Genomic DNA, 72,089 nt, shown 5'->3' on the forward strand with positions numbered 1-72,089 from the left:
TATCCTTGATGAACGTTGATGCAAAAATCCTCAATAAAATACTGGCAAACCGAATCCAGCAGCACATCAAAAATCTTATTCACCATGATCAAGTGGGCTTTATCCCTGGGATGCAAGGCTGGTTCAACATACACAAATCAATAAGTGTAATCCAGCACATAAACAGAACCAAAGACAAAAACCACATGATTATCTCAACAGATGCAGAAAAGGCCTTTGACAAAAATCAACAACCCTTCATGTTAAAAACTCTCAATAAATTAGGTATTGATGGGACATATTTCAAAATAATAAGAGCTATCTATGACAAACCCACAGCCAATATCATACTGAACAGGCAAAAACTGGAAGCATTCCTTTTGAAAACTGGCACAAGACAGGGATGCCCTCTCTCACCACTCCTATTCAACATAGTGTTGGAAGTTCTGGCCAGGGCAATCAGGCAGGAGAAGGAAATAAAGGGTATTCAGTTAGGAAAAGAGGAAGTCAAATTGTCCCTGTTTACGGATGACATGATTGTATATCTAGAAAACCCCATTGTCTCAGCCCAAAATCTCAAGCTGACAAGCAACTTCAGCAAAGTCGCAGGATATAAAATCGGTGTACAAAAATCACAAGCATTCTTATACACCAATAACAGACAAACAGAGAGCCAAATCATGAGTGAACTCCCATTCACAATTGCTTCAAAGAGAATAAAATACCTAGGAATCCAACTTACAAGGGACGTGAAGGACCTCTTCAAGGGAACTACAAACCACTTCTCAATGAAATAAAAGAGGATACAAACAAATGGAAGAACATTCCATGCTCATGGGTTGGAAGAATCAATATCGTGAAAATGGCCATACTGCCCAAGGTAATTTATAGATTCAATGCCATCCCCATCAAGCTACCAATGACTTTCTTCACAGAATTGGAAAAAACTACTTTAAAGTTCATATGAAACCAAAAAAGAGCCCATATCGCCAAGTCAAGCCTAAGCCAAAAGAACAAAGCTGGAGGCATCATGCTACCTGACTTCAAAGTATACTACAAGGCTACAGTAACCAAAACAGCATGGTACTGGTACGAAAACAGAGATATAGATCAATGGAACAGAACAGGGCCCTCAGAAATAACACCGCATATCTACAACTATCTGATCTTTGACAAACCTGACAAAAACAAGCAAGGGGGAAAGGATTCCCTATTTAATAAATGGTGCTGGGAAAACTGGCTAGCCATATGTAGAAAGCTGAAACTGGATCCCTTCCTTACACCTTATACAAAAATTAATTCAAGATGAATTAAAGACTTACATGTTGGACCTAAAACCATAAAAACCCTAGAAGAAAACCTGGGCATTACCATTCAGGATATAGGCGTGGGCAAGGACTTCATGTCTAAAACACCAAAAGCAATGGCAACAAAAGCCAAAATTGACAAATGGGATCCAATTAAACTAAAGAGCTTCTGCACAGCAAAAGAAACTACCATCAGAGTGAACAGGCAACCCACAAAATGGGAGAAAATTTTTGCAACCTACTCATCTGACAAAGGGCTAATATCCAGAATCTACAATGAACTCAAACAAATTTACAAGAAAAAAACAAACAACCCCATCAAAAAGTGGGCAAAGGACATGAACAGACACTTCTCAAAAGAAGACATTTATGCAGCCAAAAAACACATGAAAAAATGCTCATCATCACTGGCCATCAGAGAAATGCAAATCAAAACCACAATGAGATACCATCTCACACCAATTAGAATGGCGATCATTAAAAAGTCAAGAAACAACAGGTGCTGGAGAGGATGTGAAGAAATAGGAACACTTTTACACTGTTGGTGGGGCTGTAAACTAGTTTAACCATTGTGGAAGTCAATGTGGTGATTCCTCAGGGATCTAGAACTAGAAATACTATTTGACCCAACCATCCCATTACTGGATATATACCCAAAGGACTATAAATCATGCTGCTATAAAGACACATGCACATGTATGTTTACTGCGGCACTATTCACAATAGCAAAGACTTGGAACCAACCCAAATGTCCAACAACGATAGACTGGATTAAGAAAATGTGGCACATATACACCATGGAATACTATGCAGCCATAAAAAATGATGAGTTCATGTCCTTTGTAGGGACATGGATGAAAGTGGAAAACATCATTCTCAGTAAACTATCGCAAGGACAAAAAACCAAACACCGCATGTTCTCACTCATAGGTGGGAATTGAACAATGAGAACACATGGACACAGTAAGGGGAACATCACACTCCGGGGACTGCTGTGGGGCAGGGGACGGGGATTGAGAGCATTAGGAGATATACCGAATGCTAAATGACAAGTTAATGGGTGCAGCACACCAACATGGCACATGGATACATACGTAACAAACCTGCACATTGTGCACATGTACCCTAAAACTTAAAGTATAATAATAATAAAATAAAATAAAATAAAAAGAATCATGTAAATGTGTAGAACATACAAATAACCAATGCTGATTAACATAAGTTCACCCTCTTGCTATTCAACAGTTTTGTCAGCAGATTCATGATTTGTATCTAGTCTAAGAATTGTCCCAGTTTTCTTTGAACTGGTGTTATAGACATATTTGTTAAATCAGCTGTATATTTACTAACACAAGGACTCCAAAATTGCTAGCAAGAATCATAACATACTAAATCTAATGCTCCTATCACAACTCTAATAGGTGAAAATTCTTATGAGAATAAGAATGTCCCTTCTTTACTCTCTTTGATATTCTGCTACCTGACCATGAGATCTTTACTGTCTTTTTTTTTTTTTTTTTGGTGAGTCTTCTGTTTATCAATTCTATTGTCTAGTACATTTTTTATTACTCCATTACTGCATCACAGTTCTCCATTACTGTCTCAACAGCTGTGAGACAGTATGTGAAAGTTTGTACTCTATGGTTCTATGTCTCACCTGTATAAAGAAAGATACTAAAGTTTCAATGACTGGCTAATATCTAATCAAGAGTGCCTCCTGGTATCTTTTTAGAGGTGCAGAGCTAAAATTTAACAGTCAGTTTTTCTGCATAGCGACTACACTCTGGGCAAATTTATTGACATCAATCAAAAGAAGATTAAATCAAAACACCCCAAATCCCCAAATTTAATGGTTATATTATATAGTATATTATAAAGTCTAGAAGCCTTATGTATGTGAAAAACAAGCATAGGATTTTATATTCCTTAGGAAGTTTTCCTTGATAAATCCAATTAGCAGCACAATTTCAAAAGTGCATTTTCCCTTTTTGTTATAGTTGAGCAGATACCATTGGACCAATTCACCCACATACCACAGCTAAACATTTTGGACAAATTTCTATACACACACACTACCTAAAGGCATTGGAGAAAAATCAAAAGGAGACAAATTCTGGAAGAGGCAGAAGACACTACTGGGATGAAAGGAATAGTACCAGATGTGTTTCCTGGTTATACACCTTTTAGCTTGAGAGTAGAATTCAGTCTATGCTGTGTGTGGCTAAACCTCAGGAAAACCAAGAGATGCTTACTCAAAAAAAAACTCAACAAAATTGCTAAAACTTTTCGTATATTGACTAAGAAAAAAGAGAAGACAACTAACTATATTCAGGAAAAAAAAAAGGACATCACAGCTGATTTTACAGAAATAAAAGGAATTTTAAGAGAATACTGTGAACAATCACCTGAAAACAAATTGGATAACCTATATAAAATTTATAATTTCCTATAAACACACAACCTAACAAGACTGAATCATAAAGAAACAGAAAATTTGAAGAGAACTAAAGCAAGTAAGGAGACTAAGTTAGTAATTTAAAGTCTCACAACAAAGAAAAGCACAGTCTTAAGTGACTTCATTGGTGTATTCTAGCAAACATTGAAAAAGAAATGATCACAAATCACCTCAAAATCTTCAATAATTCAAGAGGAGGGAGCATTATCCAAAAATCCTTAAATAAGGTTAGCATTTTCCTGATAGCAAAGCCAGACAAAAACACTACAAGAAAATGAAACTACATAACAATATCTCTTAGAAGTATTGATGCAAAAATTCTCAAAAAAAATTAGAAAATATAATTAAACAGCACATTAAAAGACTTTTTACACTATGACCAAGTAGAATTTACTCCTGGAATTCAAGGATGGCTCAGCATATAAAAATCAATCAGTGTAATACATCACATTAATATAATGGTTGAAAATCTCTCACATAATCATTTTATTGATCTGAAAGTATTTGAAAAACTTCAACACCTTTTTATGATAAAAACACTGAACAAATTTGGGATAGAAGAGTGCCTCAACATAAAAAAGCCATATAGGAAAATTCCACAGCTAATATTACACTCAATGGTAAAAAACTGAAAGTTTTTCACCTAAGATTACAAAGAAGACAAAGATGTCCACTCAATGGATGTCTTTATTTAACTGTTCAAATCAGAAAGTGGATTTGCAAAGTTGTACGACACAAAATTAATACACTAAATCAGTTGTATTTATATACACTAACAATGAACAACCCAAAAAGGAAAATTTTAAAAATTCCATTTACAAGAGCATCAAAAAGAATAGAATCCTTAGGAATAAACTTAATCAAGTAGGTCAAAGACTTGTATAATAAAAACTAAAATGTTGCTAAAAGAAATTTCAGAGCACACAAATGAAAATGCATACCAGGTTCGTGGATTGGAAGGTTTAATGTTGTTAAGATATCAATTCCATGCAAAGCAATATAAAGATTTAATACAACCCCTATTAAAATCCCAATGGCATTTTTTACAAAATAGAAAAATCCGTAGTAAAACTCATATAAAATTTCAAGATACCCTCAAATAGACAAAACAGTCATGGAAAAAAGAAAAAAGCTGGAAGTCTCATACTTTCTCCTTTCAAAACTTACTACAAAGTACAGTGATCAAAACAGTGTGGTAACAGCACAAAGACCAACAAATAGACCAATTGGAATAGACAAAAGAGCTCAGAAATAAGCCCTTTCATATACGGTAAAATGATTTTTGATAAGGATGCCAAGACCATTAAATGGAGAAATGAGAAAGTCTGTGAAACAAATGGTGCTCAGAAAAGTGGATAGTCACATAAAAATGAATGAATGCAGACCCTTCATTAAATTCTATACAAAAATCAACTCAAATTGGATGGAAGACCTAAACATAAGAGCTAAAAATATAAAAATCCCAGAACAATAACCTAAGGGAAAAACATACGACAATGGATTTAGCAATGATTCCTTGGACATGACACAAAAAGTACAAGAAAAAAAGTAAAAATATATAAAATTGGACAATATCAATATCAAAATTAAAAAGTTTTGTGCTTAAAGGAAATGATACAGAGGAAAGGTAATATAGAGAAGTGGAGAAAATATTTGTAATTCATACATCCAATAAAAAGTTAAGATTCAGTATAAAAAATTCTTACAACTCAATAACAACAGCAACAATAACAAAAACTCTGAGTTTAAAAATGGACAAGCGAATTCAGTAGCTTGGTTAACAAGCACACAAAGAGATGCTCAACACCAATAACATTAGAGAAATGCAAATTGCCATGAGCTAGGACCTCCCACCCATTACTATGTCTACTATCAAATAAGTAAATTAATAAAAGAGAAAGCAACAAGTGTTGATATGGATGTAAATTGGAACCTCTGTGTGTTGTTAGTATAAGTGTAAAATGGTGCAGCTGTGATATTTTGGGAGTTCCCAAAAAATCAAAAATAAAATGACTGTGTCATCCACCAATTCGATTTCTGGCTTGATACTCAAAATAATAGAAAATTGGGTTTTACCCATGTTTACAGCATTATTATTGTAAACAGCTAAAAGATGAAAGCCACCCGACTGTTCATCAATGATTCAGTGCATAAACAAAATGCATGATACAGTGCATCAATGATATAATGCATAAAAATGTGGCATACAGATACAAAGCGATATTATTCAAGCTCAAAAATGAATAGAATTACAATGCATGCTATAACATGGGATGAACCTTAAAGACATAATACTACGTGAAATAAGCCAGTCACAAAAACACCGTAGAGTAGTCAAATTCACAAAGACAGAAAGTAGAAGGGTAGTTACCAGTGTCTGGTAAGGAGGAATAGAGTATTTTTGTTTAATGGGATATAGAGTTTCAGTTTTGCAAGAGTTTTGGAGATTGGTTGTACAACAATGCCAACGGTACTTAATACTACAAAACTGTATGCTTAAAAATAGTTAAGATGGTGTATTTAATGTTAGATGTATTTTGTCACAATTAAGATTTTTAAAATTATTAAATGTTTTTCATATAGGCAATGATAAAAGTGGCGAACTGGGAAAACTTTCTTTCCTACTTATATAATAATATGTAATATACTTTGCACATGGAAAGAACTGAGTAAGTGAAAGCTGGCTTATTTTAAGTATATATATATATATATTTAAGTACATATATATATATATATTCAGTTTTTCCTTATATATAATTTACAATGAGCAGATGTTCATTAATGACTCATTAAGACTGTGGGTTCCCTTCAAGGTTGTGGATTTCCTTTTGGCCCAAGGTGTGGCTAGAAACGTCATCCATGAGCTAGAGCCTGGAACGGGGGCCTTACAACTTTTCCCAGTGCTCTATTCTACTGTGGCTGAGCTGGTATCCAAGACGCAACACAAAACCCTCTTTACCCTTTGTTCTCCTCTCCTTAAGCAGAAGGAAGGTGTCACTTATGTTGCTGAGAGCTGCACTCCCTCTGGGTTTGGGGGAGTGGTGGTGCAAGCACTCCTTTAGCTGCCCCAGCTGGTGTCTCACTAGGTCACATGCCATCCTAGTCCACTGGTTTTGAGCCCAGCACAGCACTAAGAGTTGCCTAAGAATTGTAGTCCTTGGGTCCTAGACTGCCTTTCAAGTCTGGCCAGGAAATCAGAGCATTTTGGCATATGGCAGTAAGGCTTACCAACAAACTCAGATTCCGACCACTGGGATGGACAATTCCCCTCTGGCTATGTCTGGTCCAAATGTTCCCTCTGTGTGCAGGCACTGGTTGAGCATAGCAGGGCTGTGCTCTCTGCTGTGACAGGGCAACACTGAGTTCAATGTAAAATTCCCCATAACTACGCTCTGCCTCCCCGAAGTGCACAGACTGTCTCCCAGCTACACAGATGCTGCTACGGGATGGAGGAGGGGTGGTGTTAACGATTCAAGACTGTCACTCCTGCCCTCTTCAATGTCTCTTGCAGCAATATAAGATTAAGAGCAGGTACTGTGATTGCTCACCTGATTTCTGGTTCTGTGGTGGTGCTTTTCTATGTGCAGATAGTTGTTAAAATTTGATGTTCCTGCAGTGGGTAGGGAGGGGATAAATGCTGTAGGCTTCTATTGCAGCATGTTGCTTTGTCCTTGCAGTACAAATTATTTAATCAGAATTTTCAGTTTCTTCAAAAAACATTTCTCAAGTAAGCCAAATTAAATCACTTTAATGCATAGACACTTATACAACTTAACAACACAATTAAAATATATTTTCAATTTTCCTATTTTATATCACTATAGTTATTTAATAAGAATGATTTTTATTATAAACTTCAGTGAAGATGCTTATCACCGTTCATATGTGTGCCAAGTTCAAATAATAGTGAATAGAATTACTGCCAAGAATCAAAGCCATTATTTCTATTAATATTTCCAAGGCAAATTTTGCTGTTTCTAAAGTTGCCTACCAAATGATCTTTTTGTGTGTAATTTAACATTGATATTGGTGTTTTAGGTACCAGTATATGTGTTGGATAAAAATAGGAATGTTTCAATTTATTTCATATTAAATCTATAAAAATGTATGAGCAATTTCTTTCAAATATTGTAGACTTTATTGATCAAAATATATCCAAATATTTTGCCTCCAAGTAGTAAGAGGGGAAATCATCTATTTGCACAAAAGTGAATCAAAATCTGCTTACATCAAAACTTGAGGATTCTTTTTCAAGGGAAGTTTCACCAATATCTGAATATCACCAGAAGAAAGATGCATAGTGAAGATACTGCTCTTCACTGGTTAAGAGGAGCTTGTGCAGGGTGTTCAAACCTCTTCTCATAAAGATTCCATGCTAATCACGTACCAGGTTTTCTGTGTCTTTGTAGTGAAATTGCAAACACTTTAAGAGCAGGAAGCTTGCAGATGCAGTGACTGAAAAATATTTAAAAGGTTGTACTGTTTGCTAGTGGAGCCGCTTTGGCCTTGTACTGAAAAGTGGCACCTGTATCTTTGAATTCGTTGTGGAATTGAAAGGAGGTAAAGAGAAAGGATCCAGAGTCAACCTTTACTGTAAAAATAAATGATTTTCACTGGGATAAACATTGTCATCAATATTGACAATGAAGCATTTATTAACTCTACTAGTGTAAATATAATTCTAAGGTCAGTAGAATGATTGTGAACATCCCTGTTTTCTGGAGTGGGAAAAATATTAGTTCACTCTCTGTTGATATTTGAAAGAAATGATATGTACACCATCATGTTCCACTCATATCAAACTTCTAGGAAGGCCGTATTAAAGTAACTAATATTTAATATTAATTATAGCAAAAATAACTAATAATTTTCTGTAAAGGTTAAGATGCCATAAAGTTATATTTAAGTGCTATGTGTAGCTTATTTCTGGTTAAATTCTACTATCTGCTATCTGCTTCTAACAGGTAAAATATGAGCATAATAATTAAATTAAGAAAACTTTTAAAAGCAGCAATCAACAAAGTAATACATTGTGCTTCTAATTTGAAATTTTTAAACGATGGGAACACAAAATTATGTCCTCACTACATATTTAAGTTTGAGAAGAGTTGCATTAGGCAACACAATTTAATTCAGAAAATTCTGAAAATTAAAATAAATTCCTTTGAATATAAACATAGGCACACAGAAAGGAATAGATGGCTTGTCAAAAAGGATCAAAAAAAAAAAAAACCTTTGTAAGAGATGTTCCTATGACATGATATCAACATTTTAGCAGAGACAAGAAAAATCACTTTTTCATTTATCCTTAGTGAATTGAGCTGAATTTCTAAATCACAAGACTATACACATTCATTGGAGGATAATACATCCAATATGGTTGATTAAACAATGCAGAGGATATCTGACACAATCTCAGAAGAGAAAGCAGAAGGCATTTGTTTGCTAGGGGTGACATAGTAAAGTACACAGGCTGGTGACTTAACAATAAAATTTTATTTTCTCACAGTTTCAGAGGCTAAAAATCCAAAATCAAGGTGTCAGCCAGGTTGGTTTCTTCTGAGGTCTCTCTCATTGGCATGTAGTTAGCCGCTGCCTATTCAGCCCATAGCAGTACTGTACAACTCTGTTAGAAAGACAATACAGGCCGGCGCGGGCGGATCACGAGGTCATGAGATCGAGACCACGGTGAAACCCCGTCTCTACTAAAAATGCAAAAAATTAGCCGGGCGTGGTGGCGGGCGCCTGTAGTCCCAGCTACTCGGAGGGGCTGAGGCAGGAGAATGGCGTGAACCCGGGAGGCGGAGCTTGCAGTGAGTCGAGATTGCGCCACTGCACTCCAGTCTGGGCGACAGAGCCAGACTCCGTCTCAAAAAAAAAAAAAAAAAAAAAAAAAGAAAGACAATACAAAACACCTGCTGGTCTTTCACGTCCCATTTCATCCTTTCTACTTCATAGCAGCAAAATATATAAAGCACAACACCTAGTCTTCACACTGTCACTCAGAGGGCAAGACAGAGTTCTCAGTTATACTGTGAGGTATATCATGTTGGAACACACATATTAAGTTGAGGCAATTTAAAGATTTGAACAAAGCTTACCTTATTAATTTTGAGAACACTAAAATGTGTGGCATATTAAAGTACAAGAGTGATTTTTTCCAGGTTTATTAAGGTAAGATTGACAAATAAAAATTATATATACTTAGAGTAAAAATTTTGATATTTTACCTGTTAACTTGTATAAGTGTCTATGCATTAAAGTGATTTAATTTGGTTTACTTGTGAAAATGTTTTTCGAAGAAAATTAAAATTCTGATTAAATAATTTGAACTGCAAGGACAAAGCAACATGCTGCAATAGAAGCTTACAGCATTCACTGCCCCTCCACCCCTTGCAGGAACACCAAATTTTAACAACTATCTGCACACAAAAAAGCACAATCACAAAACCAAAAATCAGGTGAGCAAACATAGTACCTGTTTTTAAACTCATATTACTGAAAGAGACATTGAAGAGGGCAGGAGTGACAGTCTTGAATCACCAACAGCATCCCTCCTCCATTCCCTAGCAGCAGCTGTGCAGCTGGGAGAGAGTCTGTGCCCTTGAGACAGGGAGAGTGTAGTTATGGGGACTTTAAATTTAACTCGGTGTTGCCCTGTCACAGCAGAGAGCACAGCCCTGCTGGGCTCAATCAGTTACTTGGAATCCCTTCCATTCTGGAATATATCCTTGTTGAAATAAATATCTACTCCAATTTTGGGCTTTCCTTCTGTGCCTTTGAAAAACTGAGCAGTTTTATCATTAGAGGGTTTTACACAATGATAGACATGTTCATAGAGCACTGCCTCAGATCAAAGGGTTTGTTAATGACAGAGGAGATACAATAATTGACTGACAACATGAGATACGCTGAGTTTATCATGTTACACTAAATCCCAGAAACAGGTGTCTTGAAAAAGTGATGAAATGGGCTGTTGATAATACAGCTAAGGTTCCAACCCCAGGTAACACTTTGCCTATCGGAGTATAATCTTACAGGTTGTGGTATATAAACTCAATCAATAGCAAATGTATAGAAATATGCTCTTATGAACTAGAAACACTAGTTTAAGGATCAAGGAATAGAAGTAACATTGCTTCTTCCTATCATCAATTCTGATGTTTTAATCTGTATATATATTGTAAAATGATTACCAAAATTAAGCTAATCATATATCAACATATCCATCACCCCAATAGTTACCATTTATTGGTTGTTTTTATTTTCATTTTTTTTTTATTTTTGTAGGGAGAATACTTGAGATCCACGCTTAGTAAAATTCAGGTATGCCATACATTATTATTAGTTATATAATGACTATTCTTATTATAGTCACCATGCTTTACATCATGTCTCCAGTACTTTGAAGATTTGTATCCTTTCATCGATTTTTAAAGTCACAGAATTTCATTAATTAAATGAAACTAAAATTTGAAAGTTAATTAATTTCTGTTTTAGTAATTGGAAAACAGGCCTAATGTGAAAGAAAATGCACAATGATAGGGGGGAAAATTAAATTTCCACAAGCGGTACACTTAGAAACATTTAAACAGTAAATGCATTCATTCACGGTACACTTAGAAACTTTTAAACAGAAAATGCATTCATTAAATCTAGAAGCCTGGAATAAGAAGATAAAACAACAGAATAAGATAAAAAGGAGAGTTTGAATTCAGAAAAAAAATAGATTGCAAAATAAAAAATCAGAGAATTAAGAAATATATTAGTAGAAGCAAATTAGAATATTTCTGAAAATTTTGTTACTGACATTAAACAAAAGTATGAGGAAATTCAATGTAAAGTTGGAAATAAGAAATAATATGATTTAAGCAACTAGAAAGAATATAATAGAGAATACAAACAAAACGATGCAGTGATACGATAATTGTCCTGTAAAAAATATAGAACACAACCACAAATGGAACCTCCTTGTAGGATCTTTAGACATGACAAGAAGCTCTCCAAAAATAAGAAATAACTGTGTTAAAGAAAGTGCTAATCATTCTTTCATTCTTACTGATTCATTCTTTTATTCTTCCTTCTTCAGATAGAAAAACCTGGCTTTCCTTGCACAGTGTTGTGGAGTTGGACAATTCTTGGGATTCATTGTAATGATGTGTGACCATTGAGCATGTTTGTGCCAAGGGTGCAAGCAAATGTGACATGCAGTTTTGAGGCCACATATTTATAAACAATATTTTTAACCTTTCCTTTTGATGTCATTAGATGACAGTAAATTAATCAAAACCAATGTAATAATCCACAACAATGAAGAGAATAGAAGTTGATCCAGCAACATAAAATTTATCAAAAGTTTCTGCAATCTGAGAAAGATAAAAGTAAATTAACATAAATAGAGTATATCTAAAAATCTACTACCTAGTAGATTCTCCATGTTTACTACAGTAAAAGGTTACTATCTCTTACACAGTGAACTTGCCACCAACACACACACACACACACACACACACACACACACAGAAAGAGAGAGAGCGAAATTTAAAAAGTAAACTAGAAAATGCTTTAGATTTGAAGACATTTGTAAAAGGCAGGAATGACAAATGTGGCCGAAAAACAGGAAATAATGATTGTATAAAGGATTGTCAGCTCTCTAAAAGTGGGCTTAATAACAAGAAGTAAAAATTTAAAAATTCTTCTCTAAATACATTTATTGAATAGTTTGATATTGAATATTGAAAAATTACGCAAACTACCATGGGTACCATTACCTAAGAATAAAGACCTCCATATTCTGGTATTTTAAGGAAGCCTCTTGTATATTTAGCTCATCTTACTCAAGTGTTGACAGAGGAACAACTTAAATGACAATTTGAGGAAGCAATAAAAAATACTAGCTTGGACATTTCAACATTCAATTCCATAAAAAGATGTAGGTTATATTTTAGATGAAAAATTAAATCATCGCAATAACCCAATGCAATGCGCGAACACTGTTTGTATTCTGATTCATAATGAATACTTGAAAAGATATCCAAAGAGATATGCAATTAAATTATGGAATTATGACTCATCTTTGATGCTGCAATAATGGTACTATGGTTATGCAGAAGAATGTCTTTATTTCTAGGGATGTATGCTTACGAGTCATGGTACTTGTCTTAGCCCATATTTCCTAGAAAACAGAAGCTGAGACAGAAGCTGATGAGCATGAGGATAAATGCAAGCTAGCAGGGAGGATATGCAAAATTAAGAGAGTAGATTAAATATTAGAAACACAGCTTTGCAAAAACAAAACAAAACAAAAAAACAAACAAACAAAAAAACAAGGCTGTTTGGTCTGTTTTGTAGGAAATGTGCAGAGAGACTGTATGAAACTAGTTTCCTGGAATAGACCTTTTGGGCATTAGATGGCAAGCTATTTACCTATTACTTCTTCCTATCTCTAATCTCTTATATCGTATGGGTCAAAATTCAACCCATATGGAGTTAACTCTGTTCAGGTTGTGTTTCATGGCCCCATCAGATAGCTCTTCCTGAAGCAAAATTCTGTTTGTCTAGTCCAGCAGGCCCTGGTCATGGATTTCTTCTGTCACTAGGTAGAACACATTGGGTTCTTTGGTATCTGATGGAAGCAATACCAGCAACATAAACTGGAATCTTACCACTAAAATAGTCAGGAAACTTGTAACCTTTACTCTGACTGGGAAGCAAGGCAAGCAGCCAGGCTGGAGGTGGTTAGGGGGATAGTGGGAGGAGCCAAGCAGATCTGCCGTGGTACATAATTTGGGCCTGGTATGGTCGTCTGCTCATGCTACTAAGAATGTCTCACATAATTTTGCAGTGACTATACATTCTATGCGATCAAGACCTTCTCACTTCTTGGAAGGGAGATGAATATCCAGTCTTTCAAGGTGAAGGGTAGTTATAATCACCAAATTTGCATTCGAAGAGTGTTAGCAAACAAAGCTATTATCCTCATGCTGCAGGTGACTGTGAAGCAAAATTGATATTTTTCACTTCCCATTTTTATCACTTAGAGTTTAATTATATTTCTCCAGATTTGCATGTGTTCTAGGTTGCTTACCTGCCAAGTGTTCTAGTGATCCTTCCCCAAATATTCCGAACTCTTAACTCTATTAAACATATACAGTTTTTATAGCTCCCTATTTAGATTAATCACTGATCATATTCCAGGTCCAACGGACTCCAGGAACACTCTTTTCTGATTAATTTTGCATGGGCAACCAGTTTCTCATGATAATGAGGATTGATTTCTCTACCAGTACTACTACTCATATCATTGTCTGATAACTCAATAGGATAAAAACTTCAAAAGTAGTCAGTCAATAGTGAAATTTTTCAATTAGTAGAATTCTTACTGTGTCTTGTGGTAGAAATATACTACCCACACTTGTGAATCAGAACTTCTAATTTAGCAGAGCTTACATTTCAAAGAGGCCAAGTGACAAAGTGTGATGATAGGAAGAGGCAATGTTAATTTTATTCCTTGATCAGCAAGCTAGTGTTTCTTGCTTTTGAGAACAAATAGCTCTATGCATTTACTATTGAGTGAGTTCATATACCACAATCTCTAGAACTATACTCTAAAAAGGCAAAGTGTTACCTGAGGTTGTAACCTTAGCTGTACCATCAACAGGCCATTTCATCATTTGTTCAAGCTGCCTGTTTCTGGGATTTAGTGTAATGTGGTAAAATCAGTAAATCTCATATTGTGAGTCAACTATTGCATCTCCTTTGCCATTAACAAGCCCTTTGATCTGAGGCAGTTTTCTATGGGATATAATATGGATGTGTCTGTCATGGTGTAAAACCTTCTAATGGTAATACTGCTCAATGTTTCAAAGTCACAGAAGAATAGCCCAAAACTAGAGTAGATATTTATTTGAATAAGGATATACTTCAGAATGGAAGAGATTCAAAGTAACTGCCCTGCCCCAAGATGAGTAGCAGGTGTTGCTGAGAAAGCTTGAAGGGGGAAAACTTAGTTTCCAATTTCAGTTACTTGGGAATTCAGTAGTGAAAACAACTACCTCAATCTTGCTAAAGAGGACTCTATTGGTAGGATAATACACATATTTCTTCATGGATAGCCAAGGTGGAAGGATGTTTGATGTCCATTAGATGGGCCTTCCTGTCTACCTGGTTTTGAGGTTTTCATAAATGCTCACTGGTGGCCACTAAAGTAAGACACAAAGATCAGTACAGGTTGTTCCCATTTTCAAGTTTATCCACACACGTATGTATCAGGGATACATTCCCTGAGCTTCTAGTGTTATTTTCTATGCTTCTGACAAATTTCCTCAATTATCCATCACAGCTGAGGAGTTAGTCCTTATCTCTACCTCAGGCCACCTCTCTCCATATTAGCTGGGTGACCCAGTGTACTGCTGCCAGCTCTGCAATTTGGAGGATTTTCTCTCACTGCCACCCTACATGGCAATGAGTGGAGCTTAATATACCAGCAGCCTTTTCTTCGGTGGCACCAACAGATTGCATCTATTCATCTGTGAGCCTGGCCCAAGTCCCTTCCTCCAGTGCAGTTGATCATAGAGGATGTCCTAAGAGGCCAGTGTTTGTTCAGGGAGCAATACATTTAGGTGACAAGAGAATCCAGGACATTGATTCATCTAATTTTTTCATGCTATCTGGACAGACTTGAGTCTGGTCCCTCGTGTTCTATTTCTATTTTCTAATGGATTGTTGCTGTTTCTACTCCTGCAAAATATCTGACTCAATTCATCTGAGAACAAGCTGATCATTGGCTGCTCCTGCCCACAGCCACTAGGTGTCCCATGTTCAGCTGCTCAGTCTCTGCTAGTGCCTGGTAGCACTCCAGGAGTACAGTCGCTCCGAGACAGCAACGAGACTCCTTTATGTGACTCTCCTTTAAGCTGCCATAGAAGCCCTCCAGCTTTCACTGTATGCCTTTAAGTTGACAACAGCTGCCATTTACCTGTCGTTGTCTTTTGCAGACTTTCACTGCCATCAGAAAATGTCACTCTACATCTATGTCTTTGAAATTATAATTGTGCCAGGCAAGTTACAAGTAGCAGCCACTTATCTCTCACTACATATTTTTCACATCTATGTCATAATGATGTCACTGCATATCAGGATCATGACCTTCCTTTTACCAAGAACAATGTGATTTCAATTGCATTCAAACTGAAAAGCAATCCAACCACAAAATCCATCTCCAAGGGTCTATTTTCTAGTGACTGATATTCCTGGTACCAACTGTACCAACTTCTAAGAAAGCAGAGCCTGAGAAAAAAAGTTTGTGTGCTAACACTTAAAAGGGGTGTGGGGGAAAATTTGAGAGAAGCAAGCATGAGAGGAATGGGGAAGCAAGGCAGAAAAAGAGGGAGAACAATTACTAGAGGCTATGTTCTTGAACTGGCCACAGTTTCACAAATGGTCATTAGGCTTCACAGCCTCTTCCAGAGAGGCTGCCAGTCTACTGCATCTTCTGTCTGTGAGGCGGGAAAAGAGGGAGGAAAAGCAATCTGTCATTTGCTTCTTCCTTTCCACTCCTGTGTCCCATTATCAAAGTCAATCCTATGAATCTTAACTCTGCCAAATTTCCAGTTGTAACACCTGACAACCATGTAGCATATGGTGAAGCCAGAGTCTCTTTAGTCCCATTTGGCCAAGGAGTAGTTGCAGGGCCTCTTCCTGCAGCGACTGGTGTATTGCGAATCTTCAGACTGTAATAGGGGCAGGAGCAGCAGCACCAGTGTCCATAATTTTACAATTCTGGAAGTGACATAAGCCTTTGGCAAGGCTGTTCTGGTAAGAAAATATGACAAAGAGCTGAGGCTTGAGAAAGAGAGAATGAGGATTTCTAGGGTATTCCATACCCTGGATCTGGTAGAAACTTGCAACTAACTTTTAAATGGTTAAAAAAAAAAAGTTAAAGTATGGTAAAATAGTAACAACTGTTGACTCTAGGGAGGATACACAAGCATGCACACGCTCCAAATTTATTTGAAATGTTCCTTACATCAAAGTTAAGAATAAATATGATTTCTGAAAAAGGAAAATGTCAAAAGTAAAATTAAAGTTCTTGAAAATATAGGGAATATATAGTATCAACCTACAAAGCATAACATTTCTTTTTCTAACATTTCAATGCCTTTTAATGTTTTTAAAATTATTTATAAAACATTAAAAAATGTTTTATTTAAAACCAATAGATGCTCTACTTTATTTTACTATGGTTATTTCTATATCTGTGTATATATACATAACAAGTTAACATGAAATTCTTCCAACCCAATTTCAGCTAACTTATGGAGGCAATAGATGCCACTACATTTCAAAGTGAATGGTAAAACAGATAACAATGGAAAATTTTATACAAAGTGGCCACAAACCTGTTAAAAAAAAAAAACTCACTAGCATGGAGATTATATAAGGATAGGATTTTTGAGCCTGGAGAGTTTGGGGGTTTTGAGGGGGAATTGTTTGAAATATCTTGTGGATTACTTTGGAGGGTAGGAGGGAGTGAACTGTCCTTCACCTCAAGTCAACTGAGCAGGGTTTCTATGGAAATTTGTTTTGTACAACCAGTAGACACAGTGTGAGATGTGACTCACTTCTTAGTAAACTGAAAGTGGAGAGACTCACTAGAGCAACCAGGATAGCAGATAAATAGGAGCTTGGGGTCACTTAAAAGTGATGTGATTCTGATCAAGAAGCTTCTGCAAGAGAGGAGCCTGCAGCCAACATTCAGCCTCATGTGAAGACGAGATGACTTAACGTTAAGTCACTTTCAAATTTTGATTATTACATGGCAGTAGGCATTTTTAATTATTGAATTGGGACAATTTTGCTTTTTAAAGTACACATATTATATTACCTTAGAGTGAATAAAAGACTCAATAGGCTTGTGCACGTTATCATTTAAAGTTAAGAATTCATTGAGCATTTAGGATTTTAAAGGGCAATGTGAGACTAAAATAAAATATTTTTATTCTTGTATCTTTTGATTCATGTTTTGTTTAATAAGTCTTTTAAACAAACACAGAATTGTGAGATTCATTTAATAATAAAAGTGGCAACTTTTATGAAGACATTTTTGCTTATTTCTCTGAATTTTGTTTGTCTAATTTTTAATAATTGTACATATAGAACCATAAAAAATAAACACATAATACAAAATAAACATTTTTAAACATTTGATTTTATTTTGGATCCTCTCAAAATAAATGCATATCTATAATATAGATATGTATTTATATATTCTTATTTTTATGGGTTTGAATCATTATCTCAACATTTAAAATTATGGACATTTATAGTTGTTTTTATATTTTATCAAAATCTTAAGGAATGTTATTTTAATTATAACAGCTTTCCTTTCGGAAACTACAGTCCGCTTTTTAAGATATTACTTTATGATTCTAGAAATGGAAGGAAGGAACTGTCTGCTGCCTGTGTCTATAGAGAAGCTAGAGAAATTCACAGGAGTTGGAAACAGTGGGGTACCAGGAAGTTAGGTGGGAGTGGCAAGGCAGATGGAATCTGATGCCCCTTCCTTTCCTTCCTTTCCTTCCTTTCCTTCCTTTCCTCCCTTCCTTCCTTCCTGCTTCTCTCTCTCTCTCCCTCTCTCCTTCTTTTTCTTTCTTTCCGAATTTCTTCTTTTCTTCCTATTCTTGTAGGAGGAGTTATACTTAATCTATGTAATAAAGCAGAGAGGCAAACTTCTGCTTTCTTTCTGCCTCTTGAGAAATGTCACCCTTTGAAAGAATCAGCTCTAGCTGCAGTGCTATTTAGCAGATAGGCTTGTCTTCGTTCTACACAGAAAATTCTCACCAGGCTTTTCTCTTTAGATCAGAGTCTCAATTTCTCTTCTCATTTCTCCCCCCAAAAACGATTGATCTCTATCTGGATTGAAATGTTCACAGGCAAATATCATATGGACTGGTTTTAAGTCTTAAGGTATTCAGTGTTTTTCACCACTTCTGTTAAACACACACATACATACAGACACGGACTTACTAATCGTGTTGTATAGTCATGGCATAGCATTTAATATAGTCAGTCCCAATTTCTATATCTATATATCAATACAACAGGAATAAGTAACATTGGCTCCAAAATCTGTAATATATAGTGAGGAGAACACATGAGATGCTGTAGGTAAGAGTGCATTTAAACAACAAGTCTCTATACATGATTTTATTACAGTGATTCTACCAGTGTTCAAAGACAACAGCCTGTCACTAGAGCTTTAAATTACCTAAATTCAGAACATTATTTTTAATGAACTGAAATTTAGACAAATGTAACTTTTACAGTATCTATTGTTTAAAACTTTCTGCAGTAAAGGAAATATAACAAAATGCAATGTTGAAAGCAGTATAGTAAAAAATATTTCAGGTAAATTAAGCTTTCTGCGTGTATAAAGAGACAAGAAAATATTTAAAATAAAATAACATCTACATATTTGAAGTCGTAATGACTTCACAGTATCAAGCTATCACAACATTAAGGCCATTTATGGCAAAGGGCTGATGAGTCTACAATATACACAAAACAGAAAATCTACTGATTGTTATCTCTACTTTTATAAATTTTAACCTCAGAAAACCTGTGATAAAAGGCTTAAAATTTTTCTGCTTCTCATTTTTGAAATATAATTAAGCTTCAGTCCTATTAATTCATGACAATGGAAAAGTCATTGATTGTGCTGCTTTTGAAATCCTGTATCACATTAGGCACTTTCTAATAATGATGCCCTTGGCTTAAGAAAAAGAAGAGAAAATTGACTTGACCTAATTAAAAACTCTGAAGATCTTCTCTATTATTTTTTCATACAACTTATTTGGGCCACATGCCAATTAAAGAATGAACATTTTAAAAAATCTGTCAAATGGAGATAAAATAAGATGGTATATGTTAAAATAACTCAGATTTTAAGAAGTGAGATTTGTCAGACTACATACAAATTTGTGAGCAGAATGCACATCAGTGAAGTTTCAAAATGAGACCACATTCATCTTTGTTAATCTCAAGTACCTTAGATCCAAGAAAAGGGCATGGCTGTGCCAAGAAAGGAGAGTCTGTAGAATAAAAGCATCTCTTTTCAAGCATAATTACAAACTTCAGTGAATAATGAAGAATCTCTTGTTACCTCGGTACCATCTATCTTCTTTCATTTTCTATTACAATGAGATAACCCCCATTATTATTTCTGAGTGAATCTGGAGCCACGAAACTACAGACAGCTTGGAACGTTTTCAACTTGCAGTTTTCACGCTTAAGTCAGAACTATTTGAATTCACACATGTATTTGAGCAAGTCATCATATGAAATGAAGTTCGGTCTTCTGTTATGCCTTCAAAAACCTAACTAGATTCACTACTGCTTAACATATCAAAATCTATTTTCATGAATTCCCTGAAATCTGTCTTTCCTTATCCCTCTCTCATTTACAGTTATCTCCTCCCTTGTGTTCTGTGGTTTTCTATCACATTGTATGAAATAGTCCAAAAGCTGCTGTTTTCTTGGTTTTGCGCATAATATTTTATGACAACGCATTTTCTTTCTGTTATTAATTCTTAGCTGTGTACATACACACCCATTATCTCTAACATTTGTTTTGTCTCAGAATACTGCTTCATATTTATTTATATGACTTCATAAATGTGAATTATTTAATAATTGATACCGTATCTCTTTTCAATAAATAGCATTTTCTTTTCATATAAACTTAGAAGATACAGATAATTGTATAATGTTTTATTAATATGATCCAAAATTTTAATTGTCTTCCAACTGACCAGATTTAAAAAAAATAAGATTTTGCCAGTTTTACATAAAAGGTTTTCTACAGTATGCCCCTAATTAAGCTACTCTCCACTGGAAATTTCGGTCTTATTCTACACTCCTGCCAAAATAAATTTTCCCCATACCAAAGAATCCTCCTCTGGATACCTTCCTCATTGTCTTTGTTCATGATATTGACCTTTATCTAGTCTTTGATGATCTCTGAATGTCAAATAGCCAACCTTCGGAATCCAATGTAAATAGTTCCTCCATAATTTAATTTTTTCCTATCTGTCTCTGCATGGGACAAACGATGATTTCTCGAGAATTCCTTCAAAATCTAAGTTTATTGGTACCTTTTTTTATGAGACAGCACAAGATTTCATAATTCCTTATATGTATTAGATATTTGAGCATTAGCTGTCCATGTATATATTCAAATGAAGAGACATTATTTTGTAATCTGCACATCTATGGAAAGGAATTTGGTTTCTGTAATGGAAAATGTGGCTCGGTAATCTGCTAGACTTAGGAGGGCTAGATAGATGGGAAAAATAATTCTACGACAAGGTTAACTGGCTTAGTAGAAGAAAATCACCAGGACACTGGGTAAAGTAGGAGAATGGAAAGGTACTTCTTACGAAAAGAAGACTGATTTGGACATTAAAAAAAAAAAAAAAAGAATAGTCTTTCATACATTAAAACAACTTAATAGAAGTTAATTAGATTTTTCTAGAAAACATTATAAAATTGCCTGCACAAACACATACGCACAAGCTATAGCCATAATATTAAAAATAAAGTGAAAAAATAAAATTTTCAGTTGCTGATGACCCTCAGGTTTCTGGGTCAGTGCAACAGCATATGAATAGTAATAGCCTATAAAAATATCTTCAGAAAACCTATATGTATATTAGCAAATGAAACAAATCTTCAAACAAGAGGTTAATGAAAATGCATTTAACCTAGAAAACAATTGTTATTGAGTGGATACAACAGACAGCTTAAACCTTCAACTTTGCGTGAACCTGTTCAAACAGTGATTAGTGAATATAATAGAAATAAAATGAAGAGATACTTCACAAAATAGTCAGTAAACTTATGGTGATCATTTCCAGCAAAGTAATTATGTAAGCTAAAAATCAAATAGTTCACCAAATGTTTGCACTTACCTGAGTGCACAAAATTATATATGCATAATGCATGTCTTACTATCACATATCTTTGCACTTAATATATTTGCTCACGTTCTCTCTTTTCCACTAGTGTGTGAGAGCCCAGTGTCCAGTATAGTTACTCATTAAATGTCTGATAAATCAATAAATACATGAATGAATCAAACAGTGGGAAGTTGTGTGGTAAATGCCATATTCTTAAAGATAACACAAAACCTTGAAAAAATGTCAATTGAAACACTTCGGTTTGAAAAACTTTTTCATAAGAATATTAAACTGTGTGAACAGTACATCAGACCAAGAATTATGTTACTTTACAGTCATTATAACACAGCAATATGTTTATGATACTAACCGTAAACAACTAATCAACCAGAATGACTGCACTCATGTGTATCAGCAGATTATCGGCACAGTTGGACCCAACAAAGAAATTTTTGTAGTTTTATTGTGTGCCAAAAGTCAAAATAAACTTTTCAGATAATGGTTAGTTACCTGGCTTAGCATAGTTAGAGTCTTGGGCTAATAATGCCAAAGCAAATGTTAAGAATTCAAGATAGTTAAATTACTTCTCTTTAGCTTCACTACAACAGACTAAATACTTCTACCCCCTTGTTCAATACTCTACAAAATACCAAATTCGCTTTTGATTTGTGTGGTCAATAAACAGAAGTAAATGAATTAATCATCTTAAATCTTTTATAAATGTGAATAAAAAGAATAAGGCCATGTGTAGTAGCTCATACCTGTAATCCTAACACTTTGGGTTGGGCAGATCACTTGTGCCGAGGATTTCAAGACCAGCCTGAGCAACATGGTGAGACTCCATCGCTACAAAAAAAAAAAAAAAAACCAACAACAAAAAACAATTAGCTGGGTGTGGTGGCACACACCTGTAGTTCCAGCTACTCAAGAGGCTGAGGTGAGAGGATCACCTGAGCTGGGGGAGGTCAGGACTTCAGTGAGCCATGATCACACTATCGTACTCCAGCCTGGGTGACAGTGAGACTCTGTCTCAAAAAATGAAATAAAATTACTCAAAGAATTTTTTCTGTTATTATTGGTAAAATGGAAGAACTGTTGAGTTCTTTTATTGTGTTGTGATTAAAAAGACATTATAAAATTACTATAACATTTCAGAAAATGCCAAGTGTAAATTATATACACATAAATGAAGAATGACATATGAAGGTGAAGAATAACATATGAAATATTGTTGAACTAAATTTTTCCCTACTTTAGGTAAGACTGATAGAAAGAATGCAGGCCAGGCTCTGTGGCTCACGCCTGTAATCTCAACACTTTGGGAGGCCAAGATGAGAGCATCACTTGAAGATAGGAATTTAAGACCATTCTGGGCAACATAGTGAGTGCCTGTCTCTAAAAAAAATTAAAAAAATTGTTCGGTGTGGTAGCATGCACCTATAGTTCCAGCTACTCAGAAGGCTGAGGAAGAATAATGGTTTGAGCCTGAGAGATCACTGTACTCCAACCTGGGCAACAGACTGACATTATGTCTCTTGAAAAAAATAAAACAAAACAAAACAAAAAGCCAAGAACAACAAAAAAGAACGCAATGGCACAGATTGTATATCTCATGTTAAACAAACAAAAACTAATCAACCAATATAAACACATGAAAATTGATTATTTTTCTTTAAACTTTGGGAACTATTGGGAGACAGAGGCAGGAGGATCACCTAAGGTCAGGAGTCTGAGACCAGCCTAGCCGACATGATGAAACTCTGTCTCTACTAAAAATACAAAAATTAGCAGGGCATGGTGGTGTGTGCCTGTAATTGCAGCTACCTGGGAAACTGAGGATAGAGAATCTCTTGAACCAGGGAAGCAGAGGTTTCATTGAGCCGACATTGCACCACTGCAATCCAGCCTGGGCAGCAGAGGGAGACTCCGTCTCAAAAGAAAAAAAAAAAAAGAAAAGAATAGAAAAAAAAAGGGGCAACTAGAAGAAATATATAAATGCGAACATACCCAATTGCTTTGTTACAATTAAAAGCGACATTATTTTTAATATCATAAATTATAAATGTGCTTTTCCAAGGCATCCTGAATGACAAAATATTATATATAATCTTAGAGTGAATTCAGTTATTGTACACACAATTTAGGAAATAGAGTACACCAAAAAATATAAATGCATAGGACCGGAGCAGTGGCTCATGCCTGTAATCCCAGCACTTTGGGATCCGAGGCAGACGAATCACGAGGTCAGGAAATCGAGACCATCCTAACAGGGTGAAACCCCATCTCCACTAAAAATACAAAAAAATTAGCCGGGCGTGGTGACGGGCACCTATAGTCCCAGCTACTCCAGAGGCTGAGGCAGGAGAGCGGTGTGAACCTGGGAGGCGGAGCTTGCAGTGAGCCGAGATCGTGCCACTGCACTCCAGCCTGAGCGTCACAGCGTGACTCCGTCTCAAAAGAAAAAATAAAAAAATATATATTATATATATATATATATATAATATATATATATATATTTCCATTCATAGTTCAGGCTTTCTAATTGAGGGCAGTGTAGTAAGCCAATGATACAAATCCTTACTAGAATAATTAGGTCCTAACTGGATGAGTTAAAAACTATAACAATGGCCTCAGAAGACAATAAGTTAGTCAGAGCCTGAAATATATTAAACAGTTTCAACCTTATAATTTTTCTTAACATGCACATTCAGAAACCAGAATCAGAGGAGAAATTTCATACATGCAGATGAGCACTTGTGAGCAACTCACAAAATAAATGCTATTTAGTTTGAAAAGCCTTGTGATTTGGGAACCAATCTGCTAGATAGATGCCAAAATAACTGATAATTGCCCTAGCCAGAAACTAGCCATACTGTCTGGTACTGATAAGTACTTGAAAAATAACATTTTCATAATTGCATGAATCTCTATTAAATGAAATAAACCTGTAAAAATCATAGAAATAACAAAAAACCAAACATATTGCTAATGCAAATTATTCCTTTGTTAGTGAATAATATCTTTTTTCAACATTGCTTAAAGCGATTCAATTGAAAAGCTAAATCCACATTTATACTGCATGTTATGCTTGGATAAAGTCTCTGTTCCTCATAGCCCATGCTTTACCCACACCAGGATGCTAAATTGTGACAGGGTGTGTGGGTAAAGGTATTTACAAGATAAATCACTGTTAATCGTTGGCATCCACAAATATAATTGGTTTTGCTAAGGATCTGAGTAAAATCATTTGTGGTAATTTCTTTCCTCTCTGCCATTGAAGATTATGCTTTCTTCAGGATATTCGTATAGTGAAATTCCATACAACCTTTGTGTCCTATATTTGGCTCTTATTACTTATTATGAAAAAAATGTATAGACTTTCTATTTGCCTTCAGTTTTGGAGAAATTTTACAGAAATGTGAGATTGTCAAATTAACCAATTATTAATCACCTATAGAATATATTACAGGCATATATTTGCAAACTAGAGAGCCGGAAATGAATTATAAGCTCTTACAGTTTAGAAAAAAAGCATATTTACTAAGAATTTTTAGTGCCATGTTGCCATATTTTTCCTATACAGCTTCACTGTGCAATTCTGGTACCCAACGTTTTGTCTTTCTCTTGAATTGAATAATTGATTTTAAATTTAAAAGAATAAATGCAAACTAATTTATTTAAATTCAAGACAATTTAGCTACAAGCATGTAGATAAAAATTTTGTTTACAGAAAGTACCATTTAAAAATGTATATAAATATATATTTGGTGGTGGAGTGGGGAGATATCATCACTTTCGTTATTTGGACAGAGCCAGAGATAGTTACATAATGTGTTTTTGTTAACTTACGACATAAAATTAGTTTGAAACTCTAACTTGATAACTCAAATAAATTAAGCTACATAATCTCTATGGCCGTGAAGTAAATATATTACATGGTGTAACAATAATGGGATTGTGAAAATTCTAATAGTGAGTTCAGTCATCATCAGAGTAAAAACAAAGCATGGCATACCCTGATGTGATTCTCTCTGGTTCTTTGTTCCCAAAAGACAAAAACGCACACTTAAAAAACTTATGTAAACTTGATAGTATTAGAAAACAATTTTTTCTATGTTGCTGCTCTTACTTTTTTACAAAGATAGCCTGTGATTCCCCACGAAATAATTCAATACATAACCCTGGCTCACTTATCTCCGTAAATCTTTAGACATGAAATAAACATCCAATAGCAGAACTACATTTCTTTATTAAAGCCTACTTTGGTTTCCATGTTGTCCAGGCAGTCAGAAGTTAAACTCTGATTGTTTTCAATGCTACAATCTGCTGCTATCTATGAAAAGATATAGACAGAAAAGATTAGGAATATGATGAGAAAGGAGTGAAACCTAAGATTTCAACTCTGTGATGCTAAGAAATGGGCATTTTGTTATTTAATATCTAATAAGCCTTTTTAATCCAGTAATTCATGATAATCACCATGGAAGGTGATTATCCATGGTGATAATTCTATGGAAATTATTACAAAAGAGAAGGAACACATATAAAATTATCTGTTGAGCTTTGAAAATATGGATAGCTACAGTTCCCCTAGATTATCAAATCTAGATCCCGAGTGCAATACAGTAAAGAGATATGTACTAATGTTCCCTTTCATGATTATGCATTTGTCCATTTTCTTTTTAGTTTTATGAAATTCTGCTTCTCTATATTATGAAGGTAAGCTATTGTATATATGTGTGTGTGCTGAACACCTCTAATTGATTGCCTATTTATTATTATGTAATATACTTTACTTCCTGCATTGAAATTTACCATATCTAATAATAGTATAGTCACACTAGCTTTTTTCAGTGTAGAATTTTTAATGATGTATGCATTTCTAAACTTTCTATTTTCATATGTAATTTAACTGTTTAATTGACAAATAAAAATTGCATATATTTATCCTGTACAATAGGATGTTTTGAAATATACATATATATATGTACATTGTGAAATGGGTCAGTAGAACTATATGCATTACCATATGCATTATCTCACATACTTATTTTTTGTGGTGAGAACACTTAAAATTTACTCTGTTAGCAATTTCCAAAATATAAAATTGTTATTAATTATAGTCACCATGTTATACAATAGATCTCTTGAACTTACTCCTTCTATCTAACTGAAATTTTATATTCTTTGACCAATGTCTCCCTGACTCCCCAACATCTCTCCAGCTCCCAACACCCGGTAACCACCATTCTACTCTCTGCTTCTATGAGTTCAACATTTTTAGATTCCATATATAATTGAGATAATATATTATTTATCTTTCTGTCCCTGGCTTATTTCACTTAGAAAACTTCACTGCAGGTTAACCGTCCCCTCTACCAAACTTTCTTCCTTTGCTCGCTCTCACAAGTTTTCTTCCAAGAAAACTTCTCACAAGCAAAACACCCTCAGGAGGTAATACACATTAAGACAACTACCACCCTAGAATTTAAAAGTAAAAGTATGTAAAGGTATTTAATTTCATTTTCTAAGAATTTTCAACAGCTCTTGGCCTCTATATCTTAGAATTTTTTCTTTAAGCAATATATAGAGATTTATTTGAATTTTGTCATTTAATTAAGCCTGAAAAATCTTGATTTCAGTCTTACAAATGGAATATTTAGTTCATTTATACTTAAATTACTGGCATATTAAGGTTTATATCTTCCATCTTACAATTTGTTTCCTATGTGGCCCAGCTGTTTTCTGTTACTGTTCTTCTATATTGTCTTCTTTCGCAAAAATAAAATATTTTTATTACATTTCTTTTTTTTAATTCTTTTTTTATTTTCATTTCTCATAGGTTATTGGCTTACAGGTGATGTATTAGTCTGTTTAATGCTGCTGGTAAAGACACACCCAAGTCTGGAAGAAAAGGAGGTTTAATTTGACTCACAATTCCACATGGCTGGGAAGGTCTCATAATCATGGCGGAGGGTGAAAGGCACTTATTACAAGTCCCCAAAGTTCATTGTATCATTTTTATGCCTTTGCATCCTCATAGCTTTACTCTCACCTATAAGTGAGAACATACGATGTTTGGTTTTCCATTCCTGAGTTCCTTCACTTAGAATAATAGTCTCCAATCTCATCCAAATTGCTACAAGTGCTGTTAATTCATTCCTTCTTATGGCTGCGTAGTATTCCATCATATATATATGATGGTATATATAAATATACATATCACAGCTTTTTTTTGAGATAGAGTCTCACTCTGTTGCCCAGGCTGGAGTGCAATGGCACGGTCTCAGCTGACTGCAACCTCTGCCTCTCAGGTTCAAGCGATTCTCCTGTCTCAGCCTCCTGAGTAGCTGGGACTACAGGTACATGTCACCACACCTGACTAATTTTTATATTTTTAGTAGAGATGGAGTTTCACTGCATCAGCCAGGCTGGTCTTGAACTCCTGACCTCATGATCCACCCACCACAGCCTCCCAAAGTCTTGAGATTACAGGCGTGAGCCACCGCACCTGGCCTACCACAGCTTCTTTATCCACTTGTTGATTGACGGGCATTTGGGTTAGTTCCACAATTTTGCAATTGTGAATTGTGCTGCTATAAACATTCTGTGTGCAAGTGTCTTTTTGGATAAAGAATTGTTTTCCTCTGAGTAGATACCCAGTAGTGGAATTGCTGGATCAAATGGTAGTTCTACTTTTAGTTCTTTAAGGAATCTCCACACTGTTTTCCATAGTGGCTGTACTAGTTTACATTTCCACCAGCAGTGTAGAAGTGTTCCCTGATCACTGCATCCATGCCAATATCTACTGTTTTTTGATTATGGCCATTCTTGCAAGGGTAAGGTGGTATTGCATGGTGGTTTTGATTAGCATTTTCCTGATCATTAGTGATGTTGAGCATTTTTTCATATGTTTGTTGTCCATTTGCATATCTTGTTTCGAGAATTGTCTATTAATGTCCTTGGCCCACTTTTTGATAGGATTGTTTTTTCTTACTGATTGGCTTGAGTTTGTTGTAGATTTTGAATATCAGACCTTTGTCAGATGTATAGACAGTGAAGATTTTCTCTCACTCTGTGGGTAGTCTTTGCTGACTGTTCCTTTTGCTGTACAAAAGCTCTTTAGTTTAATTAAGTGTAAATGATTTATTTCTGTTTTTATTGCATTTGCTTTGGGATTTTTGGTCATGAAATCCTTGCCTAAGCCAATGTCTAGAAGGGTTTTTCCAACGTTGTCTTATAGAATGTTTATAGTTTCAAGACTTAGATTTAAGTACTTAATCCATTTTGAGTTGATCTTTGTATAAGGTGACAGATGAGGATCCAGTTTCATTCTCCTACATATGGCTAGCCAATTATCCCAGCACTATTTCTTGAAAAGGGTGTCCTTTTCCCACTTTATATTTTTGTTTGCTTTGTCGAAGATCAGTTGGCTATAAGTATTTGGGTTTATTTCTGGGTTCAGTATTCTGTTTCAATGGTCTATGTGCCTGTTTTTATACCAGTACCATGCTGTTTTGGTGACTATATCATTATAGTATAGCTTGAAATCAGGTAGTGTGATGCCTCCAGATTTGTTCTTTTTGCTTAGTCTTGCTTTGGCTATGTGAGCTCTTTTTTTTTGGTTACATATGAACTTTAGAATTATTTTTACTAATTCTATGAAGAATGATGGTGGTATTTTGATGGGGATTGCATTGAATTTGCAGATTGATTTTGGCACTACAGTCATTTTCACAATATTGACTCTACCCATCCATGAGCATGGAATGTGTTTCCATTTGTTTGTGTTATCTATAATTTCTTTCTGCAGTGTTTTGTGCTCTTTCAGTCTGTTTCATGTAGGTATTTAAGGCCACAAACTTCCTCTTAGCACCACCTTTGCTGTATCCCAGAGTTTTTGACAGATTGTGTCAGTATTGTTGTTCAGCTCAAAAACATTTTTAATTTCCATCTTGATATAAGTTTTGACCTGATGCTCATTCAGGAGCAGGTTATTTAACTTCCATGCATTTGCATAGTGTTGAAGATTCCTTTTGGAGTTGATTTCCAGTTTTATTCCACTGTGGTCTGAGAGAGTGCTTGATATTTCAACTTTCCTAAATTTATTGAGGCTCATTTTATGGCCTATCATATGTTCTATCTTGGAGAAGGTTCGATGCACTCTTGAATAGAATGTGTATTCTGTGGTTGTTGGATGATATGCTCTGTATATATCTGTTAAGCCCATTTGTTCCAAGGTATAGTTTAAATCCATTGTTACTTTTTTGACTTTCTGTCCTGATGACCCGTCTAGTGCTGTCAGTGGAATATTGAAGTCCCCCAATATTATTGTGGTGCTGTCTATCTCATTTCTCCGTAATTGTTTTATACATTTAGTAGTTCCAATGTTAGGTGCATATATGTTTAGGATTGTAATATTTTCCTGTTGGACAAGGCCTTTTACCATAATATAATGTCCCTCTTAGTCTATTTTAATTGCCGTTGCTTTAAAATTTATCTAAGAATAGCTACCACTGCTTGTCTTTGCTGACCACTTGCATAAAATGCCTTTTTCCACCCCTTTAAGTTTATGTGAGTCCTTATGTGTTTGGTGAGTCTCCTGAAGGCAGAAGATAGTTGGTTGGTGAGTTCTTATTCATTCTGCAGTTCTGTAGCTTTTCAGCAGAGCATTCAGTCTATCTACATTCAATGTTCGTATTGAGATGTGAGGTACCATGACATTCATTGTGTATTTTTTGCCTGTGTACCTTGCTTTTTCGCTTTTGCTTTTTAACTTGTATTTTTGTTTTGCAGGTCCTGTGTGATTTATGCTTTAAAGAGGTTCTGTTTTGACGTGTTTCCAGGATTTGTTTCAAAATTTAGAGCTATTTTTAGCATTTCTTGTAGTGGTGGCTTGATAGTGGTAAATTCTCTTAACATTTGTCTGGAAAAGATTGTATCTTTCCTTCATGTATGATGTGTAGTTTTGCTAGATACAAAATTCTTGGCTAATTGTTTTGTCCGAAGAAGCTGAAGATAGGGCCCCAATTCCATCTAGCTTGTAGAGTTTTAGCTGATAGATCTGCTGTTAATCTGATAGGTTTTCCTTTATAGGTTACCTGGTGCTTTTGTCTCACAGCTCTTAAGATTCTTTCCTTCAGCTTAACTTTAGATAACCTGATGACAATGTGCCTAGGCGATGATCTTTTTTTGGTGAATTTCCCAGGTATTCTCTGTGGTTCTTGTACTTGGATGTCTAGGTTTCTAGCAAGGCTGGGGAAGTTTTCCTCAATTATTCCCCCAAATACCTTTTCCAAAGTTTTAGATTTCTCCTCTTTCTCAGGAACACCCATTATTCTTAGGTTTGGTCATTTAACATAATCCCAGACTTCTTGGAGGCATTGTTCATATGTTCACATTCTTTTTTGTTTTTGTTAGATTGAGTTAAAGACCTTGTCTTTGAGCTCTGAATTTCTTTCTTCTACTTGTTAATTCTATTGCTGAGATTTTCTAGAGAACTTCGCATTTCTATAAGTGTGTCCAATGTTATCTGTCTTCTGGGTCCAGCCACCAAGCAAGTCTACTGGCTCTGGGCTGGTACTGGGGGTTATCTGCACAGAGTCCTGTGATGTGAACCATCTATGGGTTTGTAGCTGTGGATACTAGCACCTTTCTGGTAGAGGTGGCAGCGGGGTGAAATGGACACTGTGAGGGTTCTTAGCTTTGGTGGTTTAATGTTTTATTTTTGTGCTGGTTGGCCTCCTGCCGGCAGATGGCACTTTCCAGAGAGTATCAGCTGTGGTACTATGGAGAGGAACCAGCAGTGGGTGGGCCCTAGAACTTCCAAGAGTATATGCCCTTTGTCTTCAGCTACCAGGGTGGATAAGGAAGGCCCTTTAGGTGGGGGCAGGGTTATGCGTGTCTGAGCTCAGATTCTCCTTGGGTGGGTCTTGCTGTGGTTGCTGTGGGTGATAGGGTGAGGTTCCCAGGTCAATGGAGTTGTGTATCTAGAAGGATTATGGCTGCCTCTGCTGAGTCATGCAAGCTGTCAGGGAAGTCAGGGAAAGCCGGTAGTCAAGGCCTTACCCAGGTTCCACACAATCCAAAGGGCTGGTCTCACTCCCACCATGCCTCCCCAAAAGTCCTGAGTCTGTTTCCAGGCAGTGGGCTAGCAGGGCTTGAGAACTTGCCCCAGGCTACCTGCCTCCCAGCTGCAAAATAACAGGGCTTTGGTTCTTCCCCTACCTGTGGAGTATGCATATTGGATTCATGCCCTCCCCTGAGTTCTGGCCAGGAGGCTTCTCATCTTCAAATTGTTACAAAGTTCAGCTGGAGACTTCCTTCTCCCTGTGGCATTTTCCCCTGTGCCTCTGACTGCCCTCCCAAATGACACCTGTGATGCCAGGCAGGAATGGAGTGCTTGAGGACCCAGTGAGCTCCCAGGGCCTTTCCCGCTGCTTCCTCTACCCCTGTATTTTGCTTAGCTGTCTAAATTGACTCAGCTCCAGGTAAGGTTAGAAACTTCTTCCACAAACTAGACCTTCATTTTCCCCAGTGTGAGTGTGTGATCGGGGTCAGAGGGTCTCTCTTTCCCACTTCCACAGTTTGGGCACGCAGAATATTTGGGGTGTCTCTCGGGTCCTGCAGGAGCAGTCTGCATGCTTCAGACGGTCTGTGGTTCCTCTTAGGATTCCTGGTTTGCTCTTGTAGTCGTTCTGGAGCTAAATTTCACTATGCAAGCCTCCACATGCTGCTCTGTCTGTCTGAGTCTGAGCTACAATCCAGTCCTACTTCCTGTCCACCATGATCTACATTTTCTTTGATTATCTAGTTTTGTATTCTTTTGTTTTTCATTTTGTATATACCCTAGAGTTCACAGCATGCATAATAAAACTATTACAGTCAAATATATGTTGGTGCTTCTAACAATTAACAGAAAACATTAAGATTGTAGAATATTTTAACTCTATGTGCCTGTTTCTGTTTTTTATTGTTATAATCTTTATAATACATAGATTTTTAACACCCAGAAGACATTATTTTTATTATTGTATAAACTTAAAAGACATTTATATTTACCTACAAACACTTTCTAGTGTTCTTTATTCTGATTTACTTTTTTGTTTTATTGTTGGGAATCAAATCATGTTCCTTCTTCTAATAAATTTCCTCTGTTCCTTTTAGTGAGATATTGCAAGTGACAAATTTGAAGGGGCACAAGAAAAGAGTAAATACCTTTACATCACCTTCACTTCTGAATTTTAGTTTGGCAGCTATCTTAATGTGTGTAATCTCTTGAATGTGATTTTCTTCTGAGATGTTTACTAGGAAGTGTTCTTAGGAGGAATAATTGAAAGGGAACAAAGAAGAAAGTGGCAGAAAAAGAAACTAAATTCCAACAATATTGCAAGAATTGCCTTAGCCAATTCAACAGAGCCTCTGGTGCCATTGAGCCATCCCTAGTTGAGACAAATAAAATGCATATTTGTTCACCCCATCAACCAGTTCTTGAATGTGGGTTGTTCTTGCTGAGGTAGTAGAAGATTGAGTAATGCAGCTAACTTTAGCTGGAGGCATTTCTTATGAAGGCCCAGATGTGAACCAACAGCATTCCTGGAGGGAATTGAGAACTTCAATTCTAAACGGAGAATAAGAACTTCAGTTCTAGCAGGGGATGCCATCCAGTGTTCCACAATATTTACTCAGCAGCTGCTTTCAGGAATTCAGTGGTGGTGTTCCATTGTCTTCCAGTTCCTACTGTTTTGTGGGGATATTAGTTGTAAGTCTTATCACTGGTTCTTTGAGTATAATGTGTGTTTTTCTCAAACTGCTTTATTCAGTTTAGGGATAATAGGGATTTTTAAGTGTGTGGCTTTATTACTGTCATTACCTTTTGAAAATTATTAATCATTTCCTCTTTCTGTTGAAACACTTCTTTTTTGACTTCCTCCTTCTGAACTCCAAATGCTCATATTCATAATATTTTGTGATGTTTCATATATATCTTAAATTCCTTTGTCAATTTTCTAAACTTTTTTTCTCTCTTTTTTTTGCTTTTCATGCTTCAGTATGGATATTTTCTAGTGAGCTGTCTTCAAGTTTAGTAACCTTGTCTTCAATTGTGTCTTAATACAAAGTTAAACCCATTTATTTAGTTCTTAATTGTATTATTGTTGTATTTTTTCCCTACTGTAATTTTGTCTTTATTCTGGTTAATTCTCCATCTTTTTATTTTCCAGAATATATGGTTATTTTTAATTGTTATCTATTATGCATGAAAAATTGTAGCTATCCCAAATGATGTTTTCTTCCTCCAGAAAGAGAAATTACTTCTAATTCTAACAGTTAAAATAGAAGTTTATTTCAACTTAATTAGGGATAGAATTAATTCAAAGTTGAGCTTATTTGTAAAGTTTTTCTCAATTTACTTCTGTGTCACCTTGTCTCTGAGTGTAAGAAGCCATCCAGAGATCCAAGCAGAATTTGTTCACTAGAGTTTTTATTATGGTCCCTCTTCCTTGTCATAGAGCAAACTACAACTTACGTATAATACCAAGGTGCTTGCCAAATAAAAATGGACATAATACATTAAAAACAGCCCTTGGAGTTAACTTTCTGAGTGACTCATAATTTTTCACTGCAACCCAAAGAGACAGTCAGGGCTTAACAACAAAATGTGTCAGTCTCACATGTTTTGAGGTTGGAAGGGGTGTCCTCTGCCTTGGTGTTTGAGACAAGCTCATAAACAAACCTCATTATCTGAGAACCTTTCCAATGTGTATCTGCCAATATAATCACTGTAACTTTAATTACTTCTCACAATACATTTGTTTAAAATGTTTTAGTAGCAATAAAACAATTACTCTCCAGGGACAGTCACATCAGAGGAGCAAGCAATGCCCCTCTTCATCTCCATCAACATACAAGTTCTTGAATCTCACTGCAGCCCTGTATTGGTTCTTCCCACTTTAATTATGGGCCTGTGAATTTCTCATCTTTTGTAGTTAGCTTATGCCAGTTAACTCTGTCAAATAATGTCATTTAAGAAAGAGTAACAACATCTGTGTTTGTGGATGCAGCAACAACAACAACAACAAATATTCTTGCATATTATCTTCAAGTCTGCTGGGTTTTGTTTGTTTCAAGATGAGTTTGGCTGCCCAGGTTGTTCTCCTTGGGCAGTTTGATGAATGGGCTATGGTAGCTCCAGACACCATATATCTTCTTTATGGACTAGAAGACTGGCTATCTAGGGCATATTATTTTCACAATGATATTTGAGTTGCAAGAGAGCAAGCACAAATGTGTGTGACAATTTAATTTGTATTATCATAACTGCATACTGTCAATTCTCTCTCCTTCCATGACTAATGCAAGTCACATGGCCAGACCAAAGTCAAAGAGTGAGAAATTAAAATTTATCCTATTAGTAGGAAGAACTGAAAAATAATAACCTAACAAAAGTTATGAACTCCAGGAAATTAAAGAATCAGGAACAATAATAAATCTACCACATCTTCTTTCATCCCCCTACAGTTCTTATTTCTTTCAATTACTTGAAGAAACTGGAGCTATTTTAGCACTCAGGCAATAAATGGTACTTTGGGTCTCTTTTACATTTATAGGGTATCAAAGGAATGGGCTTTTAGTCCATATTCCATGAAAATGTTAGGGGATAATTTTAATATAAAATAGGATTTATAACCAGAAGATGGTTTTCTTGTTCTCCCAATGAAAATAATTCTGTTTTCTGTGTCATTAACAAATCATATGTACTAATCATATATTTAATTTCCAAAAGTTGCTATCAATTTTCATATGAGAAAAGTTTCAGCATGCCTATCAATTGCATTTCTATTTTAGATGCCGCATACATACTTTATGCTCTTATTTCAAGTCAATTAAAATTCTTCAACATGACATGGCACTTTGTCTATATGTGTGGATGTAGGGGGTATGTTTGTATGCATATTTTCCTCATTATTTATCATATCACCAAGCAAATATACTAAGGTTTTCCTATGTGAGAGAAATCATGCTAGCTACTGCAGATACATCAGGCCATGGTGAAACAGAAGGTTATAAAATATAAGGCCCCCTTGAGCGTCTTGATCTCCAAACATAATTTTAGCAATAAAACTATTGAAACAAGCACTTCAGTTAAATGCTGTAATATCATTATTCCTTGGAAGTAACACAAATGATGTACTTAAATTGAATGACTCTTTTAAATGATCTGCAAAGGAAAAATATTTAAAATTTTAAATAGTGTTGAACCACAAAATAAAAATATTCAATATTATAAATAGTGCTAATTTAATTTTTCAAAGCTCACTGTCTTTGTTGCATGTCAAAAACATGTGGCATTACTTTTACTTTATTACTCAACATAAAATTTAGCTATATCTTTCTGATATTTTAGCTTCTTTGTCAGTGTTAATTTCCCTTATTCAGATAAACCAACTGAAAAAGTGTGCAAATTTTCCCAGTTTAAACTGAGAAACTAAATATGGAAATTGAATCAACCCTCTCATATTTGGGTTATTTTAAAGCAACTGCAGAAATATAAAATACTGAATTAATAAAGTGAAAAACACTGATAATATTCTTGATTCTGAAGACTTTCTAATGTTCTACAAAGACATTAAAACATTGAGGCCATGTGTGGTGGCTCAAGCTTGTAATCCCAGCACTTTGGGATGCCGAGGCGGGTGGATTACCTGATGTCAGGAGTTTGAGACCAGCCTAGCCAACGTGGTGAAACCCCATCTCTACTAAAAATACAAAAAATTTTGCCAGGCATGGTGGTACGCACCTGTAATCCCAGCTGTTTTAGAGGCTGATGCAGGAGAATCGTATGAACCTGCTAGACAGAAGTTGCAGTGAGTTGAGACTGCACCACTGCACTCCAGCCTGGGTAGCAGAGTGAGATTCCATCTCAAAAAAAAAAAATTGAACGTGGAATGTATGAAAACCTAATTATAGAAAACAATTTTAAAAACACTCTTCTCTTTAATATTTTTTGTGTACTAGAAGATATTTAGAAGATAATTCTGTTATGTTAAGCCCTTTATTAATTTTGTCTTTCATTCAGAAATTCTGAAACATAATGTCAATAAAAGCAAAGAGGATTAACTCGATTAGCTCTAGAGGATATATATATATATATATATATATATATATATATATATATATATACAGAGAGAGAGAGAGTACATATTATATTTATATTTATTGTTTTTTATCTCTTTCATCTCTTTCAATATACAAGTGGCTACTTGGATGGTTTTCATATTACATTCTAATTGTTTTTTAATTTAATTAGGCAGAGACAATTTAGCTGATATCAATTTTGGAAAATATAAATAGTATTATAGGGTTTCCAGTGCTTTTTTTGGATGCATTTTAGATGCCCTGAATCACAGATGTTTTTTCTATAATTCACAACTTCAGAAAAACTGTCTTAAGAGTCTTCATACAAGAGTTGTATTTGTATATATATATATATATATATATATATATATATATGTCAAATACAAATTGAGTGTTAATCTGTGACATAGTTTAGGTAAAATCCAAATCTGATTAAGATTCTTTCTTATCTCTATGCAAGAAATAAATATCGTCAATTAGGTAAAAATTGATTATTTGGCACTTCAATTGATTTATATCAGTTTCATTGTTTAATATGTTATGAATTTATTATATGTAATCAAAAACAACAAAAATAGATTGAGTTTTAACCCAAACTACCACATGCCTAAATGAATATATTTGGTAAAGACATCAAAGATTTTGAGTTTAGAGTATACATAAAATATATACCGTTTTATCATTAACTTAAAATCTGTGGTATGATACTCTTCATTTTCTTCAGAGATGATAATATTAAAGCTCAAAGTAAACATCCCAAATTTAGCAATGGGCAAGTGGAACAATCTGAGTTTAAACCTAGGTTTCTTTAAGCCTGAGAACAGACTGTAAACTATGCACTAGCTAACTTCAATCTAACAAACACGTCTGAGCAGGAACTCAAATCTTAATGAAATATGTTTCTAATAGGCACTTTAAACTGATTTCATTTTCACAACAACCTTTCCAGGAGCTATTTCTATCACCAACATGAGGAATGTGAGTGTGTAAGACACTAAAGAACTTGTCCACCTAAACTCATAGCAGAAACATACAATAGACATGGGTCTTCTAGCTACAAGGCATGGATGTTTTCCAAAATTCTGTGCTTCTTGTCATCTGTTCTATTTATAAGATGGGAAACAGTATATCTTTCGCAAGTTAGAAACAAATTAGATAGCTGGCGCTCCTTCAAACAAATTACGTATTTTTATGTCACTTTTTCTCCTCAATAATATTATTATCACAGTGTATGTTAAAAAGATTTTGGAATGGAAGAGATAGGACTTAACTGATGTACTACAGATTGTTTATAAACCTTCACTTATTGAAGGATATTTTATTTCTTTGCAGTTCAGGGCTATTTTAAATAAATCTACTACCATGAGCAATTATGCACAGGTTTTTGAGTGTACATAAGCCTTAAATTCTGTGAAATAAATGCCCAGGAGTGAAATTTCTGTGTCATATGGTAAGTTTATACTTAGTTTTTCAGAAGCTGTCAAAACTATTTTCTAGAGTGACTATACCATTTTATATCCCCACAAGCAATGTACGAGTGGTATAGTTTGTCTGCATTCTCACAAGCATTTGGTGGTGTTACTATTTTTTATTTAAGCTATTCTAATAGATATGTAGTGGTATCTCATTGTAGTTTTGTGTTTTCCTAATGGTTAGTACTTTTCATATGTTTATTTGCCATCTTGTGACGTATTTAGTGGAATGTCTGTGCCCTTTGCCCGTTTTCTAATTAAATTGTTCGTTTTTCTTACTGTTGAATTTTGTCAATTCCTTGTAAATGCTAAATATGAGTGTTTTGTTAGATATATGGTTTTCAGATATTTTTTCAAAGTCCATATCTTTTCTTTACATTCTCATAAGAGGATCTTTCAAACATCAAAGGTTTTCAGTTGCAGTCTAGTTTACAATTCTTTTTTCTTATAGGCATCATGTTTTTGTGTCATGTCTAAGAACTTTCCATCAAGCCTAAGTCCAAAAGTGTTCTCCTTTGTTTTCTTCTAAAAGTTTTATAATTGTAGATTTTACATTCATGATTTATGTTTATTTACGATCTACGATCTATTTGGGGTTACTTACATTTTGACCTGTGAATGCCCACCTGCTTCATCTCTGTTACTTGTAGTCTTTTTTTTCTATGTTTAGTTTAAATAATTTCTATTGCTATGTATTCCAGTTTTCTAATCTTTTCATCAGCAATGTTTATTCTGCCATTAAATCCATTCCCTAGGTTTTTATTTAGGCTTTGTAGTTTTCATCTCTATAAGTTTTATTTGAGTCATTTTCACATCTTCCATGTCACTAGTTCACATGCTCAATCTTTCTTGTAGCTCTTGAACACATAGAATAATTATAACTGTTTCAATGTGCTTATCTAAGAATTATACAGTCTGTTTCAATTCTGGTGTTTTGGATTGTTTGCTTTTTCTCCTTATTAACAATTTTGATTTCCTGCTTCTTCACATGACTGGTGTGCTATGATAGCTTAGTCTAGATGGCCTGGAAATAAGTTTGAGCTGTTCGAAAAGATATATTGTTGTTGTAGTAATTCCCAGACAAAGCTTGAAACATACTGATGATTTTGCTTTATAACTCTGGGTAATACTCAAATTTCAAGAGGTGTTTTGTTATTACTTATTTCATTGGGTTTTAACATGGTTAGTAACATTACATTTTGGTAAATCATAATTGATGGTGTATAACTCCTTTTGCCAAGATCCTTATGGTTTGACACTGGTCACAGTAAGAACCTGACCAGCAGAATACCAAGAGCCTTAGGTGTAGACTGTTTTGGACTTCCTGGAACTGAGGCATTCTGTGCACATAGTGGTGGTTCTTAAAGAGAGAGAAAGAACTTTCTATATAGAGGGAGACAATTCAATCCTTCTTGCAGAATTTTACTGGGAGCTAGCTCTTACCTGTAATGTATATTCTTGCTTTAATGCTATTGCTATATTCTATGCTTTTCTTGCAGTAAACTCAAAATGTAAGCATTGTTATTTTGGGTCTGATGAATTTTCTTTCACAATTGAAGTATGATTTACTATGAGTGTTAGTAAAACTGGTAATTTTTTATCAAATGCCAGATGTTAAAATTTTACCTTGCTGGGTGCTGGATATTTTTATGTTTCTATTAATATTCATGAGATTTTTTTCAGGGATACAGTGATTTTATATAAAACAATGTGATCTTTTTTGGTTATTGCTATAAGATTTTTAGGCAGGACCAAGTAAGTATTTAGTTTAGGGCTAAATTTGTATCCCCTACTGAAGCAAAACTATACAGAGTACTCCGCTTATAAATTATGAATTTTGTTTTACTTCAGCTGTTCCAAATACACACTCTGCCCTGCCCTGTATGAGACCTGAGAGTTGTTCTTTCTAATTTTTTCAAGTAAATTATTTCCCCAGTCTCAGGTATTTTCCTCATGTGTGCTCTCATAAGTAGTCATTCAAACGCTGGAGCCAGGCTATCTGCAGATCTTTAGAGCAATTTCTCTGTCTCTCTCTCTTTCTCTGAGTGTGTGTGTGTGTGTGTGTGTGTGTGTGTGTATGTCTATGTCTATAGCTCTCTCCTTTCTAGTATTTTGTCCCAACTAATCCAGTCACCTTGGCCTCCCCAGATTCCCAGATCTAACTCCTCAATTCATGCATATATTCTGCTTAAATTCCTGCTCCCCATACCACAGTGCCTACCAAGCAGTAGGAGGGAGCATCATTCAGAGTTCACTATCCTTTCTTTCCTGATGTCCAGTGAAATCTACTGGTTTAATATTTCTCTTTTCTTCTTTTCAATGTTTTTTTTTTTCAGATATGAGAGTAATTCTGATTCCTATTACTCTTAACTTGTCTGGAAGTAAAAGTCTCTGAACAATGTTTCTTCACATTTTATGTAAGAAAAATAGGAACACATTACCTCTATCTATCGTCTCCGTTATGACATTTAAGGATTTAGGCAGTGTAGAAAATAAAAATTTTAAAAAGTAGGATTTTCATAGAAGTCAACTACTATCTAAGCTGTGTTCTTATATTTCCCAGTCCTTATGTGTCATATGAGTTACCAGTGTACTTGAATAGCTCTCCTAGAACAGACTTCCCATTATAGTATCTGACTTTTGGGCAAACATTGGCATATAATAGTTGCTGAATAAATATATGCTTGATTAATGAATTAGTGAATTAATTCAATTAGAGATTATAGCCCGATATGGGAATCACGGGGTGATGCATCCTATTACATACAAGTAAATATGACAAATATTCATTATGTTATAGATTTCAACAAACAAGAAATCTTCAAAAAGAGAATTTTGTTGCTGATTTTCCTCACAAAGATAAAGACACGATGGAAAGGTTACTTGTGGATTTACATATCACAAAATCTTCTAGTTTTATTTATACAAGAAAGTTTTAAAGTTTTATCAATAATGTCAAAGATGCCCCAAGCCTTTCTAGTGTGTGTGTGTGTGTGTGTGTTTAGAGAGACAGATAGAGAGAGAGGAACAGAGGGACAGAGATAGAAGGGCATAACAGAAGTAGATATTGCACCTGGTCAGGAGGTTGGTTAATTCCTTAGAGCTCTTTATTAGAGAAAAAAATAATACCAGTGGGCCTCTCAGCATGTCAGACCATTGGGTTGCTTCCAAAGCAATTAATTCTCAGTAGGGTGCAAGTGAATTCATTAAAATAGAGAATTGTATTGCCTCTGAGGATTTGTGGGAAGGTTCAGATCTTTCAGAAGAGTAACAGCTGAATGAGCAAGTAAAGCCAATTGTAACTTTTCTAGTTTCTCAGTTATAATTCAAGTTGATTCAGGGTGAGATGCAATTATGGTAAAGGGTAACAATTGCTTTATCTTTACAGCAGAGTAGAGTCGCTGTAGCTTATATGTATATTTGTAGGAATCTTTCATTTAATTGATGTCATAGATTAAATCAGAGACAAATGAAATAGATCAATTTTTTAATAAGGAAAGTCTGAAGCAGGAAATGAGTTTACCACAAGTTGCCTTTGAACCCTAGTACTTTTGGGATTAGCTCTAAATAGGAGTGGGTTTTGTTTGCAGGAGTGAGTGTGGGAATACCTTAGGAACTGTGTGTATGTATACTGATGAGTGGTTGCATAAAAATGGCCCAGTAAGCTTCCATGTAAACTAGAACCTATTTCTGTCACTTCTGCTTTTCAGCAGTGGTTCTAAGCTTCAGTGATGAAGTTAAAGATGATGAAAAGATATGTCACTGGAGGGTGTGATTCTAATGGTATACTGATCTCTCTTTTAAATCATTAAAATACTGCCTGTTATGGAATCAATGCTGTGTCTACCTAAAATTCATATCTTGAAACCCTGTCCTCTAATGTGATAGTATAAGGTGGGGTCTTTGGGAGGCAATTGGAATTACATAAATTCATGAGGGTGGAGCCCTCATGAATGGCATTAGCATCCTTATAAAGTCTTTGGAGAGCTTCTTCTCTCTGCCATGTGAAGTCACAAGGAAAAGATAGGCATCTATGAACTAGGAAGCAGGCCCTCAGCAGACACAGAATCTGATGATGCCTTGATTTTGAATATCCTAGCCTCCAGAAATGTGAAGAAATAAATTGTTGTTTAAGCCACCCAGTATATGGTAGTTTGTTATAGTAGCCTGAACAGGCTAAGATACTGCCAAAAAGTATCCATGTATATTTTTACATGATTGACTTAATATTAATTTGTATGTAAATACAACTAGTTTTAATTTATAAGTAAAATCTCAATCGTTATATGATAGCAGGTTATATTTGATCCAGCAGTTATGTATATTTAATGCTCTATTAACATCATAGGTAGTATAAAATATTTAATGTTGGCTGGGCGTGGTGGCTCACGCTTGTAATCCCAGCACTTTGGGAGGCCGAGGTGGGCGGATCACAAGGTCGGGAGATCGAGACCATGGTGAAACCCCATCTCTACTAAAAATACAAAAAAAAAAAAAAATCAGCCGGGCGTGGTGGCGGGCGCCTGTAGTCCCAGCTACTCGGAGAGGCTGAAGCAGGAGAATGGCATGAACCCGGGAGGCAGAGCTTGCAGTGAGCCGAGACTGCGCCACTGCACTCCAGCCTGGGTGACAGAGCGAGACTCAGTCTCAAAAAAAAAAAAAAAAAAAAATTTAATGTTGTTCTCTCACATATTTGCTTAAGTATGGCTGCACAGATTCATTCAAAATTATGAAGAAATTCTATGTATGATGAGATCATGTGGTATTTGTTTTTATTTATTGTGATGTACTTACTTGTGATATACTGTAACTAACATGACATACTCCTGGTTTATTCGGGTTGTGGCAAATGACAGGATTTCATTCTTTTTTATGACTCAATAGTATTTCATTGTGTATATATACTACGTTTTCTTTATTCACTCAACCATTGTTGGGCACTTAGGTTAAAAAAAGTTGCTATCATAGAATGAGAGATTAGTAGTTTCCAGATACTGGGAGGGAATGGGCAAAAAGAGAATGAGGAGAGGCTGGCCAATGACTACAAAGTTACCATTATATGGGAGGAACAAATTACAGTGCTCCATTGCACAGTAGAGTGACCATGGATAACAATAGCTAGAAGGCAGGCTTTTGAATCTTATCACCATGGAAAAATGATAAATGCATGAGGTGATCAATATACTAACCACACTGATTAGATTATTATGTAACATAGATATGCACCAAAGCATCAAATTATAGCCCATAAATATTGTAGTTAAAATGTGTTCATTAAAAAATAAATACATACATAATTATTTTAAATTATGGAAACTAAGATATCTTATTTAGGATTTTAAATTTAAACACTGAATGTGTTTGTAATTTAGAAATGTAGAATCTGCCCTTGCAACTTCATAATGCATTTAACCTTCACTCATACCTCCTTTTTATATGGTAATATAGGATTCAGGTAAGAAATATATATATGGCCAGGAGTGACGGCTCATGCCTGTAATCCCAGCACTTTGGGAGGCCTAGGCAGGCAGATCACTTGAGGTCAGGAGTTTGAGACCAGCCTGGACAACATGATGAAACCCTGTCTCTACCAAAAAAAATACAAAAATTACCCAGGCACGGTGGCAGGCACCTGTAAACCCAGATACTCAGGAGGCTGAGGCAAGATAATTGCTTGAACCTTGGAAGCAGAGGTTGCAGTGAGCCGAGATCATGTCACTACACTCTATTCAGCCTGGGTGACAGAGCAAGACTCCGTCTCAAAAAAAAAAAAAAAAAAAAAAAAAATATATATATATATATATATATATATATATATATATATATATTTCAAGAAATGCAACTGTGGTTCTAGAAAAAGCTTCCAATTATACTGTTCTCATTAAAAAAGAAAGTGTCCAGATAAATACGGATTAGACAGGTCTTCCCTCAGTGTCTAGGTAAAGACTGGTAATCTTTTTGCCACTTTCACTGCAATAATTAATTAGTCCTAAAGGGCTTGTTAATCCACTTTGCTGGCTCAGGGCAAAAGTGCTATGTGAATGCAGAATTTATTTTCAGTCTTTACTCATTCTTTTTTCATCATGCAGTGATCTCCCCGAGGCACCCAGTGGTCTCATGCTACTGTTCTCACCTGGCACCCTGGAGGAAAGTGACAACTCACTTTCCTTAAGGAAAGGCTGTAAGGATTTAGTGTACTTATTACAATATCTTACTCTTCCTAGATATATTTGCCTTTTAAAGAAAGATGGCTAGAGTGCTATTTCTTCATTCAATGGATGGTGGAATTTCAGGTATCTGTTTGTGCATGTGTCTAGACAGAAAACTTCCCACTATTCCTTAAATAATGGCTTGTGTTTTTATAAAGTTAATCCAACATCTAATTGCAAGTCATGAGCCCTCCTAGATTTTGGAAAGAGACCAATCTATTACCCAAAACACAACTTTTTATTTTGAAACTCACTGTTGAATTTGTGTTTCATTACCACCTACCTTTTCCATGAATGCATGCCTTGTTTCTACTGGTTTGCTGATAGTCATTTTCTTCTCTATTTAACTGGTGATATTCCCAGTATATAGCACAGTAGGTGTTTGAAAAATACAAGTTGATGAAGCTACCCTGCCCCCATAATACTGACCTAAGTTGTCACTTATGGTTCCTTAGACACTGCTGTTTAATTGCTTTCAATTATCTTAGCCCATGCCTACCCAAGCAAAATGAAGTGTTGAGTCAAGCAATTGTCTTGTATATGTGATCAATACTGAAATTCAATATGGATAATTGAGGTACCCACCCCAAATTACTTTTTCCTTAGTAACAAGTTTTGTTTTTTTTTTTTCAACAGAATTGTTCAGATAATTGGCTCAACTGTCCATTTTATTTTGCATCATAGACACAGGTCTGTAACTAACCTAATGGACCATGGAAAAACTGAATGGTCAGTGCAGTTCACAGGTAGATCAGCACCTAGTTCATTCATCTGTAGTGCTTCTGGCTAAATCAGGTTGACTGGCCTTGGAAAATTCCATTGATTCATTCTGCCCTTTCATGGCTGAGGTCTGTAGGACATAGAGATATGGTCCTGACTTCTGTGTTTGTGAATAGTTTCATATCCATAATTTTTCTATGTCCAATATTTTGTCAATAAACACCAAAGGAAATATATGACAAGTAACTGATTAGTGTTGGAATTTGGATTGTACAGTGGATAGCGAACAGGAAGGTTTAGAACCTCAAATCAGTACTGATTGGAGAATGACAGAATAAAAGTCAAATTTCTTTAATATTATTAGATTGCTAAAGAAACAAATTCAGGTTAAGTAAGGGAAAGCATATCCTTTTTCAGAAAACATTTTATCTGAATTATTGAAGTAAACTTTTGGACATAACATAAACTTACAAAAATATTTATCAAGTGCTTTAAATTCAAACATTTGATAAATGCCCAGATTTTTGAACTTGGTTGTCCTAAGTCTCTTTCTGAAGTTGTAACCTAGATATACAACAAGTTGTGAGGGCCATATGATTGTAGTTTTATCTTTCCCATAACTTTCTGCTTCTAACCAAGTTACATACATCACAGATTGTTTTAGAAGACACTGAAAATAGGCAGTTGCTTTCTAAAAAAAGAGTTGGAGAAGGGGTGTTTAAAGAATAATACAGAGAATATGAAAAATAGTTGGAAAGAACAATGGCAAATGCATAGAAAAAATGTAAGCAGATTGCATGAAGCTTTTTTTTTGTAGCTGTCATAATATTCTGGAATCATATTTGTTTACACTTGGCCCCCAAAACTTTTTTTTATGGAAAAGCAGTTTATGTGTTTTTTGGCTATCTACTGGCCTTTGCAATAGAATATTTTAATGGCATGTTTATAAAAGAAATAGAAACACATACAAGAATTTTCCTTTTGAAATACATCTGCACTTAGATTTTAGGAAAAACATCCTTGAGAAAATATATTCATCTTAAATGAATTCAAACACATTAAACTTAGTTATAGATAATTAATCTCCTCAAAACCTGTCAAAGTTGCATCTTACACACCCAAGGTAAAGATTTTTGAAGGAAGAAATAGAGGAATAACTTTATCAAAGTAAATGCCAAGCTTTAGACTTTAAAAATATTAACTCACCATCTCAAATTCTTGAACTTTAGATAATTTGCTTTCTTATCCCATCTCACCCTAAAAGTCCTAAGTTTACATTTTATTTTCATAGAGACAAGTGAATATACCCAGTTTAAGAAAACCCATAAAATGAAAAATATTGACTCCTCGTAATTCATCCCCAAAGTGATTTATTTTACAAATTAATTTTTCTAAAAATTTCCAGGTAATTCCTTTAACATGTACTTTATTTCGCCTATGTATGCCCTGCCAGTGTTGGATTTTCTGTGAAAGTGATGACTATCAAAGTGCATGTAATATAAGGCAAGGATTGTCTTGGCACAAGCCAGATCATTTCTGTCATAAATAGAAATGCCTTCTTTATTGATTGCTTTAAACAGGAGTCATTTTGTATGTAAACAAACCTCTGCCAAAGTGAAATCATTAAACAAAAGGGCATTTTATTGTTGCATTATTCTGGCAGCTTACTATTGTCAGACAGTATTCCAAATCACTACTGAAGGATGATATGCAGGGTAGTAAATGTTACTTAGTATACCACAGAATTAAAAATGAATGTAAAGGATTATCCACATTAAACAAAGTTTTATTTATTGTAAGTCTATAAATTCACTAATTTTTATTAGCCAAACTCTTTGGTTTGCTGTGTTTAGTAACCAGCTGTGTTTTTGAAGAGAGCAGCCCATTAAAACAATTATGGCTCTAAACAACCTACACACCCTGAATATCAAAGCATACTTAGTATGCCATTCTAGAAAAACCACAGAGACCAGCTGGATAGGATTACTACCTTTAGCAAAACTCAGTAAGTGGTATGTTAAAGATTGAAAAATGCAGGGAGAATAAGCTAATTAGAATTTTTATTAGGGGACTAAAGTAAAAGTTTGAATCTTGCTGAGTGTATGGAAAAAGTATCTGAAACAGTCAAGTTGGTTCTTACAGATGTTTTTTTGATGATCCAGTAGATATCCAGTCTATTCTATATGTAAGGTGCAAATATTTGTTGAGTGATATCACATTGCTATCTTGAAATTGGCAACATTGAGTAGATTTTATAGTGGCAATAAGCAAATGCTACAAATCATGGCTTTATTTTATTTATTGATTTATATTTCTCTTACATATTAATGTAAACCAAATGTAATGATTATTCCTGTCAGAAATACATTCACGAATCAATTTGCAATTATATATTTTCTCTATGTTTAGAGAGGTTGGAAAAAAAAAATCAGTGAAAGCATTCTATAAGAATCAGTTGGCTATATTAAATTTAAAATGTAGAGTACATTTGTCTATATCTTGGCTATGGTAAATGATGCTGCAGATGTGCAGATATCTCTTTGAAATACTGATTTCAATTATTTAGGTTATGTACCCAGAAGTGATATTGTTGGAATATATGGTAATTTATTTGTAGTTTTTCGGGAAACCTCCGTATATCTGTAGATCGTTTATATATTTTCTTTGGAAAAATGCCTATTTAGGTCCTTTACCTATTTTCTAATATAGTTATTTGTGTTTTTGCTATTGAGTTGGGGAGTTCTTTCTATATTTATTAGTTCCCTCTCAGATATATGGGTTGCAAATATTTTGTCCTAGGGCTGAAGGGTGGTGAAAATAAGATAATTTAGGTCAAGGGGTACCAACTTGCAGTTACAGGATGAATAAGTTCTGGAGATATAATATACAGCATGGTAGCTATAATAATAATATATAATATATATTATAGTAAGTTAATAATAATATATTGCATACTTGAAATTTTTTGAGAGTAGATCTTAAGGCTTCTTCACCATTTTAAAAAAAGGTAACAATATGAGGTGATAAATATGTTAATTAGCATTATTGTTGTAATTGCTTACCCATGTATATGTATATCAGAGCATCACATTGTACACTGAAGTACATATATTTAAACGTAGTATATTTTCTTATTTCTTAATTCTGTGCTATACATTATTATGCAAGTGAAAATCCCAATAACTTTCATTACATGCTTACATGTATACATTTTTTGAGATCCCATAATTCAACATTTGCCAGTATACCATTAAGAAAACAATAAAACAAAAATTATAAATCTTAGATTTGATACCCAACAGTATGAGACTGTGCCCTGGAATCTTTAGAATGATAGAGAAAGCCATTGCCAAAAACAGCTTTCCATTCAAATCCTGGGCTGTATTTTGAAGTAAGAGGGTAGAAATAAGAAATTTGAAAGAAATGGGCTATATATTTATTTGCATGTTTAAAAATAATCAGGGCTTTCAAATATTGCTAACTACATTATTTTCAAGTTAAAGCACAGTATCATTAAGTGGTATAATTTATCAAAAAATTCTTTCCTGTGGAATCTGAATTGACTGATGGCAGAAATGTATGGGTTGCAAAGACCTACTCCTTGGGTTACTCAAAGCAGTGACTGAAACAGCATTTAGGGAAGCAAACTGCTGCCCAAGAATTGGGCAGGGAGTGGGAAGTTAAATCAGTAAGCCACTGCTTAAAAGCCTATTTTTGCAAAGTGCTAACATAATTGCAAGACCAAATTGTTAACATTTACTCTGACTTCATTGTGTAAAGTGTCTTTCTATATATAAATTTTTGAAGGTGTTCAAGTGGATTTGCAGTTATTTTAATTAATTCAAAAAATATAAAACAATAAAACTAATATAATCCTTTGCATATGTGAGTCCAGAGAAGGTGCATTAAATGTATTCACGAAATATATGTGGGTTGTTTTTTAACAACAATTTTAAAATGGTCTTAAAATCCAGGTAGAAATATTATTGTCATTTACCTTAAGTGGTAAGAGAACAAGTTTCCTTATAAACTGTCTTAAATGCTAAATCATAAAGGATAACTTAGATATTGTTTTTGAACCATGTTTATATTTCTGAAACAGAGATTCTTAAATGAAAAATTACTGTTATTTCTAATTATTTATTATTCTCTGTTCTAAATTTCAATGTCCCTGCTATTCACATTCAAAGTTCAGATGCATAATAAAAATTTGTGCCTGGAGTTATTACCAAATATTGATGAAATCCTCCAATTGTAATAAGGTGAAGAATAAAATTTTGGATGATACCCATATAGCACTTCTACTAGTGATGTTAAGTTGCCCTATAAATAAATCATAGCTATATATAAATATACTTTATAACTACCAGACAATAAAAGCAGAAAATAAACTGTCATAAAAGTTTACTGCTTTTTAGATTATTGTTCTCATTCTTAGAGATATACTAATACACAGAGAAGTAGACAAAAAACAAGCAATTGAACAGCAAAAAGCAAAGTGTAACTCAAGTAATTGTTAACTACATGGAATGGATTATGAAGGCCTAGAAGAAAACTGAAATGATTGTGGTATGTGAAGTTTACCTGTAAAATGAAAGCAAATATTTTTTAAGTAATATTAAGGTTGGAAAGTCTGATATATCAAATGAGCATAGATTGGGGGGTAGTAGAGTGGCACTTATTTAGTCAACGTTCAACAAATATTTATTAAGCCTCTTCTATGAGCCTTCTACTGTCCTTGGCACTTGTATTCCATCAGCAAGCCAAACAACAATGCTCTGTACTATGATAGAACTTCCATTCTAGCACAAGTAGGAACAATAAACAACCAAACATAACCAAATTACATAATAATATTATTGGGTATTAGTTACTATAAAAAATGTTTAGTAGGTTAACAGTAGAAATCTAGAGATGTGTTGCATTTTAAATAGTGCAATCAAGGTCATTCATTGAAAGGATGAGATATAACGAATGAATACAAGGTAGAGGGAGGATTAGCCATGGTCAGAGCAACAGGCATAAGGTAACAGTATAACAAAGAGGGTAGTCTGACTGGAACAAAGTGAATGAGGGAGAGAATAGTAAGAGAGATAATCTAAGAGGTTATGGGTGTGGACAGGTAAATGAAACTGGGAGCCTTCAGTCAGGTAAGTACAGAAATGATATTATGTTACTTAATATTTTTCTAATTTTTTCATTTTGTAAAATGTATGTAACATAAAATTGGCCCTACTGCGGATTGGTTTTTACTGTTGTATAACCTAGCTTATTCTGACTAATACATACATTAAAAAGAAAGAAGTATTTAGCTGTATAAAAACAGCTAGTGGTTTTGGAAAAAATAAAACTGTATAATAGACAATAGACTTAGCAAAGTGAACGTTGTTGGTGATGTCGAGTAGATTGTTTTGAACAGAAGACTTCTCAGAATGAATGTCTATTTGCTGTTAAGGGGAAATGGGAAGAAAGGAATTGAAAAGATTAGCATAAACAATTCTTCTGAGAAAATATGTTTCAAAGGGCAAGAAATAAGGCAGTAATCGGGAGAGGAAATGAGATCAAGGCAAGATGTTGTTTTCAGAGAGAAAAAAAATGGCATGACACAATAGATGAGAATAATTTAGTAGAAAGAAAAAATACTACTGGAAGAAGACAATAGAATTTTGTAGTGATGGCTTTGAGTTGTCAAAAGTGGTAAGGACCAAGCACAACGAAAGGTACTGTCTAGACACGAGTGTGGGCAGGAGTGTGTGGCTCCAGATGCTTGGAGACAGGTATATAGTCATGATGGAACACTGGAAGTTTCCTCTGTTGCTTTAATTTTCTCAGTAAAGTAAAACAGCAAGGTCACCTGCAAAGAGTGAGAATGGGTAGGGTGATAGGGGGAGGAGGATATAGGAAAATATTTAAAATAGTCATCTAAACCACTAAGACACCATAATTTCAGAAGTTTGGTTTTACAAGAATGCTGAAGTCTCTATTTTTAAGGACTATTGCTTCAAAGGCCAATGAATTGCTAAAGACCACCTTGAAAGCAAGCAAACAAGCTTTAATTTTCGATTGCAGCACAAGCTCCAATCGCATATGCTAACAACTGAGAAAAAATAGTGAAAAAAGAGGCATTGAAGCGGACAAAGTTCCCTTGTCTCCCTCGCAGGGTGTGTGATTGGGGTGTGGCTCGCTTCTTCAATGCCCCCGTGCTCAAACCTCTAGGGGAGCATACAGACAGGCAGGCTGTGGAGTTCGACCCCACGGCAGTCTCTAGGGCTGAATGTTCACAGCTGAAGCCCCAGTGGGCGTTTGTTACAGGATGCTCTTTTAGTTTGCCATCTATAGGTGGCTTGGGTTAACCACCTCAATTATACCCCCTTCCTTATCACAAGGACAGAGAAATTTCTGTATCCCAGGGTTTCTGGCCTTGGTCTACTGGAAGAATGGGATCACGTGTGGGCTTGGAGAATGAGTGCAAGGTTTTACTGAGTAGAAGTAGCTCTCCGCAGATGGGGCCAGAAGGGAGATGGTTTTCCCCTGGAGTTGGGCAGCTCTGAGGCTCAACTCTTCTCTGACGCTCCAGCCAAACCTGCGTTGTTCCTCCATTCAATGGCCTGCTGGCCTGACGGTGCCTGCTGGCATGCTCTTCCGCTGGCGTGCTCTCTACCACCAGCCATTCGTGTCTTCTTCCGCTGATGTGTTCCTCATGACTTCCAGACGCTTCTGTCTGCCTGCTAGGGTCTCGGGGACTTTTATAGGCACAGGATTGGGTCATGGTTGGCCATGGTGGTCCTGGGAAATGCAACGTTTGGGCGGGAAGGCAGGAGTCCCTGTCTTCACCTAGGTCATGGGGGTGAAGCCCTAGCCAGGGACCTGCCTTTCAATACTCAGCACTTTTATTATCATTTAAAAGGACCACGCTCTTCCCTTCCCAGCACTCCTGTATCAGCACGATCTAGGAGCCAGAGAACCTATAGTAAAAAACTGTCTAAACCCCATATAGGCCGTATTTCTTCATTTTGAAAATCAGAAGATTCCATGAATTTGGTAGTTGTTACTTAATGTCTAGAAATAAGACCACTGGAATTGGATGATACACTAAAGGTCTAATCCAGTTTTAGTATTAATAACTATAAAAACATAGGAACGATGATTATTTCTTTTTTTTTTTTTTTTTTTTTTTTTTGAGAAGGAGTCTCGCTCTTTCACCCAGGCTGGAGTGCAGTGGCGTGATCTCGGCTCACTGCAGGCTCCATCCCCCGGGGTTCATGCCATTCTCCTGCCTCAGCCTCCCGCGTAGCTGGGACTACAGGCGCCCACCACCTCGCCCGGCTAATTTTTTTGTATTTTTAGTAGAGACGGGGTTTCACCGTGTTAGCCAGGATGGTCTCGATCTCCTGACCTCGTGATCCACCCGCCTCGGCCTCCCAAAGTGCTGGGATTACAGGCGTGAGCCACCGCGCCCAGCCAATTATTTCTTAAAATTAAGTGCTATTTATAATTATTTTACTGCTATGAAGAGTATATGTATATAATGATTACTTTGATTTGCTTTTTGTTTTAGTTCCAGGGATTTTTCTTATTTCTCTAATTCATAGTCATCTGCAGATGATCAGATTTATGCTCTGGATTTTCTAAATAAATACGGCAGTGTTACTAAGTAGTGGTAACTACTTTAAGTTTCAACCAATAATCTCTCAGAAGTTTCAGCTGAGCAGTTCAATCCACAGTTAAAGTCAATAATGAGATCACTGGAAAGATTCCTTGTTTTAGAAAAAAAAAAGAGCCATATTATAGCTTTGGGTTTGCTGGTAACTCATTTGGGAGCATAAGAACAAAATCACATATCTGTTGTTAACATCTCTGTTTTCTAAAGAGTAAATAACATGTACTCCATCTGTCACTCAGGAATTGACTGGGGCAAAATCCACTTTGTCCCTAATTTCATCTGAGGAAGTTTGTATAGCAAAATACATCATCATATAGTTGTTTCTAAACAGCCCTAAATAAGAGTGCTCTCTTCCTTTGGGTTAAAACATTATTTTAATTATAAGTAAAAGGAAATTTTAGGATACCAGAAAGAAAGTCTATTATAGGGCTCATGTTACTTTAAATTCTTATTAAAATAAATATTCACAACATGCTTACCTAGTATCTGCCTAAAGATTGAAAATATCAAGTGATAAATTTGTTCTGAATCCCAGCTGGCATTGCTTATTTAAGTAGGTGGTTTATGAAAAGGTGTCTGTGATTTCCAGGCAAACTGTCCATCCAGTCCAGTAGAAGGAGATTTTTTATTCTGATGAATAGAATTTCTGAGATCTGAGAGAGCAAGGTTGTGAAATGAAGAGAAAATTGAATCACAGTTCCCTTACTCACTCTACCTCAATCCCACTAAACTTTCTTGAGCCAAGTCCTAAACCAGGCAATCTCTTCAGTTCTGAGAAACAGACTATTTCTCCCCAAAGAGATTAAAAAGATAGTCATTTGTCGATGTTAGGCAGCAGCATGGAGTTTGCATAGGAATCTCTTTCCCTTAATAAATAAATGCAGATATAGTAAAGAAAAAGAGTTACTATGTTCTAAGATACATTTCGTTTAATAAAACATTTCTGATATTAATAGTTTTCCAAAGAGCAGAAAAAAGCATTGCATGGAAGGGATCTGGAAAACCAGCTGCCACAGATGGATGATCTTAAATATCTCAGACAGTATTGGTATTCTGACTTTCAGCAATTATTATGGATTAAACTATGTCCCCTGCAAATTCATAAGCTGAAATTTCTCCAATGTGACTGTATTCGGAGACAGAGAATTTAAGGAGGTAATTAAAGTTATTACAAATGAAGACATAGGGGTAGAGATTTAACCCAACAAGATTGGTGTCCTTATAAAGAAACAGAGAAACCAGGGATGTGCACACAGAGAAAGGCCACATGAGGACATGGCAAGAAGGCAGGAAGAGAGGCCTCAGGAGAGATCAACACTGTCAACACCTTGATCTTGGACTTCTAGCTTTCAGAACTGTGAGGGAAAAAAAATCTCTTTAAGGCACCTAGTCTGTGATATTTTGTGATGAGATCTGTAGCAGATTAATATAACAATTTTATTGATTAAAAATATAAAGAGAGTTATTAAGACCTGTTATTGAACAGAGGAGTTAGGCATAGTGGGAGTAGGAAAGGCCTCTTCCTGAGACTTGAGTAAGTGATCAGGAAGCATAAAGTATAATTTCAAATTAACAAAATGTGAATAAAGTACCCATGTTTGAATAATATTTTTATAAAGATAAATATTTTTATAAAATAATTTAATTCGTATTATATATCACAACATTGCCAAAATTCACGTCCAAGTACAATGCTAGCATCAGTTAGTTTTAAGGCATGTGTATGTGTGCATGTGTATGACAGACAGAAAAAACATATAATGGAGTTATTCATCTTTAAAGGAAATGTTTTTTAACTTTGAAAACAATAGAGAAAATTCTTAATATGTTCTTTAAGTGGTTTTTACATATTGATGGTGTAGCTCAAATAATAGGTACATATTTATTAGGTCAAAAATGAAAAAAAATCTTTTTTTGTGTGTATACCATATTGAAAAGAATTTGTAAAATTTGGAGCAAATGTAGACTTTTAGAAGTGCAAATAAATTCTGATTTAAGTGTGATTTCTCAAAATCTCTCACTTCTGCAGCACAAGTTTCCAGTGGTTCCATAACTTGGGGAAATTCCTTAATTAAAGCAAGCAATGAATAATAATATATAAGACTATAAGTCTATTGACTTTTGACAAAATATATAAACTTTTGTATGTTTTGGCATCAGTTGCATTTTAAATTCTTTGAAAAACTGTCATTTTACCAAGCATACAAAAAGAGAGTTAATACACATTATAACACTGACAGAATTTCTAAATTATTTGCCTTCTGACTAGAAATAAACTGTAAAATTCAAAGTATGTGATGAATCTTTCAATATATCCTCCATAAAGTCTCATCAACAAAATTTTCTACTCAATTCAATGTTGCAATTTAAATGTGGTCACACATTTTTCTTCAAATAATCTCTGATTGATGTCATGAAAAAAATGAAAAATTAATCAAATCAGATCTTCAATTACCACAAGTCTCATCAATCTGTCATGATCTTTAAATTTGGATTTATATTATAAAAATACAGAAATATTTCTTGAATTTATATTGTTCTATAAATGTTAACTTATTATATTCTGTGTGAAATATTTGTTTCCTTCATTTTTCTTTGATATTCAGAATCTCCCTAAAAAAGGATTCATCATGTTCTATAAAAATAAACACTGTCTTTCAACAATACAATATTTTAAGTATAAAGCCCATCTTTATTCTATTTTTCTTATACTGTGTTTTATAGTGGATTTATTGAAGTCTAATTGATACTTAACAAACTGCACAAGTGTAAATGATACAAATTTTCAATTCTGAATTACTATGCAACAGTGAAGACATCACTACTATTAAGATAATGAATGTAAATATCACCCCAAAGTTTTCTTGGGACCATTTATAATCACCCTCTTCAATTCATTCACACCCAGTTCCAGGAAACTGTCGATCTGTTTTCTGTCATAATATATTAATCTTTACTTTCTAGTAACAAAATACATGAAATCATAACATGCATATCATTTTTCTCTGATTTCTTTTACTCAGCAATGTTATATTCAGATTCACCCATGTTGTGAGTATCAGATGTTCATTCTTGTTACTGCTTAGTACCATTGCATAGTATGGCTATACCATGATTTGTGCATCCATGAACCTTTTTGATAATGATTGGATGTTTCCAGATTTTGCTGAATTTAAGTAGAGTGACTATAAGCATTCATGAACAATCTTATATTACCATATGCTTTCATTAATCTTCAGTAAATACCTAAAAGTTGAATGGGTGGGTAATATAGTGTGTATACATTTAGCATTATTAAGAAATAGCCAGAATGATTCCCAGAATGGCTGTACAATCTTACATTCCCATTTACAGTGCCTGGGGCTTTCTTGTGGCCCACATTCACACTATCACTTTAGTTTACTAACTTGAAATAATGTGTAACTTTGATGACTTTTTCCAATAGTTAACAATTTACCAATTCTTGAAAGTTGGGGATAGAGGCAGCATATTAGTCCATTAAAGACAAAATACACTACCTCTCTAACGTGACAAGTAGCAAAATCCAAAAAGATCAGAGAGCACTAAAAGATAATAAAAATAAGTGGGATTATTTTAAAGCACACTAGTAAAATAGAAATGAACTTGAGATTCTCCCATTAACAATTATATGACCATGGCAAATTATGGTTTAGCTGGAATGAGGAATCTTATTCAAGTGAGAAAAGGAAAAACAAAATTAGGTAAACAGATTTTACAAAAACATTTTTGGGAAGATGACAGAACAAGGGTGGTTATGAGAAAATTCAGTCTGGGGGATGGCTATGAGGAGTGAAAAACCTGGCCTGCCAGGGAACAGTCTACAAGACCTGGATGACTTGACAGCATGAGTAGAAAGAACTGAAGACAGACTTTGCTCTAAAGAAATTATAGCGCTGGCCGGGCATGGTGGCTCACACCTGTAATCCCAGCACTTTGGGAGGCCAAGACGGGTGGATCATGAGGTCAGGAGTTCAAGACCAGCCTGGTCAGGATGGTGAAACCCCGTCTCTACTAGAAATACAAAAAATTAGCTGGGCGTGGTGGCAGGCACCGGTAATCTCAGCTACTCAGGAGGCTGGGGCAGAGAATTGCCTGAACCTGGGAGGCAGAGGTTGCAGTGAGGCGAGATTATGCCACTGCACTCCAGCCTGGGCGACAGAATGAGACTGCATCTAAAAAAAAAAAAAAAAAAGAAAGAAAAGAAAAAGAGAAAAAGAAATATAGTGCTAAAATGCTCTGATTTCTTAGTAGAAAAATACTATCTAAAAAGATAAAAAGACAGATTGTTTCTGAAGTTTACAATAACGGGCTCACCGGTTCAAATTCAACAAATTTAGAATTTAGGGATTTCTTTGAAATTGTGTCACTAAGATTCAGTTAGGATTAGTTATAAGCTCACAGATTCTATGCTCAGAATACTGAGTGGAGACAAAGTTTCTCTCTTTTAGCTTTTTATAAACTTAAAACATTCAAATCAGCCAAGCAAAAAATACTGTTTTGAATGCCCAAATCACAAAAGAACACCTAGAAGGTAATCAATGCTGAGCGAAAAATGGACTCAGTGGGATTTAGACTGCTCTTTATGCTCTTATTCATCTGTTTTTTTCCAGCTAGTAGATACAAAGTGGGAACTCAGTGACACCGCAACAAGAGGTCATTTTCAGCCCAGAGAACCTCTTCATTAAGTTTCAATTATTTTTCCAGTTTGTAAAATCGCACAGTGTTTCCATGTTTCTTACATTCCTAACACATGTAGGTGGTTAATGTCTCTTCACATATGTTTCACAGCAGGATCTGAACTATTAGAACACTTTCAGCTGAAGTTCTTTTTCAATAGAGCATGTAAATGTGACCCCTGATGGGTGGTGTTTCTTCAGACATGATAAGAATCACTGACTCAGCCACCACACGGCGCAAGGAGAACAGTAGCGGAAGATTTGCTTACTAAGTCTCATAGTCAGTGGATAAAGACAAATAGACCACACATGATGTTCTATGGTATGTGTTATGCTTACTTAATTAACATAGATAGATAGATAGATAGATAGATAGATAGATAGATGATAGATAGATAGACAGATAGATAGATAGATAGACAGATGATGAAATTGCCTTCTAGATATGTATGGGACATTCACTGAGCTGCCCTAAATAGTATCTACATGATTCCTATAATATATTTACTCATGGAAATTACCTGGATTTGTCAAAATACTATGTTGCAGAGATTAGATGTTTTCAGTGAAATTAATCTGAGAAAGCTACCTCATTTATTGGATTTCTCCTTTAATGGAGATATGCAAACACATGTGAAATTTCATTCTAATTTTCAGTAAGCAAAAAAAGAACTAGGTACAAGTGATTCAATTACGATTTTTAAAAATCTTATTTATTTTAGTCTAATTAGACCAAAAAGACATAAAATATTTCAAAATATTTAATAAACATTGGTTTTGAAATTTTCTAGGTCTATGTACCTTTACTTCCTACCTTACTTGATTCCCTCAAGAATCCTGCTGAAGGTGAGTACAGCAGGTAGTCAGATGCTTATGTTTTAAATGGGGAAATTGAGGTTTAAGTCACCAACCAACAAGATTATACAGTCAGAACATAGTTCATAGTGGCATTTTATCAACTACAACTTTAAGACCATGGCACATTATGCCATAAAGTTTGTTTTTCTCTACTTCAGGTCATGGAATAGTTATCTGCATACTGTTTTTTTTTTCTATTTTATCTTTTTTACTATCCTTCCAATAGTGAGGCAAGTTCTATCTACCCACAAGCGTAGACTTGCATTCAGACCTTCTGCAGAAAGTTAATTGTTTAATAAATAAGTAAAGTTTTGATGATTGTGGCTAAACAGTGTACCAGTTAGTGATGCCACAGGAAACATATGGCAAAATCAATACAGGATAATTATAATTTCAAGAGGCTTTCCTTACAAGAATTTGTAAAGATATGGCGTAAGGAGAAACAGGAGATAGTGCAGTGGCCAGGTGTTTACCACTTTATACCATAAGGGACTGATACCAGATCCTGGGACTAAGAAAGTAGATGAGGGTCTTCCATTGTGGAAAGAAAATGCAGACTTTGGCAAGCCAACAAACTCTTGTAGAGAAGGTGTAAGTGGATAGATACCCTGCCTTCACTGTCCTCTCCATAATCTCCTGCCAGGGTTACCCTATTGGCTGAATACCTAAATGCATTGTATATATTAATGTAGTCAGGAAAGAATGGCCTTTGGTTGGAGAGATAAACATGGAGAATGGTGGAAAGAGGATTTAGAAGAGTAAAGGGGTAACAGAGCAGACTTCAATGAGAGCTTTATTAAGATGAATAGACTACTTAGGCTACTTCTTCGTAATAGCACAAAATTCTGTTTCTCCTCTATGTCTTTCCTCGTGGTAGATGTTTAGTGCACACTAATTTTTATAACTTGTGTCACACATACATTATCATTTGACTCTAAGAGAAGAAGAGGAAAGGTCTAGGTAATTACCTTTCTATTTCACCTGTCATGCAAATGTACGTGATATTAGAAGAGACTTTACAGGATGGGCATACCATTAGAATTCTCAGGAATATAGTAAAGAAAATTCCAGATGCCTCTAAGAATCAGGTAAATAACACAACTGAGTGAATTATGCTGGGTTTAATAAAACATATATTTTATTCCATTATTTCAAAGTATGAGGTTTTTTTTTTCTCCACCATTTCTTCAACTTTTATGGGGATGTGGCTGTTATTTTATTTTCTTCTCTCTTTTCTATTTAAGAACAAAAAAATGAAAATGATGACAAAATAAAACAAATAAAATTTTAACAACCCAGTAGTAATCAGTTCATATTCAAGGAAATTTGTAGTATCTTTTAGCCGCCTCCTGAAAGTGCTCTGGTTAGGTAAGACAAGCCGTTCCGTTAATGTGTTACAGGAGTGCAGCAGCTATGGGTGATGGGTGGGCAGAAAGTTCTAGTTTTTGCAAAATCTAGCTACTCTGAGGAAGTGACTAAAGGACGTTTTGTTCATCATAAGCTGCGTAAATCAGTCACCTATTGACAGAGTAGTATGGCCTAACATACAATCCACAACTCAGAAGCATACAAGAAATGCTTATGTCTGGCATGTCCAATGACTTTGCTGATCTATATTTGATTGAGCTATTATTGCTCTTGCTTCTGTGCAGTAGTTTGTTCTTTGTAGTGTCTGAAGATTTGTTCTGCTAATTTTGACAGGGCTTGCTCACATATTGGGGCTTGGTAGATTATCAGCTTATCTAAGATGGTCTCAGTTGGGTTGATTGGGGCACACCAGCCCTTGTTTCATAGTTCTTATCTTTTAACATATGACAATGGGCAGGTTTTCCTAGAAAAGAGAGGAGCAAGAAGAGCCAATCTCTCTGTTCAAGTATTTTTCATGTTTCTGCATGTGTCACATTTACTAACATCCCATGGGCCAAAGCAAATCACATGTCTAAACATAGAGTCAGATGGGGAAGACACCAAAGGCTTAGATGGCATTGGTCACATTTGGAATAAGATTAAAGATTCTTTTCTTGTCAGAGCACAACACAGTGACCCTCCAATCAATGAAAGGCAGAACTCTTTGTTACTTATAGCTCTAGATAGGGCTGTACAGGGAGTTACACTCAGGACAGGGAGGAGCAAGCTGAAGCTGTGAGAGGCAGCTTCTGCAGAGCAACCAGAGTGTCTGGGGTTAGCCAGCTTTCATGGACTTCTTGAGGATTGATTAATTTAAATAATTTTTAGGGCTCTGAGTTTCCAGGAATGTCTCCAGTTGTCTGATACCTGTCCCAGGGGTGACTAGGGCGCTGGTTCCTAGTGGTCCAAGAGTATGAGAGTCAGATAACAAAAGTGATGGGGGTGTGGATTTGAGTCAGGGCCACAAAACCAGGGAAAGATTTTATTTCAAAACAAAACAAAACAAAAACTATATTACACCATGAATCCAGGCAGAGATGAAAATCAGAGCTATATTTGATTTCTACCACAGAATGGATTTCAGGTATATCCTAACTTGTTTCAAATTCCTGTTAAACAAAATTCAAGTTCATCTTACCAGACAAAAACCTATTATGTTTCAACTTTCAGGACTGTATTAATTTAGCAAGGAGTATAATGACTGCAAATGATCTTCATTTATCTGTATATAAAGCCTAACAAAAATCTGGACCCAGGGGTGATTTTTCTGGAATTATGCTCCCACTATCATCTTTAAACCCATCCTGTGAGAATTTGAGTTCTCATGAACTTTCCTTTCAGAAAGAGTACAGCAGTCAGTCATTGTTAATGCCTGGTCTGTCTGGCCATTGTTTTCTGATTGAATAACTATACACGTTGCTTATGCTACTCATCAGTTTCTTGTGCACTCTGTTATCAAGTGAGCATTCCAAATCCAATAATCTTTGAGACAATGATTCTTTAAACCTGTGTGATTAAATGTGTACCTGAACCACAGTGAGTTCATCATGCACATCCTGCAGAACCCTGCCTATGTAAGAGTAGGTCTTCTCTGGTGCCACGTCTATACTTGTTCATTACTATGGTCTGAATGAGTCCTCCCAGATTTGTGTGTTAGAAACTGAACTCCCAATGCAATAGTGGTGGGAGATGTGGCCTAATAGGTGGTGTTTGGATTACAAGGGTTCCACTCTCATGAGTGGATTAATGCCCTATGAAAAGAAGTCAGCAGTAGCCATCAACAGTGAGGCAAGATCTTCTGCCAGCAAAGGGATTACAACTCATCGAAGGCTCAGATCTAGCTACTCTGTGGAAGTGACTAAAGGACATTTCCTTTTGTTGGTCATAAGCTGTGTAAATCAGTTACCTATTGACACAGTAGTATGGCCTAACATACAATCCACAACTCAGAAGCATACAATAAATGCTTATGTCTGGCATGTCCAATGACTTTTGCTGATCTATACTTGGTTGGGCTATTATTACTCTTGCTTCTGTGCAGTAGCTTGTCCTTTGTAGTGTCTCATGATTGGTTCTGCCAGTTTTGACAGGCTCACTCACATACTGGGGCTTGGTAGATTATCAGCTTATTTAAGAAGATCTCAGTTGGGTTGACTGGGGCACATCAACCCTTGTTTCATAGCTCTTATCTTCTGACATATGACAATGGACAGGTTTTTCTAGAAAATGAAAGATGATCATTAGCATTTCTTGGCAATAAACCTTTCTTTTTTTTCTTTTTCTTTCTTTTTTTTTTTTTTTTTTGAGACGAAGTCTCGCTCTGTTGCCAGGCTGAAGTGCAGTGGCACGATCTCGGCTCACTGAAACCTCCGACTGCCTGGTTCAAGTGATTCTCCTGCCTCAGCTTCCCAAGTAGCTGGGATTACTGGCATCTGCCACCACACCCAGCTAATTTTTGTATTTTTTTAGTAGAGATGGGGTTTCACCACATTGGCCGGGATGGTCTCGATCTCCTGACCTTGTGATTTGCCTGCCTCTGCCTCCCAAAGTGCTGAGATTACAGGTGTGAGCCACTGCACCTGGCCAGCAATAAGGTCTTTTTTAATTAAGATATGTACATTGCATTTTTAGACATACTATTGCATACATAATAGACTATGTTATAGTATAAACACAAATTTTATGTGCACTAGGAAACAAAAATTTGTGTGAGTTGCTTTATTGTGACATTCAATTTATTGTGGTGGTCTGGAATGAAATCCACAATATCTCCAAATTACGCTTATACTTTTTATCTCATTTCTAACATTGTTTTAATAGTTAGGACCATTGATAAAATGTAAACTAAAAATAGTTGCATTTTATCAATATGTAATTTCACTCTTTATTACCTCTTAATTCCTGAAGTAATTTTTTTTTGTTATATTAGTATATATAGCCACTCCACATTTCTTCTGATTCATTTTGCATGGTATACATCCCTATACTTTTAACTTATCCATAATATTATAATATTTGAATTTCTGATAAACACCTGATACTTTTCCCATTCTGACAATATATGTCTTTGTTATATTTAAATCCTGCTTTCATTTTCTATTTAATATTTTAACCTTTTAATCTGAAATCATTATAAACTCATGAGAAGTTACAAAAATCTGATAGAAATGTCCTGTGTAGCCACCACTCCGGTTACACAATGGTGGTATGTTACAGCATTATAGTGCACTACCAAATTCAGAAAATTGATTGACCCAACACTATTCATTAGACTATGGATAACCTTTAGAAATTACAAATTTGTGTATACAATATTTTTTCATATATTTTAGGAATAATTCTATCATATAATATCACATTGAGATATCAGTATAATCACCACCATAATCAAGATAAGGTACTATAACATCACTTCAAAGGAACCCTATCATACTGCCCCTTATCACATCTTCCTCTCTCTAATCTCTGGAGCCACTTATTCACTCTCCACAGCTTTAATTTTGTCATTTTCGGGAATGTTATATAAGTTGAATTATATGCTATGTAATATTTCTGATAAAGACTTGTTGCAGTCAGCATAATGCCCTTAAGATCTATGCAATGGGTTGTGTGTTTAATACTGTGTTCCTTTTACTTGTTGAGTAGTATTCCATCATACACAATAAGTTTATTTAACTATTTACCCATTGAAAAACATTTGGACTATTTCCAGTGTTTGGTTATTACAAATAATACCACTGTGAATATTTATCTACAACATTTTTATTAACGTAAGTTTTTCTTTTCTAGAATAAATGTCCAAGAATGTGATTGCTGGGTCATAAGCGAAGTGTGTAATTTTTACAAAGCTGCCAGACCAATTTCAGAGTGATTGTACTGTTTTATATTCTCACTAGAATGGCATGAGTGATCAAATTTTTCACACTCTCTTTTTATGCATTTATATGCATAACAGAGCCTTAAATAACTGTCTCCCAACAGAGGAGTGCCCGTGTTGTTTTCATTCCTGCCCTTTTCCTCCTTAAATATAAAGGACCAGTTCTAGAAAACCCGTCTCAAACTTTGTAGTGAAAAGTCTGCCATTGGTCTATAATACAATAGTGCGTGGTAAAAGTAGAAAGCAAGAGTAGCAGTATAAATCTTTTCATTTTACAGGTGTGAAATTTTGTGAGGAAAGAAAAGAGAGAGAGACAGCCAGGAAGGGGGGGAGAGACAAACAGAGACAGAGAGACAAAGAGACAAAGAGAAAGAGAGGAGACAGAGGGCAAGAAGGAAAGATGTCAAACCTGATCAACTAGAATTTTGAGCATTATATTCAGCAGAGCACTATATTCAGCAGAAATGAAATTTTTGCTATGAACAAAGGAACTCATGATATCATGACAAAAATCTTAACTTTATGCTTTGAGATTTCAAGTCCCTTGATGTTCTCCATGAAGTTTCCCTACTGGAGGCTGAGGAAAGAGAAGGTAATTTGATAGACTGAATAATTTTTCCTAGAATAGCAAAGCAGTATTTGAAGGTATTGCTTTTTAATGGACTGAGTTGTTTGTTACATTATACTTTTGGTATGTATTTTTCTTTTGAGAATGACTGTCAGAGACTAGAGGTGACCTATAGACACAATAAATCAATTACTTGTCTGTGTAACAGATTTCTGAGAAGATAAATATTAACTTGCTCAATTAGTTAATCAAATTGTTAATTAAATCATTATTTCACTAAACATTTACTGAAAACCCGAAATGTTCCAGGTAAAAAGTTAAGACGTTGGAGATTCCAGAGAAATGTGAGACTAAGAAACAAGATAGAGAACCTGACCATATTCTTAGTAAACTGTTATAAAGGATGCAAAAAAAAAAAAAAAAAAAAAAAAGGCAGCCAAAGGTTAGAAGGAGATTTTGAGAACTTTCAAATTTAATCTTTAGAATTTGTGGGCTTTCTATCTTGACTAAAAAAGGCTTTTGAATTTTTTGTTTTGTTTTGTTTTTTTGAGACCGAGTCTTGCTCTCTTGCCCAAGCTGGAGTGCAGTGGCGCGATCTTGGCTCACTTCAACCTTCGCCTCTTGGGTTCAAGCAATTCTTCTGCCTCAGCCTCCCAAGTAGCTGGGATTATAGGCAGGCACCACCCACCCAGCTAATTTTTGTATTTTTAGTAGAGACGGGATTTCCCCATGTTGGCCAGGCTGGTCTCCGCCCGCCTTGGCCTCCCAAAGTGCTGGGATTACAGGTGTGAGCCACTGCACCCGGCCAAGACTCTTGAAATTTTTAAACGTGAACTAATTTGTTTTCTAAGGAAAGATGTAAATGCAAAGTTTGAAAAATGCAGGTAAATGAGAGTACAGTATTATCCTTAGTCAGCAGGAGAAAGTAGAAGACAGGAAGAAAGAAAGAAGAGATGAAGATGAATATAGATCTAGATTTCATTGTAGGTATTGTAGGAGCAAATATTAAGATAGTACGTTCAGCATGGCCTCATTTATTTTTCCTGTGAAATAGGTGATAAAGTTTTAGCCTGTGAATGCGAAATGCAGAGAACTGCTAAGTAACTGGAAAATAAAAATGTAGAGCACATGGGGGACATATAAAAAAGGAAATCAGTGTGGATATTCTACACCTTAGAATCTTAGCAGTTGTAGATCAAAGGCTGGCAAACTACTTCTGTAAAAGACCAGATAGTAAATATTTCAGGTTTTGTGAGCCATATGGTCTCTGTTGCAAGTACTCAACTCTGCCATTGTAGCTAAAAACAGCCATACATAATAAATAAACAAATGGGTATGGCTGTGTTTCAATAAAACTCTATTCACATAAACAGGCAGCAGGCCCAACAAATTTCTGATAGAAGATAGGCCTTTCAGAATACATTCACAACAAAAATTGGAAACATTTTTGTTTCAACAATTGGCTACATTTCAAGAGATAAATTGAAATATGCTCTATAAATTAACTTGGATGTAACTTTAAATCACTGAAAATATTTGGGAATGTGGAAATTAAGGGAGAAATTCAAAAGGGGAAAAAGAAGATGTAAAAGGGTTGGGGTTGGAAGAGGAAAACAAAGTAAACAAATGACAACTGGTGTGAAGGAGAAAGAGCAAAAGCAATGTCAGTGAAGAAAGAAGAACTTCCTGCTGTGGCCACTTCTTTCTATTATTTCTGCTGTTCTTCTTCACTCATTGCTGTTCTTTGCTAACTGTACACACACTCTTTTTTCATCCATTTATCAGTGTGCATGAAATCTTTTTATGATATTTTAGTTGGATGGAATATTATTATACTAAAAAATTGTAAGAAAAAAATGCCTCTTTATGCATACAATTGCCCAAAGAAAAAATAAATGAAATCTAAAACAGCATTTGAAAAACACAGAAATTCTAAATATAAAAATTATAATAAATGGATTTAGGTATTATATAAATAATAAATGTTTAAATACATTCAGTACAGTCCAATATAAATCTAATAACTTTCTAATATTACATTGTTTGTAAAGTTACATATACTAATATGTATATGAAAGACTGCAGTAAAGCATATTGCTCTGTGGAAAACTTTTTTTACTTACTGATACATGAAATGAAGTAGTCAAATCTTTAAAAAACTAGCTATATTTATAAAAATCTAGTAATTCTTTTACACAAACTAAAATTGTCATTAGATTTATACCCAGTGATAACAAAATATTTGAAACTTTTAGCAGATTTAACCTGAAGAATGAATTTCTCGTCTGAAAATTTCTTATTCCTATAAAAGAATGCAAAAAGGCATTGAAATTCCTTTGAAATCTTATTAATGCCACTATTGATATGGAAGTGCTGAGAATGGAACAGCGTGGTCCCTTTAAATAAATGATACATAAGCGGGGAACGAAGTGCTGGGTAGAGAGGGCGAGGTCGCTGGCTAGGGCTCTACCCCCACGGACACAGACCTAGCTGACGACTGGCACTCCTGCCTTCATGCCCAAATGTCACATTTCCCAAGACCACCCTGGCCCACCATGCGCCCATCCTGTGCCTAGAAAAACCCAAGACCCTAGCAGGCACACACACTCAAGTGGCTGGATGTCTTGAGGAATCCATCAGCGGAAGAAAACACAAGCCACTGGTCATCAGTGCACACCAGCGGAAGAGCAGGCCAACAGACACCAGCATGCCCGCAGGCCGTCCACTGGTGGGACGAGGTGAAGTTTGGCCCGGGGCAGTCAGAGAAGAGCCTGGATCACCAAGTGGCCCAACTCCAGGGGAAAACCATCTCCCTTCTGGCTACCACATCCAGGGAAAGTTACTTCCACTCAATAAAACTTTGCACTCATTCCCCAAGCCCACATGTGATCGGACTCTTCCAGTACATCAAGGCAAGAACCCGGGATACAGAAAGCCCTTTGTCCTTGCCACAAGGTAGAGGGTCTAATTGAGCTGGTTAACACAAGCCACCTATAGGCAGCAAACTAAGAGAGCACCCTGTATCACACGCACACTGGGGCTTCAGGAGCTGTAAACATTCACCCCTAGACACTGCCATGGGGTCGGAGCCCCACAACCCGCCCGTCTGTGTGCTCCCCTAGAGGATTGAGCAGCGGGGCATTGAAGAAGCGAGCCACATCCCCATCGCACGCCCTGCAAGGGGGACAAGGGAGCCTTTCCCATTTTAGTATCAACTGAAAAAGGTCATGCTAGAACAGTAATATTTATATGTCAACTATCGATGGTCTCCCTCAAGTCAACCACAATTTCAAAAGTACATGTGCTGTTTACATTGATAAACTGGTAGCCAGTACTTTATATATTTTCAAATGTATGAATCATCAAGAGACAAATATTATCACATTGGTACATTAGAATACTCTAAAAATCACCTACCATAAAGACATAGATTGTAGGCATGTTGACGCAATAATGCCTTTTTTAGATTAAGAAACAATTTGTTAATATTTATTATAATTAATATCAACTGACATTATTTATAAACAATTTCATAAAAGCAAATCCCCATTTGCTGTGAAATTCCAGGTATATTATAACAGTACAAGTTAACACAATTTCATGATACCTCTTTCTCCTCTACCATGTAAAGGTTTAATATTAACGCTCCTTAGTAATATATCCCCTAAATTTTCTTTTTTTTTTCAAAGCTTTTTCAAAAGCAATGAATAGTGCATAATTATAGGCATGTTTTATTTAGTACTCAGTAACTGGTTCTTCATAACTCAGTAGCTTTATGCTGTTACACAATTTGCACTGCCCTAAACTTTTTAGGGAGTGAGTGGTATGAAGAGGAAGGTTTGAGAAAATATTGGAATATTACACATGTGTTTTGTATCTTCACATCACCAAATATAAATAAGATGCATAATACTCTTCAAAACAAATAGCTTTGTGTTGGCAAAATGGCACTGAGTTTTTCTTAAAAAATTTTGTTTCAACTTGATAGCAGTCTTTTTTCACGAAGCACTCTAGTTAATTTTGTATTTTCTGGATTACTTAAAGGAGCTGGGAAAGGAATGTGGTAAGTATTTATAAAGAATCTGGAGTAGCTTACCCAGCCGCCTGAGGAAGAAAGAATAAATCTGAGGGAACAAAAAGGATTTCTTTTTTCTTTTCGATTTTTTTTTTTTTTTAATATATGGGCAACCCCCTATTCATTTCAGAGGAATGATAGAGTACCAGTCCACAAAAGCTTACAGCAAGCCCGGAGCAGCAGTTATACATTCTCAACATTTACTCTGGAAAGAAACATTGGGTCTGTCAGGCTTGATGGTCTGAGATTTATTTGACTGACTTCATGACCTTACTCTGGGGCATTATTGCTTTTCTGAATTCCCTCTGTTTCCTTAAATCCTACTCATTCTTTAATACTTGGCTCATTTTCTACCCTCATTCACTCATGTTGTTTCTCCAGATTACTCCAGCTTCTTTTGATTTTCCTTTTTCTGAGGTCCCAATGAATATTTTAAAATTCAAATTGCACAACTCTGCTCAAAAACTATTATGTTTGTTTCTGCATCTCTTGTGCCTAGCTAGGTATTTCATATGTAGTAGGTATTTCAGACATATTTGCTTAAAAAATGAATATTAAACAGTTTGCTTTTGAATTTATTGTTTAATATGTCTTATTTCAAAGATAATTTGAAAAATGAAGATGCAATAAAACCAAACCTATAACATTTTTAGAATTATGAATGAATGGAAAAGTTGTGCTACTATTGAAATTGCTTAATGGGCCGAGTGTGCTGGTACACACCTGTAATCCCAGCACTTTGGGAGGCCGAGGAGGATGGATCAAGAGCGCAAAAGATCAAGACCATCCTGGCCAACATGGTGAAACCCTATCTCTACTAAAAATAGAAAAATTAGCTGTGCATGTTGATGCGTGCCTGTAGTCCCAGCTACTTGGGAGGCTGAGGCAAGAGAACCGCTTGAACCTGGGAGGCAGAGGTTGCAATGAGCCAAGATCATGCCACTGCACTCCAGCCTGGTGAGAGAGTGACTCCATCTCAAACAACAACAACAACAAAAAGAAATTGCTTAATGATGGTAGACAACTGAATCCAGAGAATATAAATATATTGGCTACTATAATTGGCTTCAAATAAATTCTTAAGAAGTTTAGGGAGTTAGCAAAACTAAAAATATAAATAAATAAACAAATAGGGGATTTTAAAGATGTCTAGTCAGAGAGAAAATGCATACACATTTTGGCAACAAATTTCTATTTAATTTCTTGGGAGCTATGTTTTGCCTTCTTGCATACTTATAAGGAGTAAATAATATTGAAGATAGGTATGTTACATAATTTTTTAACTTTTAAATTTATTCTGAGAAATAAAAAATTTATGGTATTCTGGACTGGGACATAAAAGATAGAAGAGGAGATGCTATAAAGTAGGTGGGAAATATTTGGAAGAAACCAGTAATTTCTTACCACATAGTAATTTCTTGTAAATTATACTGGCAGGTTCAGAATATGGAGAGAAGTGAAGTTGCTAAACAGAGGTCTAAGCCTGATGCTTTATGGAGAACAGATCTGACCCATAGAAAGTTTCTCTTCACTCAGTCTTTCTTTGGCAGTAAGGTCATAAAGAGAAACAGATGAATAAGTGAAAGTCATCAAATTTTCTTGAGATATAAGTTCTAAAAGAGAATGTGAGAGAGGAGAAGCATTTTCCCTTGGGATGTTGTTAAAAACAAATACAAGCATTTTAAAAAATGTTCAACTATCTGAGACATTGAATAACATTTGAAGCCCATAACAGGTTAACTAAAGAGCTTAAAATGAAAACTTGAGTAATATTATGTCCGTAAGGGCTTTGAAATACTCTCATACATTCCTGAGACCCTGGAAGGCCACATACATGCGTGGAGTGGCAAACATGCCTAATGTGGTGCGTGCTAAAGAAAGTCCTGAGAGGGCACTGAGCTCTCACTTCTGACTGATCTTGAGGTCTTCACATGCAGGAAGTGAAGGCCAACTCACTGACGAGGTAAGGTTAGAGGTGTGGACCAATATGAAACTAGAGTTTCAACAAATACAGTGAGGCTTATGCTTTCCAACAATTATAGAAAATATTCATCCAGTAGTTAGCTGAACACAAAAATAACCAGGCAGAGTCTCCATAGCCACAAATAACAAAAAATACTGGCTTTACAAAATTAGTTCAGAAAACTCATTAATCAAACAAACAACAACAACCAGCTGCAGGAAGGGAGGAGATTCTGATATTTAGAGTTGACACATGTTGCTATTTATAATGTTCAGTTTTCAACAAAAAATTATGAGCCATACAAAAAAATCAATAAAGTATGGCTCAAACTCAGAAAAGAAACGAATAGAAACAATCCTTGAGGAAGTGCAGACATTAGCCTTACTAGAAACTTTAAATCCCTATTTTAAATATGTTCAAATAACTAAAGGAAATTGTCACTAAAAACTGAAGAATAGTATGTGAATAATGTCTCACCAAATGGGGAATATTAATAAAGAGATAAAATTACAAAGAAAAAAATTAAATAGAAAGTCTGGAATTCTATACTTGCAATAAGATATCACTAAAGGAGGCACAAGAGCATATTTGAGTAGGCAGAGCAATGAATCAGAAAACTTGAAGATGACTCAATTGAAAATATCAAGTCTGAGGAACAGAAAAAAATGAAAATGAAGGGAATAGAACAGTTACTAAAATACCTTTGGAACACCATAAAGTACACCAATTCACGCAGAATGAGATTCCCAGAAAAAGAGTGACAGACAGGGGGTAAAAATGTTGATAAAATAATGGCCAAAAACTTCCCAAATTTAATGAAAGACATGGATCTGTACATCCAACAACCTCAACAAATTTTAATAAGATAATCTCAAAGAAAGCCAGATTATAATTAAACTGTTGAAAGTCAAGACAAATGAAAAGTTTTAAAGGCAGAAAGAACAAAACAACATATCATGTCCATCAACCCATGAACTCTTGATTTTTTATCAGAAATCATCAAAGCTAGAAGTCATTGGGATAACATACTTGAAGTGCTGAATATAAAAGTTTTGAGTGAGTTTCTTAATCCTGAGTTCTAATGTGATTGCACTGTGGTCTAAGAGACTGTTTGCTATGATTTCTGTTCTTTTGCATTTGCTGAAGAGTGTTTTACTTCCAATTATGTGGCCAATTTTAGAATAAGTGTGATGTGGCACTGAGAAGAATGTTTATTCTGTTGATTTGGAGTGGAGAGTTCTGTAGATGTCTATTAGGTCCACTTGGTCCAGAGCTGAGTTTAAGTCCTGAATATCCATGTTAATTTCCTGTCTCGTTTATTTGTCTAATATTGAAAATGGGGTGATAAGTCTCCCACTATTATTGTGTGGGAGTCTAAGTCTCTTTTTAGATCTCTAAGAACTTGCTTTATGAATCTGGGTGCTCCTGTATTGGGTGCATATATATTTAGGATAGTTAGCTCTCCTTGTTGCATTGATCCCTTTACCATTATATAATGCCCTTCCTTGTCTTTTTTGATCTTTGTTGGCTAAAAGTTTGTTTTATCAGAGACTAAGATTGCAACCCCTGCTGTATATTTTTTTTTGCTTTTCGTTTGCTTGATAAATATTCCTCCATTCCTTTATTTTGAGCCTGTGTGTATCTCTGCATGTGAGATGGTTCTCCTGAATACAGCATACCAATGGGTTTTGACTCTTTATCCAATTTGCCAGTCTGTCTTTTAATTGGGGCATTTAGCCCGTTTACA

The sequence above is a fragment of the Symphalangus syndactylus genome, chromosome 11 (genome assembly GCF_028878055.3).
Source record: "Symphalangus syndactylus isolate Jambi chromosome 11, NHGRI_mSymSyn1-v2.1_pri, whole genome shotgun sequence".
NCBI lineage: Eukaryota > Metazoa > Chordata > Mammalia > Primates > Hylobatidae > Symphalangus > Symphalangus syndactylus.